At 38.3% G+C, this 68769-nt stretch overlaps 2 protein-coding genes across 2 annotated transcripts in view; both read right to left on the bottom strand.

Annotated features, from left to right (window-relative positions):
• Nucleotides 1-9153: 9153 nt before the first annotated feature.
• Nucleotides 9154-41955, bottom strand: LOC121381845. Its single transcript, XM_041511212.1, has 5 exons — nt 41096-41955; nt 23669-24026; nt 12538-12755; nt 11756-11897; nt 9154-9636 (listed from the first exon to the last, which is right to left on the bottom strand). Exons 1-5 carry the CDS (start codon nt 41821-41823, stop codon nt 9604-9606), a joined length of 1479 nt encoding a protein of 492 aa, XP_041367146.1. The 5' UTR covers nt 41824-41955; the 3' UTR covers nt 9154-9603.
• Nucleotides 41956-63442: 21487 nt separating this feature from the next.
• The window catches only part of LOC121380447 (organic cation/carnitine transporter 7-like), a 9362-nt gene continuing 4035 nt past the window's right edge, over nt 63443-68769 (bottom strand). The window contains exon 3 of the mRNA XM_041509264.1: nt 63443-64340. Coding sequence (XP_041365198.1) covers nt 63676-64340 — 665 coding nt within the window. The 3' untranslated portion in view covers nt 63443-63675. The remainder of the gene's footprint in view (nt 64341-68769) is intronic.

Raw genomic sequence — 68769 nt, 5'->3', positions numbered from 1 at the left:
AGCGACTTTTTCCAGCATCCTTTTAATTGTTTAGTTGTACAATTTCGGGTGCCTTGAATTGCATTGAATTTAGTGGTTATTGTCGTCCACGCACGTTCTATTTCCCTGTTACTTCTGCTGTTTCTTGGGGGTTTTTTTATCCTCGACAACATCCCTATGTTCACTAATAATAGAAATAAGTATTTCTCATTCATATAAGGTATAATTGTTACTACGGGCTGTCATTACTGGCAAAAAGAAACAAAACATGAACATATGAAGGGGTACATGGAATGTCCGCTTCATGGAACATCCTGGTTTAGTTGAGCGAGATAATGATTTCGCACGTGAAATAGGATCTGAAATGAATCATGGTTTATTATGAACTAGGCTTAGTTGATCTTGACCGAAGGTTTAAACCTAGCTGCTTTGAGCGGTGAACGAGAAATCGGGCCTAAGTGTTTTAGCTACACCAGTATAATTGACCCAGTTTAACGTGTGTAAGTGTTTTACCTAAACCAGTATAGTTAAACCAGTTTAACTTGTGTAAGTGTTTTAGCTGAACCAGTATAGTTAAACCAGTTTAACTTGTGTACGTGTTTTAGCTGAACCAGTATAGTTAACCCAGTTTAATTTGTGTAAGTGATTTACCTGAACCAGTATAGTTAAACCAGTTTAACTTGTGTAAATGTTTTACCTGAATCAGTATAGTTAAACCAGTTTAACTTGGGTGTTTTACCTGAACCAGTATAGTTAAACCGGTTTTACGTGTGTAAGTGTTTTAGCTAAACCAGTATATTTAAACCAGTTTAACTTGTGTAAGTTTGAACATACCTACTGTGTACAATAGACACATTTTTATTTTTGAAATATCCAGGAGAGTGAAAAATCACATTCTTAAAAATATTGGGTCTTAAAGAGGAATAATTTATTTCCAAATCAAATCAATTTGTTTTCTCAAAAATTACTATAAAGGAATGGGGTGCATTAGTTTTACATAAGCTATATATGTATAATTTTATTATGTTTAAATTCTCATTATTTCAGTCTATAAAAATTACTATAAAGGAATGGGGTGCATTAGTTTTACATAAGCTATATAATATGTATAATTTTATTATGTTTAAATTCTCATTATTTCAGTCTATAAAAATTACTATAAAGGAATGGGGTGCATTAGTTTTACATAAGGTATATATGTATAATTTTATTATGTTTAAATTATTCATTATTTCAGTCTATAAAAATTACTATAAAGGAATGGGGTGCATTAGTTTTACATAAGCTATATAATATGTATAATTTTATTATGTTTAAATTCTCATTATTTCAGTCTATAAAAATTAAGACTCAAGTTTTGTTAAAACCAAGCATGCAGCGAGTCACATCCCACAAATTTTAACTGACATGCAATTGTGCCTCTGAGAATGAACGAGTATGAAGTCTGCAGTGAACCAATTTGTGTGAAAACTGTTGATGAGACAGTAAAGCCTTCTAAAGGTGTATAATATTATTAATACAGTTCTAAAGGCCTTCCTAGAAAAGAGAAGTACATTAATTCTGATTCTGCAGTTACACTTGAATTCTTAAAAAACCCACGAGTTACAGACTATGATTATAGTCAATATTATCCAGATACAAAAAAAAGTTTAAAAGATTGTTTTGTTAAACAATTGGATGTTGAAATTGTGGTAATTTTGACATGTTCTAAGAGAGGAAACAAGCTACATGTTTCCAAGGGATGTTTTATGAGCAACATTCTATAGACAGGATAGCATATACCATGACCTGATATTCCAGTTGTGGTGCAATGGGTACAACGACCACAGGCATAAGGACTCCATAAGGACTCACATTGTTTTAGGGGGCAGGGCTGGCGTTTTGCCTGAATTAATAAAATTTTGCCTGAATCTGGATAAATTTATTCATATTAGCAATACTGCTAAATAGCTATATAGCATAGTAAACGAATCACTACACGTTTACATGGATTACAACCAATTTTGAGGGTAGAATGATGGAAATACATGGTAAAAAGGTCTCAGGTTAGCAAATGTTGCCTCAAAATCTGTATCACTTCTTACCTGAATTTGATGTTTTGCTCCAGCACTGGGGGGACAGTTGCCCCCTCGTCTCATACACTTAAGCCAATGACAGTGATTGATCCTAGACCAACCGTGCATCAGGTGAGTATATATACTTTACCACTTGGCTACATCCCTCCCCCTAGATACAAGAAAATAGGTTTTGAGTTTTTTAATAACATCACTAGAACAAATTGATTACTGATCATCGGATATTGCATATCAAACATTTTCAAACGATAGCCGCTACATGTTTTAATAGAAAGGGATTATTTTATATGCACTTTCCCACAAACAGGACAGCACATACCATGGCCTTTGTCTATACCAATCGTGCGACAAATAATAAAGAACATTTTGTTTACTCATTACAGCATATTCAAGTAATAAACATTTTATGACAAGATGTTAACACATTTATTACCCATTTTTGTGTGTGAATAGTTATATATTTGTCCTTTGGGAAAGATAAAAAATTATAGCCATGGGCGTAAGAAGGTGCCAAAAAGTGGAGGGGGTGGGCACACACACACACACACACACACACACACACACATATAGTCAAACCTGTCTTAAGTGGTCACATAAAGGAGTAGATAAAAGTGGCCGCTTAAGACAGGTGGCCGCTGAGTACAGGTTGCCACATATTTTGTCTTTAAAACATTTGTTGTGGTTTCTTGTTTTACTATCTGTACTGCTAATCAACAGATGTGTGATACACAGTTTACTATAAATCAACTTTTGACATGTCATCTCCTTCAGAAATAATGCAAATGGAATGCATTAAATTAACCGTTCTCTACAAGTTTGTTTCTTTTTCCATTTAATTATTTAATTCCTACTTCATGTGGTGTATTGTCATAGTATGTGAATCTACAAATGTCAAGCATAGCTTGCCCAGAGGCAATTAGATGCATTGCAGAGTCATGCTTTCTTAAAGGAAGGGACAATCAAGGCATTTGACCTGGTATGCATATTCAACACTATAATGCACATTATTGCTTAATATCAACAAATATAGCTGTATAGTTAATTAATAAAACGGTTAAATGTGACGGCTATTATATATAACGGGCGCAGCCATTTTGTATCATCCCAGTGAATACGCCCGCTGACGAGCTGGTGGTTACGTAATACCTAACATGTCACATCAGGAATTAGTCTTCGAACTGAAGAAACAAAACATACCTGATTTTTGAGGATGCATCGCAATATTCTGTAATAATAGTCATCCCAGTAAGCCAGCAACAATTATATATTATTTTTAATACAAAATAAACCACCATTGTCAAAGTGTTGAAATAAATGCATTATGGTTTGTACATAAATTAACCCACGTCCTGAAATAATAATCGGAGTGTTTTCTTAGTTAATTGGTCTTTTCTTTCCGTGGCCTGTACCTGTGGTTCTTGATTGGCAGGTGTATATTTAAACGGTCCTCAGACACCCTATAAAGACATGCCTCATTTATTAAGATAACAGGGTATTGTGTGTTAACCGCACGGACACCCCTCTAATCGTAATCGATCAGCCGACCTGTATTCATACTGTACCTAAGTAATTCTGTAAAACCCTTGATCAAGTAGACTTTCCCCATCTAAAATCTAAAAACTGACCAATTACGTAGTCCCAAAGAAAAGAAAATTATCACTTGGGTATCGTGAGTGGTCGTTTTTGCTCGAACATAGCATACCAATAGGCCTAATAATATGCATTTTTTTCTTTGGATTTTTTAAAAAAGAAAAATACTATAACTCCATTTTGTTCTATTGATGCAAATTGAAATATATTTAGTTAAATAGTTTATTATACTATCAAGTCATTTATGAAAGCGAAGCGCCTTGTCGTAAATTAGAGTGTTTGTTTACACTGTGATGGACGGAGCTGACGTCACTTCGCCCCAAGCAATACCACCGGTCACAAAAACAAAACAAAATGGCTGCCCCAGTTAGCAGGAATAATCATGTTTTTTTATTAACTCTAAAATTAAGCGTTTTTCATTTGTTAAAGTGTCCGTATGTGTTGGTGGTCCAGGTATGCATCTTTCCAACATGTACGGCTCTTATTTGAGTTGACCCTACCTTTAAGTAACAATAAACTCAAGAATATAGCTTTGATAATGCATACATATTTTTGGGGGGTGTAACTGGTGCAAACTATTGTTTTAATATGTATTAAATAATTCAGTGTATCTATGTTAACAAGATGACGCATGCTTCACAACATTTCCGAGAACTCAGGGTTATGGTTTTAAGCCTATTACCAAGTGTGATTTCAAAACGTAACACACTGGCTGTGCCTTATTTTGCATCTTACTAATTGGTAAGGGGCGGGATGTAGCCCAGTGGTAAAGCATTCGCTTCATGGGTGGGTGGTTTGGGTTTGATCCCCATCAGTGGGCCCATTGGGCTATTTCTCATTCTAGCCCATGCACCATGACTGATACATCAAAGGCCATGGTATGTACTATCCTCTCTATGGGATGATGCATATAAAAGATCCATTGTTACTAATAGAAAAATGTAGTAGGTTTCCTCCCCTTTTTTTTTTAAGAGTTATGGATCTTGAAATTAGGAGATAGGAACTTTGTTGGGTCCAGTGGTGGACATGTATTGCTTTAGCAGTACTCTCAGAATACTTGTTATAAATGATTTATGAAATATTGAGAAATAACAAGCATTCTGAGAGTACTGTTAAAACAATACATATGTCCCCTACTAGGTCCAACATTTTTTTTATATCTTCAAAATTCAAGGGCCATAACTCTGTGAAAACTGGATAAATCACCATGAAAGTCAAACATGATCTGTAAGAGTATATGATAAAGCTATATAATATGATAAATGTCAGCTCAGTATATTGAGGCATTGTGAAAAACAAGTCTGGAATACTCTATGTGGGACAGATAGGGGACTAAGAACGTAATCAATACTATGCCCTGCTTACAAACAACAAACACTTAAAATCATTAAATTGTCTCTGACGGTAAAAAAATAAATTGTTTACAAAGTTTTTTACTGTGACATAAATGTTTTTTGCTTATTTTATCTTGGTATTAATAGGTTAAAAAGTTTATAGGATTTATTTCCAGTAAGTTTCATCAGTTATATGTAATAAGCAACAAGCCATTGGGTATAATGTTCTATTACCCACATGGGCTCAAATATACGGGGTAATATTTTTTCGATCTCTGCACAGTGTGCAGACTGCTTCTACAGCTATCGATTGGCTGGCTTAAAAATCACGACGTTTGGTTGGTTGCTTGCCGTGGTCGGAACTTCACTTTCTTTCATATAATGTTTCCATTCATGAGTCAGAGTACACATATGTTATACGATCTACAAAGATTTACAAAAACAAATGGACTCATTTGTTTCGTAAACATGAAATGGTATATTTTCATAAGCAGCGGCTTTAGTAATATATAAAAATTATTATTTTCAAATGCAAATACAGTTGTATTATTTTGTACTGTAAACATTTGGTTGTAAAAAGAACACCGTTATGAAATGACGTCACTTACATTACGTCATGTAATATGCGCAAGATTATATGATGTAATGGCTGATGGCTTTGTTGTAGACTGCAGAGGAATTTTTACATTAAAAATCAGTTAAAATTGACAATGGGTAATAAAGAGAATAACCAACTCGCTACGAGGAGTTACGAAATATCTGTCCCTCGTGAATGAATGTTGTAAAGCCCTCGCCAAAGGCTCGGGTTTACAACATTCATTCACTCGGGACAGATAATTCGTAATTCCTCGTAGCTCGTTAGTTATTCTCTAATTATCATATAATAGTTAGCATATCGAGTGTAATCAAAGTATGTGATATTTTTCAGATCACATAACTTTTCAATGTGACAGCTTTGCAAATTAGATGTTGATTAATTGAGGTCATGGCACGTTTATTGACATTTAAACAAACATACTATGGTGACACTCTAACGGTGACACTCCATAATTGACCTATGCATCCATAGTTATCAGGGGCGAGACCAGTGGTAAAGCATTCAGTCTAGGATCGATCCCCATCAGTGGACCCATTGGGCTATTTCTCGTTCCAGCCAGTGCTCCACAACTGGTGGAACAAAGCCGTGGTATGTACTATCCTGTCTGTGGGATGGTGCATATAAAAGATCCCTTGCTGCTAATCGAAAAGAGTAGCCCATGAAGTGGCAACAGCAGGTTTCCTCTCTCTCAATATCTGTGTGGTCCTTAACCATATGTCTGACACCATATAACCGTAAAATAAAATGTGTCGAGTGTGTCGTTAAATAAAACATTTCCTTCCTTCCATAGTTATTAAACAAAAACATTTCAATAGCAACTTAACAGTGAAAGCTGTCCAGTATTCAGAAAACAAAAAACGTTAAGCACTTGTTTATTTTTATGTAAGGATATCCAAAATGACATCATTCAACTTTGAAGTCATTTCCATTCAAAAAGACACTGCATCACATATTCTTACATCATTTGAATGGAGTAATGGTTGACTGGAATTAAAGTTGCCTATACAGTCTTAAAAGAAACATACATTAAGCTTGAGATTATATGATAGAGAGACTATTACCCTTGTGTGTTTTGGTATTGACAGTATCATATATTAGGAATAAAAATAATATATTATGCTTGCCAGAGGCTCACATTATTTAATACAATTTATATTCCTAATATATGATATTGACGATACCGAAAAACACTCTGGTAATAACCTCTGTTTATTAGGAATGTAAATTATTGCAGGCTGTCAACAATTTTTTTTTTTTTCTGCCCACATTCTAAAAACTATTTCAGGTTTTGTTTGTTTTAAAATAAAAAGTCTAGAATAGGCATTATGTAAACGAGAAATTTAAACAAGAATTGGTTAAAGATAAAAAGTATGTTAAATTTATTATCTTTACTATGTTCTGTTCTTTTCAATTTAGGGTCATCAAACTTGGAATGTAGGATGTTTTATATTCAAAGTTATCAAATTTGAATGTAGGATGTTTTATATTATTGGTCAATTTGGGTGTCTGACCTACTTGTATACATGTATGTCTGACACTACAAATCTGTAATATCAGCTTTCATTATTTCAAATATAAGCTCCAGCATTTTGCACTTGCACCATTGCAATTTAACAACTTAGTTGGCAGCCAGTAAAGGCAGTATAAACTGTCCACTTAGAAAAATAGTTAAGTCAGCAATTTAACATACACACAAATTCATTGTTGGATTTTTTCACAATCTACTCTAGAGTGCCTAATAAACACGGGCTGAATAAGCATAGGGCCTGGAAAATGTTCTAAAATCCATTAAAAGTTGGGTGTGGAATTAGCATAGCGTGTGGAAATTTAGCTAAAAAACCCCAATAAGAGTAGAGTGTGGAATTAGCATAAAGTCTGGAAATTTAGCTAAATTGTAAAAATTGACTAGTAACGAAAACAGAATACAACAGTAGTAAGATCTTGAAAGTATGCATATCATGTACATATGACAACTTGCTAGATTCATCTCCTATATTTAACACATGGTCAATTATAACAAAATGCATTTTCATCAACTTAATTTTTACCTGTATCATTCTTTGCTTTTACAGAATAGGTGGGGACATTTATGATGCCAGGGACTGGCATGCATAGATCTCATCTGAAGATTCACAAACAACTGTGGTCATCGGCCATGCCTGCTGTTAGCGGCACACGTCGGAAATGGAAAGCTGTTAGGGACATAACTCTGCCTAATTTTTCTTGCTAATTTCTAATAGAGGCTATATGTAAGCATTTGATAAATTAAGAATTGTAATAAGCATTGGGTGCCGAATTAGCATAGGGGGTTAAAAAAATTTCAGATGTAATTAAACGTAGGGTGCTGAATAAGTGTAGACAACAATTTTTTTTCACAAATTTAATAAATATAGGTGTATGTTTATTTGGCACTCGAGAGTAATTTTTCAATAAAAATATTCAAAATAATACAAGATTCGGTTTTCTATGATAATGGAAATGGTCATTCTTATACAAAGTGAACTAGTGCAAATTTGACTGACTACATAAAATGTATACTGAACCAAAAAAGAAACATACAATGTAAGTTAAAACATTTTTTAGAAATCAAGTAACATTGAAGATTTATTACAAGTGTTCTCCTCTCATCTTGAGTGTTAGAATTTAAAGATTTTACTCACTGTGTGTGTAGTGGAATAAAGCGACAACTTGAAAGTCAATTTGCAGGTGCAAGCATAATTCTGTATGTTTTGAAGTGAAGGTTTTTTTTTTTATAAGTTCAACTTTGTGGTTAAAAAGAATAAAACATCGTAATTTTTTTTAATTTATTGAAATTTATAGATGTTTTGATATACCTAGAATACCAAGAAATGTACATGAACATGCCATCAGCATGCTTGCTGCTGGTGTGTTAATAGAAGAGGTTGGTAGAGCTGTTGAGAGCTCTAGACTTGCTATTCGGATCTTCCAACATGATTTCATCAGACAGGACGTACCAACGACTTACAATGTCTGGGACAGTCTAGACAAATGTGTAAGGCGTCGATCCAACCTGCTGGTGGTGATGCAACACAGTCATCAATTCGCGAGGTGGCCATACCCAATATATTTTTGTTTATGATCCCTACCACAATTTATCAATAAATTCTTCATTCTATCATAAAATTGGGCCATATTTTGTTTCCAAATAAATGCACTATAGAACCCTCTTTCAATATAAATATAAACATATTTTTGTTTGTTCTGCTGTATAACGTACTTGAAGCTTCTTGTTTGGTTCAGTATATATCTGGGACACCTCTTACAGACCACTTTAGATGTATGTAAAATACCGAAATATCACTGATTATATTGAAAGGTAATATATTTACGAACCTTTTCACCGTCTAGGACGGGACGTAGCCCAGTAGTAAAGCGCTCGCTTGATGTGTGGTTGGTCAAAGATCGAACCCCGTAGGTGGGCCCATTGGGCTATTTCTTGCTCCAGCCAGTGCACCACGACTGGTATATCAAAGGCTGTGTTATGTGCTATCCTGTCTGTGGGATGGTGCATATAAAAGATCCCTTGCTGCTAATCGAAAAGAGTAGCCCATGAAGTGGCGACAGCGGGTTTCCTCTCTCAATATCTGTGTGGTCCTTAATCATATGTACGACGCCTTATAACCGTAAATAAAATGTGTTCAGTGCATTGTTAAATAAAACATTTCCTTCCTTGACTGTCCCTTGTATATTTGTCATGTGGATGTAATGGACATACACTTGGGTTTCAAACAGAGTAGGCATTAGGCAAACATTCTTTCAATTAACTATACAGAGTAAAAATTTGTTTGCTAATATAATATTATTAGAAGTTATTTTGAACAATTGCCTGATAGTGAACTCCTTTCCCTGTTCTGTGCAGAATTTGCTATACTGATAGAAGTATAGAAACTGCTAACACACAATGCCTGGTAAGAAGAGTTAGGAGGACTTTTTGTCTGCACAAGGGCAATGACTGTTGAAGTCCACTTCATACATTTCACTGGGTTCATCAAGAGGATTCCTGTCTTCAGTAGTATGGGCTGTATTTGATGAGAAAATCCTGAAAGAAAACAGGTTTATTCTTAAGCAGCAGTTCGCAAATACTGAATCAAGGAAATAAACTGGTTTTATGGCATCAGGTTCTCTCAACCATCTTTTTTCTCCTCAGTTAGGGTATCGAAATGAAGTCAGGCCTTAAAATTCAGTGTTAAAAGGGCAGGATATGATAGCCTTTATATGAGATGAAGGGCACCAAGGCTAACCAAAAAGGCACAAAGGCTACTTTCATACATTTTCAAAGGACACCAAGGCTAACCAAAAAGGCACAAAGGCTACTTTCATACATTTTCAAAGGGCACCAAGGCTAACCAAAAAGGCACAAAGGCTACTTTCATACATTTTCAAAGGGCACCAAGGCTAACCTAAAAGGCACAAAGGCTACTTTCATACATTTTCAAAGGGCACCAAGGCTAACCTAAAAGGCACAAAGGCTACTTTCATACATTTTCAAAGGACACCAAGGCTAACCTAAAAGGCACAAAGGCTACTTTCATACATTTTCAAAGGGCACCAAGGCTACTTCCATGGATGACGGTAACAAGTTTGTTGCAATTACATGGTTTTTATTACAAGCTGCCAAGTACTGTAGGCCTACAGAGGAAAATATATTGTATAACCGTAACTCCAGTTATCTTATACATCGTCAGTTTATTTTCCAAAAACAGCAACACATGCGATCTCGACAAAACAATCGAGGATTTCTCGAATGTCACATGCACATAGCAGCAGATCATCATGGCTGTTTTCCGCATGAAAAGGTGAAGGTCATTGGAAGAAGCCATGGTACAATTTTTGTTGTTGGCTACTGCTCTAACAAGTACCGAGTATATATATATATAGCATTTGTTAATGTATATGAACTGATGAGAATGGCTAATAAATGGAATATTCAAAAAATGTATAATAATAAACATTTCATATTTATTTCAGTGTTTTAATTAATTGCAAATAAATTAATTTGGGTGATTTTAGCATGGGTCCTTCCGACAATAAACATTTTAAAATAATTGAAAAAGTTTTGTCAATTTTTCTCCCTCTTCCATTGTTTTTCCAATTCTTTCAGCTTTTGTTTTCTTGTAGGCATTTTTATTTGGAAACAAAACTGAGCTGTGGGAATCTGTTTCGGCAATTCACGTGGGGTTTTTCGTAACTTTACAACACATTAAAACTTTTGGCAATTCACAGGGTTTTTTCAACTATAATTTATCATTTGTTACTTTCGGTTTTCAGTTATAATATATGACCAAGAAACTGTATACAAACACTACCAAGAAAGATCGAATTTGTACATGTTTTATTTTTTGAAATAAAAGGGTTAAACACATACACAAAAGGGACACCACAGCAGATATTTAAAAGGGTACGATTATTCATAGCCATCAAGTAACTGGCATTTTTGAGACATCACGGCAAAGGCACAAGGCAGTACGGCAAAGGCACAAGGCAGTACGGCAAATGCTGTCATGAATTTCGAAGCCTGTGAAGTGTAAGTTTGAACAAATCATCATCACACTAGATTTATAGATAGTCTAATAATGAATGGAACTGACCATTTTAAAATATTTTAAAATTCTCTCAAATAATAATATTTTGGGGTTCTTATGTTCTTCAGCAAATTTATGAAACTGTTTCATCTGCACTATCTTATACTTATTAAATATTAGCTTAATTAATTACTTTGATGTGGTTGCATATATGTGTGGATTATATGGTTTAACTGACCCCAGTAGTTAGGCTGTCTTTTAAGTTACACATAACAACTTCTTGCTTAAATTATCAATTTTGGTAAATCCAGTGTTTCTGGTCATCCTGTAGATCCTATGCAAAAAAGAAAAGATAGTTCTTCAGAAATTAGGGCAAACAATATAGTATACTCAGCAACGAAAGTTTAGCAAATATCTTTTATGATGTCTAAATTTGCCATGGTTGAATAAACCAGGTCCTCCTGTTGTGTTAAGGCAAAGGTTGATGAGTTTATGTTGTTTGTAAATGGTAAACATGTCAGATGTGAATACTAATTAATAAAAATAGGTTCATTTATAAATGTTATGCAATTTCTTTTAACATTAGCTAAACTTTCGTTGTTGAGTATATATGGGTTAAGGTTACTTCTGCATTACCTTATCATTGCTGCTGCCGACATACGACTTTAGAAAATGAATGTATCTTGCTCCAAATTCAAACACCGTAGCTTTATCAGTCTTATCGGTCATGCCAGGCACAAGAAATCTCATCAAGTCACATGCTTCCTTGATTCTTGCTCTGAAAATAGTCACAATTCTGTAATTAGTACCCAAGTTGGAGAGTGGTGAATGCCTAATAACAGGCCTTTCAAATATCATTTCACCCGCGGCTTATTTGGGCAAGGCAAGTTTTGCTCAACCCATTTTTTGTTCTCACAAAAAAAAAAAAGTAGGACATTAAATGGTCACTGGTACTAAATGTAAAAATTATGACATCACCACCCACATTAGCGACTTCATTTTTCCTCAGATTTTCACAAAATTTCACATGTACAGAAATAGGATCACAATATCTTGGAGCTTGTGTTTAATGGTCAGGTAATTGGGTTTTTTGTTTTGTATTTTTTAATGGAAATACAGTCATCACTAACAACTTCATTTCTTATCTGATTTTCATGAAATTGCACATATTGCAGTAGGATCATAACTCCCTTTATAGACACAACAACATATTTTTATTCATTAAAATTACTGTTCATGTGCTCATTCTTGTACATGTATGTGTATTTTATAATTGAATAACACTCAAATTAATGTGGTGTAGTGTTCATGTAATAATAGTTTATAGAGAATGAAATACCGTTCTCAAATTATTTCGATGCCTGTAAAAGAATCCCTTTGTTTGATGGGGCCTGCACATACTTAAATAATCACTGTACCTTCTCTTGCGTTCTTTAATGTTGTGACTTTCTCTTCCATGTACTTCATCATAGCTTGATTCTGCACTGCTTGATCTTTGTTTGGGAGAACTAATCAGACAATGAGGTAGCAGGCCTTCTTCCTGAGCATTGGTGTGTGCTGCTGGTGGCGTTTTGCTGCTTATTTCACCACTGGTGTCTTCACCACTACTGTTTACACTGACCAGCTGTGGCTTCACCTTAAAACAGGACTCAAAACTTTAAACACTTCACTTACATACACAAATGTCTCTATTTTAGTGACAATTCCACTTACTATTACCTTATGAAAGAATAAATGGACAGCGATCATTACAAATTGTAGTTTGTTATCTGATCTATGAACACAATGTGTTCACTACTAGTAGAGTTGTGTGGTATATCGTATATACCGTTCGCAGTGTTTCTGCCAAAACATTTTTGGGTATGGCACTATGGAATTGAATTCAACCAGTCAACAGGGGCTATTGGGTGCCTTCCCTAGAAAGAAAATGGGTTAAGTTTAGGGTAAGGGTTAACAGTAATGATAAGAGTCATTAATTTTATCAAAAGATTAATTTAAAAAAGTAAAAAGTGCAAAAAAAATTGGGTATTGCACCATACCCTTTTGACCCTCTGGCAGAAACCCTGGTTTGGTATCAGTATCATGTCAGTACTGATTTGCAATACCAAGCAAATTTCAAAATACAGAAATTTCAGTATTGAAAAATGTTTCCCGCCATTTAGCAGGGCTCGAACTTAAGAATTTATCACCCACGGCAATTTAGGTGAAAGGGCCCACCGATGGCAATTTTGAGTATGCCGACGGCAATTTTTTTAAACTGGGTTTTGCAGCAATTAAACGACTGAAAGGCTATCAATATTTGGTTAACGTAAATAGTTGTATGTTCGTCGACTTCGTAGAAATATCTATCCCTTATTTTGCCCCTCACTATTTGGTACTGCAAAGTTGGTACTATGTATAAGCTGCCTTATGTTTTTTTTGCACTGTTAGTTAAAACGTAGTTCAGTTAAAACAGAGTGTCGGTCTGACATTCACGGGTATTCATTTTGCTAAACTGATCAAAGTTTTAATATTATTTTAATAAAGATTTTAAGATATCTGAAAAATAATAAAGACATTCTTTTAAGCGATCCCCTACTGTAGGATAACATTTTCTGTTAACTTCATCGAGGGAATCGATCGCATTTCGTTTTTGTAAAGGCGGTGTATATATTATTTGGCATATAAATAGTTATTATAAGTGGTGATCTCCACCCCCACTCACCCCCACCCACCCCCCAAACATTTTTTTTTTTTTTTTTTAACTGTTTCTAATATTTTATAAGGAATTGCTGAAAGACAGTAAGTAAAAATCATTAGTTATGACCAATTAAATCTGCATTTGAGGTTAAAATATCAGACACGAGTTAGTGGACACAAAATACTGAATGATCGTTCTGATCACGTGACAACTTTGGCGCCAAATAGGTAGGGTTGTTTTAGTCTGAGATTGCCGAAACGATAAAAATAAAATGTTTTCATTGCTAAAATAAAATATAACTGTTATTGTGTGTATCAAACATACAAATGGATACTGGTATGGGATACAACAGACGCTGTTTAAAAATAGTGTTATAATTATGTTACGGTAACTGCCATAAGCTACTGAAGTTTTTGGTCAGTTGCGCGTTCATACACGATGCGGCTTGCTACCTTTTGATGTCCAGTGTGCAGACTGATTGATGTTTTACAGTGTGAAAAAAAGTGTGCATTTTGAAATAGCGGAGCTGGGTGCTGTAAATTATAACAGGATGCCGAAAAATAAAGAGGGGCGCAGAAAAACAAATGGGGCTGCCAAACATGAAAAGGGGCGGCATAATACGAAAGCGAGGAGGCAAAATACAGTGAGAACGTATACTATACAACACAGGGTACGCGCATGACTAAATATAGTTCCATCGCCTGGTACTAACTAAATGCCCATTAACTCCAACAATGACCCAAACGTCCATGCTAAATACTGGCAGATATCTTCATACCAGTTTATACATTTTGCCGTCGGTCAGGAGCTTTACCAAGGGCAGTAATTTTTATTCGGCGCACAAAAGTACCATCGGTGACAACCCCAACTGACGGCAGTTTATATGTCACCAACGGCAATTGCCGTCATTGCCGTTGTTAAGTTTGAGCACTGATTTAGTAAATTAATAATATATGTGACAAATGCAAAATGGGTTGGGTATAAATCAGACAACAGCCTTGTGTATGGAACTTAATTTTGCTGAACTTAGCCTTAACTCAGGCATGCATTTAAAGCCAAGTATACTGAAAATACCACTCGATATCGGTATCGGCACTGGTATTGTGTCAATACCGAATACCATATGGATAACAAGGTAAATCGCCAATACTGATACCAAACCTCAAATTTAAATAATGCCCAGCTCTAACTACTAGAATACAAATATGTAACAGTAATACAATCGAATCCAGTTAAGATCTCCTCCACCCTGGTTATCAGTAATACAATCGAATCCAGTTAAGATCTCCTCCACCCTGGTTATCAGTAAAACAATCGAATCCAGTTAAGATCTCCTCCACCCTGGTTATCAGTAATACAATCGAATCCAGTTAAGATCTCCTCCACCCTGGTTATCAGTAATACAATCGAATCCAGTTAAGATCTCCTCCACCCTGGTTATCAGTAATACAATCGAATCCAGTTAAGATCTCCTCCACCCTGGTATCAGTAATAGTCTTATTCAACTTACTGTGCCAGCACAACAAATATGCTATTCAACCTGAGTCATACCTACACACTGCAGAATTCTCACCCTTGCCGGATATGCGCAATGCTATCCTTGCACGGGCTACCTGTAACTTCATTCTCAATTCTGCAGTCCACCTGTTAACACCTGTTAAGCTTTGGCAAAAAGTTTTCTTTACTTGTAATTTGTGTTTGTTTTTCGGTTGAACTTGACATAAGGTTGGTAGTTGGGAATTCTGTGTTGAATTTACCATGTCCGACGCGAGTTCGTTGACAGCTAGCGCACGGAAAGTTTGTGCGCGAGATGGTTGTCAATTTCCTTTACCACGAAAAGACACACACGTGTTGTGTCCGGACTGTCGGTCTTGTTCTCAAGACCGTCAGTGTGAGATCTGCGCCACATGGTCTCCTGACCAGTGGGTTCGGTTTGGTTCACAGACTCAGGTTTCGGCAAGTCAGACTTAGTGGGTAGGTCCTATAAGTCTGTAGACACTTCAAAAAGTGTCCGGAAAGGGGGGAAACACAAGGGTGTTTCTTCGTCGGTCCGTGTTACAAGTACAGTTACCGATACTTCGGGAGCGCGCCCCCGGGCTCCTATTGTGACTGTGGTAAGTGAGCCATCTTCGTTAGTGACGGCGCCTTCTTCTGTTTGTGTAGCTTCGTCGCGGGCGTTGCCATCGTCGTTACGGTTACCTTTACAAACAGAAGGGGGGCAGGGTGGAGTCATCGCGGCACCGGTTTTGACGACTTCATTGGTTACCGAGCACATGCACTCCGTTGTGCATAGGTCCACTGCTTCGTCCGCAGAGCAGGTAGCCCCGACTTTGCCTTCGATTGCCGACAGTCGCTTCGGCACCTCAGCATTCTCAAGGCCCAAGAAGAGTTCTGCCAGTTTGCTTCGAACTGAGCCAGTTGTTTCGATGCAGGGATCTGTCTCTGATGGCATCCAGACCGATGTTTACCGTTGGGTGGAGGACTCATCCCGTTTGGGTCCTCCATTTGCATATGTTTACCCCAAGGGTCCGGTGACTTCGGTAGCAACGGACATGCACCGTCTTTGGTCCCTACCTCTTCGACTTTACTCAATAGAGGACAAGGTTCGCACAGATACCCCTCGGCTTGGGGGTACTCTGTGGCCGCAAACTCCGACCATTCCGCACTTGGCGCAGGAACGACCGTTAGGCTTTCAGGAAATGTTGTTTCGGAGTTTTGTGGAATTTTTGAATGCTTCGCCTCAGTTGGGATCATTGCTTTCGCAGACGGGACCGTCGGGTGTGGCTCCCATTCCTCCCGACTCCTATGAGACGTTGGGGGCAGATTTTCTCGAACATCCGGCAGTCATTCCCGCTAGTGTCCGAGCTGCTTGTTCCCCATCGCCGCATGTGTCATTGCCAATCGCGGATCTGGAATCGTTCGAACGGCTGGCTAAGTCGATGTTCCAGGTTAATAACCATTTAGGTACGTTCCTATTTGGCTTGGATAAGGCTGTCGAGAGCCTTCCCGCGATGGCAAAAGGCTGTTTGGAGGCTGCGTCAAAAGCCTCTAAGCATATCGCTCAGTTATCTGGCCTATTTTTGTTTGCGAACAGTCTTTTGTTACGGCATGACCATTACCTGGCAGGTTTGAGTGCATCAAACGTTGCGAAGACGTTTTTTCGTACACGTTCGGTACGGGAAAATTTACTTTTCGTTCCCGATTTTAATATTGTCCTAGACAAGGATTTGTCGCGACCAGTCCCGAACACTCAACCCTCAACCTCTGGTAAACGTCGGTCCACGTTTCCGGGGTTCAAGCCTCCTCCTGTGAAAAAGGCTGCTTTTTTACAGTCGGCTCAGATCCCTAGGGTTCCTGACACTAGGAGGCAACCAGGTAACAACCCGTCTTCCGCTAAGCGAGGATGCAAACGTCGTACTGCGTTCCGTTCTCAGTCCACCAAAGGCGTTGCGCCTACGGGTGGTAAGCGGTTGGGGTGAGGGTACGTGAACGATCGGCAGTTGCTTTCGGAGGTACCGTTAGCAATCATACCCGTGGGGGGCAGGCTCTGCCATTTCCTTCGAAATTGGTGCAAGCTGCCTGGTCTCAACCCCTGGGTTCTGTCGGTCGTTCGACACGGTTACAAAATACATTTATCTTCGAGCCCCCCTCTTACTTCCACTCCGTTACCATCCGCGGATCGGCGCGTTTTAGTGGAGAGTATGATTGCCGAGTTTCTCGACAAAGGGGCCATCCAGAGAGTCAGTCTTCGCCCAGAAGTAAAATAGGGAATGGAGACCAATCCTAAATTTGAAGCCACTGAACGTCTACGTCGATGTTCCTTCCATGAAAATGGAAACGATTCATTCGGTACGGAACCTGCTTCAAATTGGGAAGTGGGCTGCGTTGATTGATCTGAAAGACGCATACCTCCATGTCCCGGTGCACAAGGCGTTTTGGAAGTTTCTGCGCTTCCTGTTCAATGGGAAAGCGTACGAGTTTCATGTGCTCCCGTTCGGTTTGGCGACGAGTCCCCATGCTTTTACACGTGTGGTAAAAGCGGTGGTAGGTCATGTTCATTTGTTAGGGGTTCGAATGCATACCTATCTGGACGATTGGTTGATCCCAGCTTCGTCGCAACAGGAGTGTCAGACCAATGTCGGGTTGGTTTTGGACACGATCCTCCAATTGTGTTTTATTCCCAATTGGGTGAAATCGTTAGTTAACGCCAGCTCAGATTTTCACATAATTCGGAGTGGTCTTCGATCTTGTGGTAGCGTCGGTTCGTCCCACCGATGCATGTATCCACAATTTTTCAAACGTCGGCGCGACGTTTGATGGGGGAGCAAAGTACTACGGTACGATCTCTCCACGTGGTGTTGGGCCACCTCGAATCTCTGGCCTCATTGATCGTGCGGTTCAGACGATTCAAACGACCACTCCAGTGGCATTTGTCCCCACGGTGGGACGATCACAATTGGGACACGATAGTGCCTCTGGGCTCATGGTTCACTCATCCGATACAGGAGTGCCTGTCGGACAAGTGCATGTCCCTATCGGTTCCGTTGCACCCCCCTGCTCTGGATCTGATCCTTTTCACAGATGCGTTGCTGCACGGGTACGGGGCGCATCTGTTGGATCAACACATTTCAGGGGTATGGAATCTCTCCGAGAGGAAGCTTCATATCAACTGTTTGGAGATGGAGGCAGTGCATCGTGCCTGTCTTCATTTCCAGTGTGTTCTTCGACACCGTCGAATTCTGTTGAGATGCGACAATACGTCGGTAGTGGAGTATCTCAATCGTTGGGGTGGAACCAAATCGGAGACTTTGGGTCGCAAAGCTCTTGCAATTTTGGAATTCTGCGACCAACTAGGGACCACTCTGTGTTCGAAACACATTCCTTCATCGGTGAATGTGTTAGCCGATGCCCTCAGTCGACATACCCCTGTTCAGACGGAGTGGATGTTGAATAAAGGGGTGGTTGCAGCGGTACTTTGGGTGTGGTTATCAGTAATACAATCGAATCCAGTTAAGATCTCCTCCACCCTGGTTATCAGTAATACAATCGAATCCCATTAAAATCTCTTCCACCCTAATTGACAGTAAAACAATCAAATCCTATTATAATCTCCTCCACCCTGGATAACAGCAATACAATCAAATCCCGTTAAAATCTCTTCAACCATAATTATAACAATCAAATCCAGTTATAATCTCCTCTACCCTGGTTATCAGTAATACAACCAAATCCTGTTATAATCTTCTCCACCCACTCAACCCTGGTTATCATTAATACAATCAAATTCTGTTATAATCTCCTCCACCCTCTCCACCCTGGTTAACAGTAATACAACAAAACCCCATTAAAATCTACTCTACCCACTCCACACTGGTTAACAGTACTGCAACAAAATCCCATTATAATCTCCTCCACCCTCTTCACCCTGGTTATCAGTAATACAATCGAATCCCGTTAAAATCTCTTCCACCCTAATTGACAGTAAAACAATCAAATCCCATTATAATCTCCTCCATCCTGGTTAACAGTAATACAATCGAATCCCATTAAAATCTCTTCAACCTTAATTAAAACAATCAAATCCCATTGTAATCTCCTCTACCTTGGTTATCAGTAATACAATCAAATCTCGTTATAATCTCCTCCACCCTGGTATCAGTAATACAATCAAATCCAGTTAAGATCTCCTCCACCCTGGTTATCAGTAATACAATCGAATCCAGTTAAGATCTCCTCCACCCTGGTTATCAGTAATACAATCGAATCCAGTTAAGATCTCCTCCACCCTGGATAACAGTAATACAATCGAATCCCGTTAAAATCTCTTCAACCATAATTACAACAATCAAATCCAGTTATAATCTCCTCTACCCTGGTTATCAGTAATACAACCAAATCCCATTATAATCTCCTCCACCCACTCAACCCTGGTTATCATTAATACAATCAAATCCTGTTATAATCTCCTCCACCCACTCCACCCTGGTTATCAGTAATACAACCAAATCCCATTATAATCTCCTCCACCCACTCCATCCTGGTTATCAGTAATACAATCAAATCCCCCTATAATCTTCTCCACCCATCCCACCCTGGTTAACTGTAATACAATCAAATCCCCTTATAATCTCCTCCACCCACTCCACTCTGGTTAACATTAATACACCAAATCCCATTATAAGGTCCTCCACCCACTCCACCCTGGTTAACAGTAATACAATCAAATTCTGTTATAATCTCCTCCACCCTCTCCACTCTGGTTAACAGTAATACAACAAACCCCATTAAAATCTACTCCACCCACTCCACACTGGTTAACAGTACTGCAACAAAATCCCATTATAATCTCCTCCACCCTGGTTATCAGTAATACAATCGAATCCCGTTAAAATCTCTTCCACCCTAATTGACAGTAAAACAATCAAATCCCATTATAATCTCCTCCACCCTGGTTAACAGTAATACAATCGAATCCGATTAAAATCTCTTCAACCTTAATTAAAACAATCAAATCCCATTGTAATCTCCTCTACCTTGGTTATCAGTAATACAATCAAATCTCGTTATAATTTCCTCCACCCTGGTTAACAGTAATACAACCAAATCCCATTATAATCTCCTCCACCCTCTCCACCCTGGTTAACAGTAATACAACAAATCCCATTATAATCTCCATCCACTCCACCCTGGTTATCAGTAATACAATCAAATCCCATTATAATCTCCTCTACCCTCTCCACCCTGGTTAACAGTAATACAATCAAATCCCTTTATAATCTCCTCCACCCACTCCACCCTGGTTAACAGTAATACAACCAAATCCCATTATAATCTCCACTACCCACTCCACCCTGGTTAACGGTAATACAATCAAATCCCATTATAATCTCCTCCACCCTGGTTAACAGTAATACAATCAAATCCCATTATAATCTCATCCACCCACTCCACCCTGGTTAACAGTAATACAACCAAATCCCATTATAATCTCCACTACCCAGTCCACCCTGGTTAACGGTAATACAATCAAATCCCATTATAATCTCCTCCACCCTCTCCACCCTGGTTAAGAGTAATACAATCAAATCCTTTTATAATGTCATCCACCCACTCCACCCTGGTTAACAGTAATACAACCAAATTCCATTATAATCTCCACCCACTCCACCCTGGTTATCAGTAATGCAATCAAATCCCGTTATAATCTCCTCCACCCTGGTTAACAGTAATACAACCAAATCCCATTATAATCTCCACTACCCACTCCAACCTGGTTAATGGTAATACAATCAAATCCCATTATAATCTCCTCTACCCTGGTTAACAGTAATACAATCAAATCCCTTTATAATCTCATCCACCCACTCCACCCTGGTTAACAGTAATACAACCAAATCCTATTATAATCTCCACTACCCACTCCACCCTGGTTAACGGTAATACAATCAAATCCCATTATAATCTCCTCCACCCTGGTTAACAGTAATACAATCAAATCCCATTATAATCTCCTCCACCCTCTCCACCCTGGTTAACAGTAATACAACCAAATCCCATTATAATCTCATCTACACACTCCACCCTGGTTAACAGTAATACAACAAATCCCATTATAATCTCCACCCACTCCACTTTGTTAACTGTAATATAATCAAATCCTGTTATAATCTCCTCTACCCACTCCACCCTGGTTATCAGTAACACAACAAATCCCATTACAATCTCCTCCACCCTGGTTATCAGTAATACAACAAATCCCATTATAATCTCCTCCACCCCGGTTATCAGTAATACAACAAATCCCATTATAATCTCCTCCACCCTGGTTATCAGTAATACAACAAATCCCATTATAATCTTCTCTACCCACTCCACCCTGGTTATCAGTAATACAACAAATCCTATTATAATCTCCTCTACCCACTCCTCCCTGGTTATCAGTAATACAACAAAATCCTGTTATAATCTCCTCTACTCACTCCACGCTAGTTAACAGTAATACAACAAATGCCATTATAATCTCCTCCACCCTCTCCACCCTGGTTATCAGTAATACAACAAATCCCATTATAATCTCCTCCACCCTTTCCACCCTGGTTATCAGTAATACAACAAATCTCGTTATGATCTCCTCCACCCTTTCCACCCTGGTTATCAGTAATACAATCAAATCCCCTTATAATCTCCTCCACCCATCTCACCCTGGTTAACTGTAATACAATCAAATCCCCTTATAATCTCCTCCACCCATCCCACCCTGGTTAACTGTAATACAATCAAATCCCGTTATAATATCCTCCACCCACTCCACTCTGGTTAACATTAATACAACAAAATCCCATTATAATCTCCTCCACCCACTCCACCCTGGTTAACAGTAATACAATCAAATCCTGTTATAATCTCCTCCACCCTCTCCACCCTGGTTAACAGTAATACAACAAAACCCCATTAAAATCTACTCCACCCACTCCACACTGGTTAACAGTACTGCAACAAAATCCTATTTTAATCTCTTCTACCCACTCCACCCTGGTTATCAGTAATACAACAAATCCCATTATAATCTCCTCTACCCACTCCTCCCTGGTTATCAGTAATACAACAAAATCCTGTTATAATCTCCTCTACTCACTCCACCCTAGTTAACAGTAATACAACAAATGAAATTATAATCTCCTCTACCCACTCCTCCCTTGTTATCAGTAATAGAACAAAATCCCATTATAATCTCCTCTACCCACTCCACCCTGGTTATCAGTAATACAACAAAATCCCGTTATAATCTTCTCTACCCACTCCACTCTGGTTAACAGTAATACAACAAATCCCATTATAATCTCCTCCACCCACTCCACCTGGTAATCAAATCCCGTTATGATCTCCTCCACCCTTTCCACCCTGGTTAACAGTAATATAATCAAATCCCGTTATAATCTCCTCCACCCTCTCCACCCTGGTTAACAGTAATATAATCAAATCCCATTATAATCTCCACCCACTCCACCTTGTTAACTGTAATACAATCAAATCCCATTATAATCTTCCCCACCCTCTCCACCCTGGTTAACAGTAATACAACAAAACCTATTATAATCTCCACCCACTCCACCTTGTTAACTGTAATATAATCAAATCCCATTATAATCTCCTCCACCCTCTCCACCTTGGTTAACAGTAATACAATCAAATCCCATTATAATCTCCACTCACTCAACCTTGGGTAACTGTAATCCAATCAAATCCCTTTATAATCTCCTCCACCCTCTCCACCCTAGTTAACAGTAATACAATCAAATCCCTTTATAATCTCCTCCACCCTCTCCACCCTAGTTAACAGTAATACAATCAAATCCCTTTATAATCTCCTCTACCCACTCCACCCTGGTTATCAGTAATACAACAAATCCCATTATAATCTCCTCCACCCACTCCACCCTGGTTATCAGTAATACAACAAATCCCATTATAATCTCGTCCACCCACTCCACCCTGGTTATCAGTAATACAACAAATCCTATTATAATCTCCTCCATCCACTCCATGCTGGTTATCAGTAATACAACAAATCCCATTATAATCTGCTCCATACTGGTTATCAGTTTACTGACATGGGGGTGGGGGGGGGGGGGGTAGTATGAATGACAATGAGGCACCATTGGCATAGCCAGATGGATGTCATATGCCCCCATCGCACTTCCCCACCCCACCACCGGTCATATTTTCATGTCACCCCATAACATGACTCATAAACAGATAATATGGATATTCCACCCCCCACACACACCCCATACAAAACCTGGCTACACTAATGTGAGGCACTAGCTAATTTTGAGCCTTGTAATTTTTAAATTGGTACTAATACTTACCATCATCGAGGGAGTAAATGACATTCTATTTTGAGAGTTTGACAGCAAAGAGTATTTTGGTTGTAGAAGACTAGAAGATTGAAAACTTAAGTTTTCCGCAAACACCAGCTGGCCTGTTCTAGGATGAGGGTTATAAATGACCTGTGTACCAACAATTCCACCTGACAGAGTAGTAGATGTTTCTCTTTGCTGAGACCCAGTCTCTGAGGAGACAGTCATCAGTGTATCTGTGTTCACTGTAGACAGGGAGCTGCTGGTGTTCACTGCATTAATATCCACTACTGGACTGGCTCGTTCTTGTGATGACCCAACAGAGGCTTTCAAGTCTGGGCTATCATCAACTGGCAAACGTTCAAGCCTATGACAATATTAAAGTAAAAACTAAAATTATAAGCCATTTATGATTATGTAATTAGTACATCTACAACAATAGCATAAATGATTAAATCCCAAGAGGTAGAGAGGAGGATTTTCCGTTTTCGATTTTGGCAAATTCCCTTTCCCATTTTGGCAAATTACTCCACGAATCCAAAATATTGGACTTGAATACTGTAGCGACAAACTTAGCCCCGGACCCAAGTACCCGACACTTAAACTATATGATAATGAGACTAAGGAATAAAGTAAAGTAAACAATTCCAGCGCTGAACATGGATGCCAAATCATGTCTTTGTATTGCCTTCCACACATTCAACTATTGTCTTCCCTCCCAATCTCATAGCCCTATAATGTAACTGGAGGCAAACATGGCAAAATAACATTAAAAAATATAATTAAATGAGAGTGCTCTTCCTTAAACGGGTACTCGTGTCCTCGTGGAGACCATTTAAAAAAATAATAATAATAATTTCCAATTACAACAGGTTACTGCAAACAACTTAAGTTGCATCTTTTATTTTTCATTTTATTGTCTTTACCATTTCTAAAAATTGACGTTAATTCCTGAAAATGGTTAATTTATTAATTGTTTAACTTGTAAGTTTAATTTGTTGGTAATATTTACCCATTTGATTTGTGTGGCTTTCTGATGTTTCTTTCAATAAAGTTTTGACATTTAAAAACTGTTATTGTTCTTTAAAATCTATTTGTTTAGCCATTACCAAATAGCGAACAAATTGTAACATGAGTAACCGTAACGTGAGTAACCGACTATTTTGATAACCAAAAATGTATTAATACAATTTCAAAACTTTTATCATATAAAGATACCTAAATACCATAGCTATACACCAATATATCCACTTTTATCATAGAGCTGTTACAGTATGGGGCAATTCCATGAAAAATTATACCTCTGGAGTGAATTCCCCCCCCCCCTGTTATGCCTTTATTTTCGCATAGAATTACTTGTTAATAATCAATAAACCATAAAATACTCCGGTTTTAATTCAAAATTGTGTCATGTGACCTGGCAACCATCTTTAATTTGTGCTATTTTCTTCTAAGAATAGAACCCAAATTGCACTGAAATCTTTTTTTTTAAATGTCATTAAAATTGGATGAATATGATAAAAGTAAGTATTGCATTTCGTTTCTAAAATCTTAATGGTAATTCCCAAATAACACAAATTAATAAATTTGGAATAGATTTTTATGAATAAAAATTTGAATTTATAGCATGACCTCATTGCATCAGTTACCTTTTGAAGCTTAATTTTAATACTGCCATCCTACAGTGCTACCATATATTATATTTTTTAATATTCTCTTAGTTGTGCCATGGTTACACAACATGGCAAAATAATAATCTAAATAGGCACACCAAGAATTAAAATTTATTGGTAACTGACATAACTCCAGTCAGTAACTGATGCAACACATTAACACATACATTATTTTCCATCATTGTATTTCTTGGAGGCATAATGTAAGATTGTGAAATGTGTTAATTCCCAATCTAGAGTGAGTGCTATAAAAAAATTAACAATAAGTTTCAGAATTTTCTTGACCGTTGCACTTTAAGTTTTATAATTTCTTTATTATCACATCTGTGTAAAACTATAGAAAAAAAAAGTTTTCAAGAACTGCAAATACTGTCATTCCTTAGAAATTAATCTAAAGATGTCAATTTTACCAAAATAAAATAATTATGACTCGGTTAACACTGTTTTTAAATAGATACATGATTGTAGATGATAGCAGTTTCACAAGCATCAATGCATATACCCTTATACTTCAAGATATATACTCTGTCAAAAAAGAAACGCATAGGTGAAATATTCATGGAAATATCTCTTTTAATACAAAGTGGCATAATTTTGTTATTTATGATCGTATCACAGTCAAATTTGACATGAGTATGTGACAATGTTCATGCTATGGATTGACGGCAGTGGAAGTGTTTTCGTCTCCAAACAGCGTCGCACGAGGGCACTGAAATCTGTACCTTGTGTGGCCACCAGCAGCAGCAAGCACTGCGCGACATCTCCTTGGCATAGACTGAATGAGTCTCTGATCCGGGCATGTGGAATCCTAGCCCATTCTTCCTGCAGTGCATGTGACAGTTGCGGAAGCGTCTGAGGCTCCGGGTCACGCTGGCATACACGTCTGTCCAGTTCGCCCCATAGATGTTCAATGGAGTTGAGATCTGGCAATCTTGATGGTCATGACAGCACATTAATGTTCTCATTCTGTAGGAAATCCATTGTTACATGTGTCGTATGCGGCCTGGCATTGTCCTGCTGAAAGAGTTTTCTTCTTCTCAAAATGGGAAGCATGTGATGGCGAAGAATTTCATCCCGGTAGTGTACAGCTGTCAGGTTGCCTTGTATGAACACAAGTTCACTTCTGACGGTGTATGGGATGGCTCCCCACATCATGACACTCCCTCCACCGAATCTGTCAACTTGGGCGACGCAGTTGCAAAAATGGCAAAACGTTCATTGTGGCATCTGTAAACACGTTGTTGTCCATCACATCGTTGTAGAAGGAAACGTGACTCGTCGCTGAACCATACTCATCACCAGTTTCCCAAGTTCCACCCCTGTACATTCGTGCACCAGTGAAAACATAAATGTCAATGTTGACGTCGCAGGACAGGGCCAACATACGGTCGCCTAGCCCGTAAACCAGCTTCTCGAAGTCGGTTCTGAATGATTTGTGCATACACCCTTCTCAAACCACGTATGCATGCGTCCAGTAGTGTTCGTTGCTGTGGCAGTTCGGTGATGCAAGTGCAGAACCCGGATGTAGGGATCTTGTGCTGCAGTTTTTATGCGAACTCTTCCACTTCTGGGCCGGTCTTCAGCTGGTTGAACCTGCTGGTACCTGTCCCAGAGACGTGAAATGGTGCTCTGATGGACGTTCATGTGGCGTGCAACTGCTGACTGCGATTCACCTAACTGGTGGCGGCTTATTGCAATGTTCGATTCGGCAGGCTTAGTCTTGGCATCTTGTAACTCGTCTATGTCGAAATGGAAATGAGGCATCATTGCGAGCATTGCAGCTTTAACCTTTAGACTACTGGATTAATTTTTTAAAAAGCCCACGTTGAGTAGGTACAAGTTTATAATTTTTACTCGCATATATTCACTTAAATGTTTTATAAATACATGAAATAAAGTTCATATATGAATCGGTAAGTATTATTTTCGTGTCTTTTTAGTAATTTTTATTATTTTTAGATTGGCTAATGGTGATTAAAATTAGGCAAAAAATCGAAAAAGTTGCGTTTACTTACGGGCATTTGTGGCCAGCTGTCCAGTATTTATGTCCATTATTCCCGATAACAGTGGTTTTCTGACCAGAATTTTTTTTAAAACCCGAACTACGATTCATATTGCAATATTTGGTAATTTTCATTGTTGGTAAAACGATCAAATTTATTATCAAATTAGCTGTCACAATCAGCTATCGATCCCTGAAAATGATCGCGACGTGCCGCCATTGTTGTCAAGCGAAAATACTTGCCGAAAACCAAGGTATTTTCAATTGAAAAAATCAAAACAAAAGCCACCATTTTGAAAAAAAATCTTTTTTGTTTTATTATATTTCCGTTTCCGGTGAGTGTCATGTGCAAAACAGCAGGAAATATGAATTGGGTAATGCACTGTATACAGTGTACAGTATGCAAGTATGGTGGGTATGGTGGGTGTGTACAGACATATGTATTGGGCGTACGTATTTGTGTACATATTTACGTGCATTTGAACCTCTGTTCGTGTGTGTGTCAGATATGGTTTGAGATATTGAGGATTGAGAGTAATTTGTTTTGTTGTTTGTTCGTGTGTGTGTCAGATATGATTTGAGATAGTGAGGATTGAGGGTAATTTGTTTTGTTGTTTGTTCGTGTGTGTGTCAGATATGCTTTGAGATATTGAGGATTGAGGGTAATTTGTTTTGTTGTTTTTGCTTTTGTTTTTGTTATGGGGTTCTCTTTCGTGGGGGCATATATGTAATAGGAGTGGCATAGGCTTTAAAATTTGAAACAAATACATAAAATAACTTTCCTTTACGATTTTTAAAGAATTTATTTAAACGTAAAAACTTGTGCTTTCTACAACCATAAGTTTGGGCAGTTCTGTCTTTGACAGCCTTAGACACGATAATTGTTTACTTGTGTATTTTACTTATGTATTTTCAGCAACAACTACTACAACTACAACAACAGCAGTGCCTACAACCAGTCCAACAACACCAGTGCCTACAACCAGTCCAACAGCACCAGTGCCTACAACCAGTCCAACAGCACCAGTGCCTACAACCAGTCCAACAGCACCAGTGCCTACAACCAGTCCAACAGCACCAGTGCCTACAACCAGTCCAACAACACCAGTGCCTACAACCAGTCCAACAACACCAGTGCCTACAACACCAGTGCCAACAACACCAGTGCCTACAACCAGTCCAACAACACCAGTGCCTACAACCAGTCCAACCAGTCCAACAACACCAGTGCCTACAACCAGTCCAACAACACCAGTGCCTACAACACCAGTGCCTACAACCAGTCCAACAACACCAGTGCCTACAACCAGTCCAACAACACCAGTGCCTACAACCAGTCCAACAACACCAGTGCCTACAACACCAGTGCCTACAACCAGTCCAACAACACCAGTGCCTACAACCAGTCCAACAACACCAGTGCCTACAACCAGTCCAACAGCACCAGTGCCTACAGCCAGTCCAACAACACCAGTGCCTACAACACCAGTGCCTACAACCAGTCCAACAACAGCAGCGCCTTCTGCAAGTAAAAAAACTAAATTATTTTGTCTCTGCTAGTTGGAGATTCGTAAACTACTTGGAGCTACCGACTTTATTCACTTTTCTTATTCATTTTATTTTTGTCGTGACCAATCTGTTTTAAATATTAAACATGAAAATAGAACACTTTTGTTATTATCAAAAACACATTTTATTTTATTTTTATGTAAGCATTTGGACTAATCGAAAAAATATAGGTTTAACGGTATGATCTCCAAAATAAACTAAATGTCTGTGGGATCAAGGGCCAACTTCACAAACCATCGTAAGTCTACATCCACCGGGCATACATCTATAAGTTTACATCCACCGGGCATACATCTATAAGTTTACATCCACCGGGCATACATCTATAAGTTTACATCTACAGGCCATACATCTATAAGTTTACATCTACCGGGCATACATCTATAAGTTTACATCTACCGGGCATACATCTATAAGTTTACATCTACCGGGCATACATCTATAAGTGTTTCACATCTATTCACAAACCATCGTAAGTTTACATCTACCGGGCATACATCTACAAGTGTTTCACATCTATTCACAAACCATCGTAAGTTTACATCTACCGGGCATACATCTATAAGTGTTTCGCATCTATTCACAAACCATCGTAAGTTTACATCTACCGGGCATACATCTATAAGTGTTTCACATCTATTTCACGAACCATCGTAAGTTTACATCTACCGGGCATACATCTATAAGTGTTTCGCATCTATTCACAAATCATCGTAAGTTTACATCTACCGGGCATACATCTATAAGTGTTTCGCATTTATTTCACGAACAAAATTACATCATTATGGCAAATGGAGCATTTTAAGGACAAAATAAAACAAAATACTAGTATTTGTTCTTCTAACTATATGTGCTGTACTATAATAGTAATAAGAATTGTGATACATGCATGTGTCATGTCATGTCATAGCGTTTTACGTGCACATTCAGAACAAGCTGTTGTAGCGCACGCCTGTCGTGGGCACAAGAGCCGGCCTTGGCTCCTCCGTCCATGACAGGAAAGGTGGGGGGAGGGGAGAGGAGGGACCGCCTGCACTCGCAGGTGCAAGGGAGCACCAGCAGCCCGATCAAATCGGTAGCAGGCGGGTGGGGGTGGTGGTGGTGCTATGGAATTTGAATGGAGCAGTTAAATGCCAAAGAGAAAAGGGTGCGCAATTTTGATTGAGGGAATTTGGCGCAATTTTGAACGGTCGGTCGAAAGGTATACGTGCAGTATTCAGAAGGTTAAATACCCAGCACTACCTCAATCTTCACCCCCCCCACCCCCCGACAGAGTATATATTGTATAGTTTTTGACGTCAGATGCACATAGAATTTGTTTCATTAGATATATTGTATTACTTGTGATGTCAGAGGTAGACATTGTTTCATTAGCTTAGATTAATATATGTACAGCACCATTTATTGTAAACAGTATCTACAATGTTCAATAATAATTACTGGTAACACAAATTTAGAATTGCAGTTTCATACATGTAGTGGCAAGTCACTTATTTTGCTATTTTACATTTATTTATGATAAATAACAACACATTAGATGATTTCATACATAATATTTCATAATTAACTCAGAAAAATCAACATTATACTGTACTGCCACAGTAGTTTCCCATGAATTCTTGGCTAAAATTGTAAAGTAGGCCTACATAAACAGTTTGCATAGTTATTCCCAGGCCTCCCAGCCACTTGTACATATTAAAATATAGGAAATATAGGAATTTGCATACCAAAATGTAGGAGTTTTATAGGAATTTTGAGGTCAAATATAGGAGTTTTATAGGAAAATGTGGACCGATTATCATGATAAATAGGCATTCTACACAGATTTTTAAAGACACTTACATTACTAATGGTATGTTCTTACCTTGCATATGTACACAAAATACCATCTACTACCTCAACAAACAGGGTTGAAAATTAGCAGTCGCCCGGTTACCCGTAGCGACCTTTATTGGCTATGGGTGACTATGAATTTCACAAAGGTAGTCCGTTGGGCGACCATTGATTTTAGAGTCTGGCAAATATGGTATCAGGTAAAAAATTAATGAACTGAAACTGAATCGAATGTGACAAAACACACCGCTATTGTGCTGGCACGAACTACAGATCCAGCAACAGATAACTTTATAGAACATGTTCTATATTTTGACAATGCCAGACTTACCAGACTCAGCCTCAACTTCTGAGATTTTGGTTCGAGGCTTCAAAAAAATATAGCTCAAAACGTATTGCAAACACATCATGGTTTTTTGTTTGTTTTTTAAGTTTTTTAAGTTGTCAGATTAATGGTCCAACAACACCAGTGCCTACCCTACAACCAGTCCAACAACACCAGTGCCTACAACCAGTCCAACAACACCAGTGCCTACAACACCAGTGCCTACAACCAGTCCAACAACACCAGTGCCTACAACCAGTCCAACAACACCAGTGCAACAACACCAGTGCCTCAATGTCCATGGCCTACAACATGCCTACAACCAGTCCATATTTAATTACCAGTCCAACAACACCAGTGCCTACAACACCAGTGCCTACAACCAGTCCAAACATGCCTACAACCAGTCCAACAACACCAGTGCCTACAACCAGTCCAACAGCACCAGTGCCTACAGCCAGTCCAACAACACCAGTGCCTACAACACCAGTGCCTACAACCAGTCCAACAACAGCAGCGCCTTCTGCAAGTAAAAAACTAAATTATTTTGTCTCTGCTAGTTGGAGATTCGTAAACTACTTGGAGCTACCGACTTTATTCACTTTTCTTATTCATTTTATTTTTGTCGTGACCAATCTGTTTTAAATATTAAACATGAAAATAGAACACTTTGTTATTATCAAAAACACATTTATTTTATTTTTATGTAAGCATTTGGACTAATCGAAAAAATATAGGTTTAACGGTATGATCTCCAAATAAACTAAATGTCTGTGGGATCAAGGGCCAACTTCACAAACCATCGTAAGTCTACATCCACCGGGCATACATCTATAAGTTTACATCCACCGGGCATACATCTATAAGTTTACATCCACCGGGCATACATCTATAAGTTTACATCTACAGGCCATACATCTATAATTTACATCTACCGGGCATACATCTATAAGTTTACATCTACCGGGCATACATCTATAAGTTTACATCTACCGGGCATACATCTATAAGTGTTTCACATCTATTCACAAACCATCGTAAGTTTACATCTACGGGCATACATCTACAAGTGTTTCACATCTATTCACAAACCATCGTAAGTTTACATCTACCGGGCATACATCTATAAGTGTTTCGCATCTATTCACAAACCATCGTAAGTTTACATCTACCGGGCATACATCTATAAGTGTTTCACATCTATTTCACGAACCATCGTAAGTTTCTACCGGGCATACATCTATAAGTGTTTCGCATCTATTCACAAATCATCGTAAGTTTACATCTACCGGGCATACATCTATAAGTGTTTCGCATTTATTTCACGAACAAAATTACATCATTATGGCAAATGGAGCATTTTAAGGACAAAATAAAACAAAATACTAGTATTTGTTCTTCTAACTATATGTGCTGTACTATAATAGTAATAAGAATTGTGATACATGCATGTGTCATGTCATGTCATAGCGTTTTACGTGCACATTCAGAACAAGCTGTTGTAGCGCACGCCTGTCGTGGGCACAAGAGCCGGCCTTGGCTCCTCCGTCCATGACAGGAAAGGTGGGGGGAGGGGAGAGGAGGGACCGCCTGCACTCGCACAATGTAGAGTCGATTTGGTATTTGGCAAAACAGTGGATGATTCCATGAATCTTTATCTAGTGCCTCGTCTTTAGGGAGGAAAGCCACTCCCAAGGAGATCCTTTACTGGAGAGTTCTCCATATTGAACCACCTCTCACAGGTGCATAAAGAAGACTGTCATTCCCAAACTAATATACTAAAACACATGCAGTTCTACCTTTAGTTTCTTTGTATTGCATTATCGATTACTTCAGTGAACCTTGGCTGTTCTAGCATTTTTTTTTTGTATCACTATATATATTAAAAATTATATTTAATCTTTATAATTTAATGGTAACTTTTAAAGTAACTTTTATTTATACTGGACTATTTTTTTTCTTTCTCTTTAAATGTGATTTGGGTTGGTGTGGGTTTAAAACTTTATAATATGTTTCTAATATGAATTTTAACTTTATTTGTTATGAAGTTACATGCCAATTCATCGGTTTCCTTTCGACGCAAATGGACTATATACATGGTTATTATTATACATGGTTATTATTCAACAAAGAACATTCTAGTTTTGACTTTGGCTATGCAGTTAAATTGGAGGGCTAGTTGAATTTGAGAAGGGCCAGTAAGATTTTTCTTCAACTGGCTCTGCTGGCGACTATGGTTTTCATGTTAATTTTCAACCCTGAACAAATATATACCAAGGCTTGCCAGCAGTCCATGCCAGTATCCAGGATAATATGAAAGTTGGTGCACATTCAAAGCATCGTTTGAATTTCTGACAGGCTTTCATTGCGAATATAACTTGGTAACATATTTTATTCACCAGCATTTTGGCAAAGCAATTGAGTCAAATATAGGAAATATAGGAAATGAATCTCAATATAGGAGTTTTATAGGATCCTATAAAAAATATAGGAAATATAGGAGGTCTGGGAGGCCTGTATTCAACAAAACAGCCCATCCTTTGTCATTGTGGAATTGCAACACAAATTCAAAATGTGATTTCACGCAATAATGAATTAATAATCGCAATAATCGATTGGAAGTCTGGCTTGTATGACTGTGTTTCCCAACCATCCATGGGTTAAAATGTCATTGTTTATCGCGAGTTGTCGATTTCTAGAACCATAACTCTGGATGAACTCTGTCTAAACTGGTCCTCTATGTAAACCGGACTATTTCGACGGTACGAAGTGAGTCCGGTTTAGACAGAGTCCACTGTACTTTGAAAAAAAAGAAGAAAAAAAAAAGAAGAAGTTCTAAATAGCAAATGTCCTTTCATTTGATAAACTGGTTGCTACTCCTGAAAATATCCCAAGTTGCTGATGTTTTTAGTAGAATACCTCCCAAGACCGCAACCTAGAAAATTAACGAGAATCAAGCACATTTGAACGAAGACAGAAAGAGGTTGGAGAGGAAAAAGAACAGAGAATAATGAAAATTGGAGCAAGATAAAGTGAAATCAAACAAAATATGAGACAGGACAGCATGCTGAGAAATTTAAAAAACCCCAGATTTTAAAGAAAGAACATGGGTTATTTACAGTATCTGCCTTATTCCCATCAATTTTTTTATGAAACATTTGGTTCGGTTCAGTCATTTGGTAATGTCATAAGAAAGTGAATGCAGTATATATACACATACTTGGAAATTACAAAAAATAAAATCATTACACTTCCAATCAAGATGTACATGTAAATGTAATCTCTTGTTTCATTGTTGAGGCATGTGTGCAAAATTTTTTGAAGGGAGTGTGGGTTTAGACTGGCTGGCATTGAGGGTGCAACTGCCCAAATTACTTTGGGGGGGGGGGGGGGGGGGGGGGGGGGGGGTGTTGGAAAATTGTGAGAACCTGATGTCCTAAAATGCAATTTCTTGCGTATATGCATATTAAAATAATAATAATAATTTGCTTTGAGCAGGGATAGGGTTGGAAAATGGGGGGCTGTTAGGTTTTTTTTAATTCTTTTTTAAAATTTATGTATTTCTTACAATTTAGATGAAATAAAATAAAATATATTCTTATTAGTTTTTATGATTCGCAAATGTTGCATCATTTACTTTTAGTGTTATGTCAGTTACCCATTAATAAAAAAGTTAATAAAAAATTCATTGTAGAAAACTTAGTTCTCTTGTTCTTGTGATCAGAGATTACCTTTGCACTACACATTTCTATATATACCTGAAAACTTGATTCAGAGAATTTTGGCAAGTTCAAAGACATGTCAAATACAAGTTACTTTTTTTTTGTTGCATCAGTTACCTACACTTCATTTGTGATTGTAGTTGCGCTGAGATTATATGCAATGAAATTTTCTTTTGACATGACTTTGTCACAACATATTTATTTCAATCAAAAACACTCATAAGAATTTTATTGAATACTTTAACAAAATAATAATAATCAAGATGTTAAAAAATGTCTGAATGTTGCATCAGTTACCGTGGAATTGCCCTATGAGGAGACTTTGGATTTTATGTAAAGAAAAGAAATGTTTTATTTAACGACGCACTCAACACATTTTATTTACGGTTATATGGCGTCAGACATATGGTTAAGGACCACACATATATTGAGAGAGGAAACCTGCTGCCGCCACTTCATGGGCTACTCTTTTCAATTAGCAGCAAGGGTTCTTTTATATGCACCATCCCACAGACAGGGTAGTACATACCACGGCCTTTGATATACCAGTCGTGGTGTACTGGCTGGAACGAGAAATAGCCCAATGGGCCCACCGACGGGGTGGATTTTATGTGTGTTCTTTTTTGTCATGTCCTTTTTTTGTAATGCGAGTAACCAATGTTTACACATTCACAGTATGAAAACTAATCATCATATTTCCTTTTTCTTTTTTTATAATATACATTGATTATTTAACTAATAAAATGTAATAAAGAAAATAAGTGTTGAATGTATAATTATTAATCCTGAGCAAATCAAAAGGAGAAGTATGTTGGCATAATTATTCACACAGTGTTATTGTTCTATTAAAATAAAATGTTGGTAACTCGCGTTACATATGTTTTGGTTACTCACGTTACAATTTTTGATGTATCCGTGTCATATTTGATGTCACTACAGTGTAGGTATTAGATATGCTATTTAGCGCTCTTTGTTCTCAACCAATTGGTCGCCTATGTGACTGGATTTTTCACAAGTGCGACCACAAATTACTACCAAGTCGCACATGTGCGACCAAACAAAATAACTAGTTTTGCTGGTTGGAAAGTGGCCACTGCATTGATGCATACTATGAAATTCGTAGTCTTAAGTTATAGCCAAGTGATCCAACATTTTGTTAATCTGCGTGTGATTCACAACAGAATCATAATGCTTGGTCTGGTGACATCAGTTATGAGAAAAATATGTCACTTTGGCCTACTGCGTTATGGCTGAAAAGAAACAGCTTTCGCTGAACATATTTTTCAAGCGGTATAAGTTTAAAATTTGAGATGTACCTTAAATAGGATATCAACTCAGTTTGAACAAAATTATAATTATGTATACCGATTTAATAACTTTAGACCTTTAGTTTAAAAGCAAGTGTAAGACAATGCACATGGCATTGTTACATTTACTTTCATTTTAACATAAAGCCTGAACCGTAATGCCTACACACGATCTGATCATCACGTCAATGTCTGGACATTTCTGACCCAGATATGTGTGCTTTTCATCGATTGGCAACTGATGATTGGCCAATATTTATAATTTGGCATCATGTGACTGTCGTAGAAGGTGAAGGAGAGAACTGCTACAGTTACCGTCATTCTGATGGTCGTGGAAGCTTTGTTGTTAATAAACTTGTATTTACTCAGGTTTGTATTGTGATGTTTTATATCACTAATAGCTAATAATAAATTAGCTATTAAGAAGTACTGGTAGAACAATAAACATTAATCAATACAGCCTACAATTAACTACTATAGTATTCATTGATGACATGGGGTGTTGGAGTTGGGAGCCTGTGGGGGTGGGGTGGGATGTTTTGGTCTTCCTATAATTTGTTTACAAATAGTTTTTTTCCATCTTTTTAACGGATTATATGTTTAATCTGTACTCAAAATTGCTCCCTTTACCAGTTCAAAATTCTCTCACTCGGAAACACTCCTCCCACATGATGACCCCCCCCCCCCCCCCACCCTTCCAGGCACGTAAAAAAAAACTATGTATTTTATGGATGCCCCCTATGAATATTCACCAGTGCTCCAAACTTATTCCCCAGTGCTCCTAAAATATGTAACTGTGCGCCTAAAATTAGAATGTTAGGAGCACAGTGCTCCTAAAATATTTTTCAAACTTTGAGCCCTGCTATTACATATATACAACCTATATTGGATTGTATAAAGCATAAGTTATGTATTATGGCCTTAAAAATATGCGGTTATTTTATTTATTTGTCAAAATAACAGGCGTCTATTCAGCATGCAATATCTTTTTGGCAACAATCTCAATGATAATTTGTTTTGTTTTTATCCATGAAATTCAGCATATTGTTGATCATAAAACACATTCATTCATTAAAATAATTGATATTTAAATTTTGAGTCTTTGTCCACTTTGTCGTGGAATTGCCCATTTAAAAAAAAAATTAAATCACAATTTCTAAAATATCTCTCTGTTAGTTTGTGAAGACTGTCTCTAAGAAAGTTAAATTTCTATTTCTATTTTTAAAATTTAATTTTTAAAAATCACAAATTCAAAATTTCTAAATATTTTTACTTTTATATTACTTTGTGAAGACTATTCCAGAGAATCATACCACATTTCAAAACTATCCAATCAAAGTTGAAGTAGTGAATATCTAATTTTATTTAGGCCTATTATATTTAATTAATATGTTGAGGTTTTACTTTTTATTATTCAATCTAATTAAAATTAGCTCCACTATTACATGTGGATCTAACACCAGCCAGTTGGAGCTCATGTCCACCAATCAAAACCTTACTTGCAGAATCCTGCCAGTGATTTAAAACTAACAACACTGCGTAGTCCCCAATGTCCAGGTAACATTTCATCTGTAAATAATAATTTAAATATTGACCAATCACACTTCGTCTTTTATAACGTTATTTGGGAGCATACAAATTCTAAAAATATCGGGCGAGTCTATTTTAGTGGCCGCAGTACAGCGAACCATACCAATACGTACAGGGTGGGTTATCAGTCTTCAATTTTACATTAAAATGTATTTATTTATTTATAAAAAACAACAACTAAATCAGTCTTCAGTTTTACATTACAAATTATTTATTTTATAAAATAAAACATCTTTTAAGGCATTAGTAATTCACACGAAACATGTCGTATACCCTCAGGATAATTCGGAATGTTTTCAAATTATTTTTAAATCACTGGCAGGATTCTGCAAGTAAGGTTTTGATTGGTGGACATGAGCTCCAACTGGCTGGTGTTAGATCCACATGTAATAGTGGAGCTAATTTTAATTAGATTGTTTTTTATTATTATTTTTTATTATTGTACCTGTACTGTATTGACCACGACAATCGCTAACCCCCACCCCACATTTGGAGATGATTACAAACTCTTTTTTTTTCTTTGCCTCAGTTATTTAAAACCATAAATGATTAATTAAGGTGTCATTTTAAACTTCCAACATATCACACTGTACTAACAATGTTCGTGGGAAGGATTCGATGTGAGACATAATATCAGTACCGTCTGGATCTTGATAATAAAATTTGTTAATTTAAAAAAAAAAAGACATGAATAAACAGCCTACTTATTTCAAAGGAATATTCACTATTGTAACAACACTGGCTGACAATAACGATTGTAAGTCACTAAGCCATAGACTTGCGGAGGTTATTTTAATTATGGGAATCAGTCAGTTGAATTTGATTACAAAACTTCTTTTTATTTTAGAGTATATTATAGAATGTAAGCAGTTTGAAACTTTAATTTATAGGTAGTACTAAACCAAATAACTTCCAGCTGGGTCAAAGATCGAGGTGCACCCAACTTTTAATAGAGAAGTGAACAACACAAGTCCTGTGATTGGTTATAAATGTGAGTGTGTTGGTTGTAAAAAAAATTAGTTTCATCTGGGCTAAATATGTATGCAATTTTATTTCATCTAGTACCACTGTGTCAAGTAGCCTTGTGCTTGGAACATGTATGGGGTACCTGTAAAAAAAAGTACTCAAATTTTGTGCGGAACTAGGGTAGTCATAGACGCTACCCGTTATCTCAGAAATGAGCAGCTTGACACCCACTTTTTTGTGATTCACTTTAAGGGTGGGGGGTGGTAGTATTTATATCCGTGGCGTCTATGTCGATTGATACGTTGCAGGTAGGAGTTTTAGCCACATATGTTACTATTGTCGTCTATGGGATTTGATTTGGTAGTATACACCCTATAAGAAAGAATAATTTGAATAAAATATCCCAGTAGATACAATACATTTTCACTTTATGAATACTTCAATAGGATTTTTACACAGCCCTTAAATAAACATAGCCAGTTGCAAACAGCCATTACGCCATTATATCTAAAGGTCATTATATCTAAAGGTGTGCGGTTATCTGAACAGCTGTGACAACTGTAAGTGATGGTCTAATTGGAGGAGGAACTTAGCAAGAAAGAAAATATGTTGGTCAAAACTTAGAAAATGGGACTTTGGCAGTATGGGGATATCTATTCCCAGATTTATTTAACATGTTCTTTGTTGTTAAGGACAACTTTCAAAATTTAATAATGTCAAAACTATGGATTGTGAAATTACGCCATACATTTTATAATTGTGTCCCGATATCTGAATCTTGCAAAGCAATTCGCGACACGATACTAACTGGGTTTTATCACTCATGTTTCTAGATTCCGATAATCAGCATCATTCCCCACCATTCACAAAGGGCTATGTCGTGTTTTATTCCCAATTGTGGACTAAAACATTCCCAATATGAATGTAGATATTCCTTTTGTTTATTATTATATACAGATATATTTTGATATCGATACGTAACACTTGACAAACACCCCTTCCCTCACCCATAACATTTCATAACACAAAATAGATACATTAATTTGAATAAATAAAAGTACATGTATACATATATTATTACGAGTTCTTTTAAAATCTAACTTGGTTTTATACAATAACAATTCCCTCTTTTGTTTTGTGAAATGACACAAAAATTTCCAAAGTCAAAGCCACGGGCGTCAAGTCAAATTTTAGAAATAAAACCCTGATTGAACAAAATGTTCACTGGGATCGATCCCACACCAACCACACATCAAGCAAGTACTTTACCACTGGGCTACATCCCGTCCCATAATTTTCAGATAAATGATAAAAAAAAGTAAAGTTTGTTTTATTTAACGATGCCACTAGAGCACATTGATTTTTTATCTTATCATCGGCTATTGGACATCAAACATATGGTCATTCTGACACTGTTTTTTAGAGGAAACCTGCTGTCGCCACATAGGCTATTCTTTTTATGACAGGCAGCAAGGGATCTTTTATTTGCGCTTCCCACAGGCAGGATAGAACAAACCATGGCCTTTGTTGAACCAGTTATGGATCACTGGTCGGTGTAAGTGGCTTACACCTACCCATTGAGCTTTGCGGAGCACTCACTCAGGGTTTGAAGTCAGTATCTGGATTAAAAATCCCATGCCTCGACTGGGATCCGAACCCAGTACCTACCAGCCTAACCACGACGCCGGTAGATAAATGAGAAGGGAATTGCTGTTTAAAATTTGTCAAAGCCCATGAAATGCAGAGGTTAGTTTTAAACATTTCAAACACATACTACATATAGTCCTTGACAGGGAATGCCTTTTTTCATACTTTGGAATTTGCTACAAGTTATTTATTTCTGAGCAAAAATAGTTTTAAAAATTTGTTATTTCCAACACTTTTCTTGCTACGTCAAACCAAACTGAAATTATTTACAAAAAAACATTTTTGTAAGAGGATTTGACTATAGAAGGCTTCTAGAATAATTTTTTTTTTTTAAATCCACTAGCCATGGGATCAGTGATTTTTAAAGATTTACTAGCAATGATTAAAAATTCACTAGCCCTACTTTAAGTAAATACAATTTTACCAATAGGAATAATTAGATATGTTACCTAAAAAGTGAGATAGAGCTTAAAAACCCTTACACTGGGAGCAGGGGGGGGGGGGGGGGGGGGGGGGGGGGAAGAGGATATTCATATTTACAAAATAAGACTTACTAGTAGCATTTGACAACTTTTGTTTTTACTAGCCGGTTGGCATGGAGATACTATTTATTTAGTAGTCTAACACTGGATATCACTAGCCATGGAAGTGGGGCTACCATAATCTAGAAGCCTTGCTATAATTGGGGGTTTTTTTTTTTTATTATTACGTATCCTCAAATTATTTTCTGGCAGATACATATAGTTTGACTAATACTAGTCACTGAAATGTTAAATTAGGTTATGACACAAAGTTAACTTACGGACTATACGATTCTGTGTGAGATGGAATAAAGTCCGAAACAGAATGTCTTTCTGATCCATTGGAATTCTCACTGTCATTTCTAATATTCTCCGCATCAATGTATTCATATTTATTGCTGATGTCTAAAACATCATTTGTAAACCTTGCTGTAGATGCTGGGTTATTTGATATGTGAAAAGTTGATCTCAATTCATTAACACATTCTTCTTGAGACAGGTTCTGGATGTTGGAAAACACCATCTGCCTCTCCCCATCTCTGGTCGATTCCGAACAGGTCGACAAACTGATTGAAGGGAATACAATACAGTATGGTGTCTGGACACTTTTCAGACAATTATCTATAGGGAAAATGGGAAATCCCGAATCAGCAGCTGTGAAATTATCAATGGAATCACTCAAACGTCTGGTCTTCGGCATCGTACATTCGACATGTTCAACGTCAGATTCCCCGTCTTCCAGAGTATCCTCCCCTGATAGGTCAATAAAGTTTCTTTTTCGTCCAGTTCCATGAGATTTTAACAAACTGTCCTCTTTATTACAAGATATAAATTCTATCTGTTTCACTTTCTTACCAAGCGAAATCGGTATGCTGTCGTCAGTAACATCTAGATCAATTTCGACATATTTCCCTGATGCACTACTGTCGCTGGAAAAAGTTGTAAGAAAATGTTTCGGAAAACTCACTGAAGTTTGTAGGTCAGAACAGCATTCTTCTGAATCGTTCATTCTCTGCACTTAACTTGCTTGTTGTATTACTACGAAACCTTACGCAAATGCACAGTTTTATATCATACTCATATTATTAATGGCAAAGGATCACACACAATAAATAAATGCACTTTCAACAATTTGCGTCTGCTTTCGCGTGTGATGTCATAGTCACGTGATCTTTACCGGAAAGAATATTCATTTACTAGCCTAGTATTTCGACTCTTTTGGGTAGGCCTATCCGATTATTCCGACTGTACCCGTGAGATCTTTGTGTATTGTTTAGCTAATTTTTATGTTAAATATTTCTTTAAAAAAAATAAAAATGTTGGTACCTATATTTACCATATTTTCAAATCAAATCAGTAGACCTACAGTTAGGGGATAATATCACTGTGTTTCGTTGTTCACTATAAGAATTTATCACAAAAAGTTGAGTCCCTAAATCCAAAAATATCTCTTTTTTTGGTGATAAATCCCTATAGTGAACAACGAAACACAGTGATATATATATATATATATATATATATATATATATATATATATATATATATATATATTAATATAATATATATATATGATTAACTCTGTTCTAATACTACACCTATTAGGAGTATCTGTAAGACATTTTATTGTGTTTTTATTAAAGAAATCTGGAAGAGGTACTGTGTTCGATTTACGTAACATTTTGCAAGACTATAAATGGGCGTATGGGGACTCTTTGATTTAGGGGGGCTGGAGGGGTTGATTTGCCCGAAATTTTACCCAGATAAAAACTGCCCGGATTTTCCCCACTGTTTTGCCCGAATTGGGGGGGGGGGGGGGAATTGCCCTCCCCCCCCCCCCCCCGGTCGTACGCCCATGAGACTATATGTTATTTTTATTCATTACTTAGACCTAAAAAGGTGTTTTTTGGAAATGCGCGGTCAGTCTAGAATCGACCCCCATCGGCGGGTACATAAAAGACCATGGTATGTGATATCCTGTCTGTGGGATGGTACATATAAACGATCCCTTGCTAAAATAAAAAAAAAAAAATGTAGCAGGTTTCCAAGGCGCGTGTGCAGGGATTTCAGCGGGGTTGGAATTATACACTGTGTTGAGCGAAGTTTATATGGGACCATGCTCCCCCAGAAAATACATTTCATTTGTTTTTAAGCTTGGGCAAGCAAGGCTTTCGACCTCCAATACCCTCCCCCTGCACATGCACCCGATTCCTCTCTAAGATTATATGTCAAAATTACCAAATGTTAGACATCCAACAGCAGATGGAAGGAAGGATAGGATATGTTTTATTTAACGACGCTCTCAACACATTTTATTTACGGTTGTATGGCGTCGGATCATTATTAAATCGATATATCGATTTAATAATGATCCGACGCCATACAATCGTAAATAAATAAAGCATATATGCTCTAACTTTGATTTCGTTAAACACACACACACACACACACACACACACACACACACACACACACACACACACGTTAAACACCCCTCCCCACAACTTTACCCTTTCCAAACGAAAGAATATTTATTTGAATTTGTCGATTTTAACACGTAAAATTAAGAAGTGAAAACGTTCATTGTCTATTTTAGTATATTTTATTTTAAAAATATATACATGATTAATATGTTACTAGTATACAAACTAAACTTTGAAAGTTCTACTAACACTTTATAAAATATTAATTTTGAAATAGGAAGGTACGATTGTCGATAATACGTTGTCAAGATCAAACCGATTTTAACAAAAGACTGTAGTACCGTATCTTCAACCGAACCTTCTTCGTACAGCGCAAGATTTCTCTTTTAATTTTTTGAGACGAACCCTACAATTTGAAATCGGCAAACGTACGTGTTAACTGAAACTGACAGCAGGCTGTCGTTTGTGCTTTGCCGAGCTATGGCGGCACAGGCGACGAATCAAGTGTATACGTTGACGATCTTCGTTCATAGCGAACACACACGAGTTTTTTAAAAGTGCATTTGAGCTTGTATTTCATATTTGTACATGATGTTATAATATGGTAACCAGAGACTGTAACTTTAAAGTTTTTATAAATACATAAAATAATATGCATTTACTAAAGTGTAAGTATTATTTTAATAAGGTTTTTAAAATTGTGCGATATTTTAAAGCAGTTAATGCTGTTTAAAAATGCGTTAAAAATTGCGTTAAGTAATTTCCATCTTGTCTTCTTTATCAATTTTATTGTCCCAAAAAGTATGTTCTAAACAAAAATAAGGTACTTTAGATTGTGATATAATTATTTCTGATGAACCTGCTTGTACAGGCCCGTACGCAGAAATTTATATGGGGGGTGGGGGGGGGGTGCGTAATCGACGGTCCAAAGGGCCGGAGTTGCTAGGGGGGTCCGGGGGCATACCCCCCCCCCCCCCCCTGAAAATTTGTTTTAATCTAGAAAGCAGGAGATGCATTTTCCTGCATTCTGGGAAGTAAATTTGTCACATCGTCGGACTATTTTGTATTTTTTTTACACATCCACGGATGGACCTCGGCAGACTATGGGGGTGCGGACGCACCCCACCCCCCTGCGTACGGGCCTGTTGTACCCTTTTGAGAACATAAACTAGAAGAGCAGTCCACAAGACACATGGTGGTGACTGCTGCGATCGATCAGTGACCGTACCTTACTTCACAGGGGATAACCGCATGCGGGTAACTGTAGTTACTCGCATCCATTATGGCGGAAGACGCACATGAAGAGTATTAATCAATGTGAATTTCCTTATTTCTAAGCATTACATTCACATTTGAATAGAGCGTATCGGCAGTTGCTTTAGTATGAATATATTTTGAATCAATGAACAAAGGATAAGTTGTCATTCTGCTGATAATGAGATCACAAAGTTAGGCATGATGAAGGTAACTTCAAAGTGGTGATGAAGGTAACTTCAAAGTGGTGATGTAGGTAACTCTCAGTCAGCTTCTGATGAGATGTGGGTATCTGACAAAAGGGATGCAGGTAACTGCAATGATGAGCGTAACTGTAGGACGAGAGTATCTGCAGTAGTTATCTCTTCATAACTAATGGTCGCCATATGCGTCTAGAAACAATTATTAAAAAACATTATTCTTATGTTTTTCCTTTCATTTTCTTTTTCAGATTATTACAGTGTGCTATTTGTGCAATACATCCTCCGCCCGAGTCAATACTATTTTAACACACCCCATCAAAATGTACACTGGGGCCATTCAAATAATACGTAACGCTCGAGGGTGTTGATGGGTGTAGCGCCAAACGTTATGTGGCGTTACAAGGGGGTAAATAACGTCATGTCGTGGCTACTTCATTTAGCTATTTATCAATGAAACTTTGCATTCCTACGCAACACATTGTTTATATATATGAAGTTTATACAAACAATATTATAAATATATTAACGGCTAAACTAAATTATTAATTTATATATTTTGTTAAATTATGCTGCTAACATTAATTATATACAGCATTTATGTTTCCGATTTAAAAATATGAATCGAAAGAACCATGTGCACACTTGTCGCATAAAATCTATGCGGAGTTGTACTGTATGGCACCTCTCGAAAGACGTATTTTCATATGTGAAGAGACGATAAATATCACATGTGTATCTCTTCCACCGCCATGTAACAAAGGCGGGGGTGGGGGTGGGAGGGTGTCTAATTTTGATATTAGCGTTACGTAATATTTCAACGGCCCCATGGTGAATAGTTGAGGGCGGGGGGGGGGGGGGGGGGGCGGCGAGTGTTGCTTTGATTTAATAACAAACATTAGGGCACTAAGGCAAGTTCGAGGGGTACCAAGGCAAACATTTCCTTCAAAAGAGTGGCTACGAAGGCAACTTACTTTTTATCAAGTTTCTCAGAAGAAAAAAAAAATCATTTCACCTTATGATCTTGGACTCTAGCCTATGCAGTTCGTTGGATATGGACAGTGGCGTAGCCGGGGTGGGGGGGGGGAGGGGGGCATGCCCCCCCCCAATCCTGGGAAATTAGGGGTGATCACTGGCGTAGCCAGGGGCCCCAGAGGGCTTGTATGCCAGGTGCCTCCCCCCCCCCCCTTACAAAATCCTGCCTACGCCACTGGATACGGATGCCTTGATATGTGTGTGGTTGTCATGCATTTGTACTGAATGGACAGTAGCTCGAATGTCTTCTGGTCGAAGCCCGCGGTCACGACCAGCACGCGCTCTGCAAGTCCACAGCTAATAACTACACAAATGGCAAAACTAAGTTTAGTTGAAGCACTCATACCTAAAGACGTTGGACAGCTTATCACATTTGGCTGCTGACGAGCTAAGCTCTAGCGTGTTTTGTTTTGTTTTTGGTTGTTGTTTTTTATGGGGGTTTTGTTGTTGTTTTTTGTGGGGGTTTTGTTGTTGTTTTTTGTTTTGTTTTGTTTTTTATTCTCCCTTGCCGGGACATTTTGATGTCCAACAACAAAATACAAAAGTGAATGGAAAGCGTGCGTGCGTGCGTGATTCGGTAAATATTGGGAGTATATTTTAATTTTAACTTTGGTATAATCTAACATTAAATTTTCGTTTGGGGTAATATGTCGGACTATTTCAATCTTGAAAGTTAATACAAGAAGACTATAAAAACATAAAGCTATATTATAGTATGACTTTACCGTCGAGTCATTTCGTCTTATATTCAAAATAAAGTAATCAATCACCCAATTTTGAATTATTTGTGATTTGAACGGCATTCTGCATCGAACAGTTACCCTCATCCAACCGTAAGAGATACCCACATCCTTATGATGTTGACACTTTCAGTTACCAACATCCAACCGTAAGAGATACCCACATCCTTATGATGTTGACACTTTCAGTTACCAACATCCAACCGTAAGAGATACCCACATCCTTATGATGTTGACACTTTCAGTTACCCTCATCCAACCGTAAGAGATACCCACATCCTTATGATGTTGACACTTTCAGTTACCAACATCCAACCGTAAGAGATACCCACATCCTTATGATGTTGACACTTTCAGTTACCCTCATCCAACCGTAAGAGATACCCACATCCTTATGATGTTGACACTTTCAGTTACCAACATCCAACCGTAAGAGATACCCACATCCTTATGATGTTGACACTTTCAGTTACCAACATCCAACCGTAAGAGATACCCACATCCTTATGATGTTGACACTTTCAGTTACCAACATCCAACCGTAAGAGATACCCACATCCTTATGATGTTGACACTTTCAGTTACCAACATCACACGCGATTTTTGATGCCAGTTATTTAATTCCCAAATACTATTTTTTTTAAAACGTATGCTTTAAAAATGCATATTTTATATATTTCATGAAGTCTCTGTATATGAATATCTAAAAAATGCACGTTAAGAATGGAAATTCTCATTGATTAATACTCATCATTTGCGTTCATCGTCATCTTGGATGCGAGTAACTACAGTTACCCACATGAGGTTATCCCGTGTTACATGGGGTGGGTAGGTGCAAGTTCATTGCTGCTAATGAAGTGTTAAAAGTTACCATGGCACGAGATAATAACAAAATAATAACATCATTTTTATCTGAAGTTAGTAATGTTTTTGAAAATTATTTATATCGACGTATAAATATAATGGAAGACGCGGAATTAATATACTAACGAAAACACCACACATGAGGCTAAGTGACAGCATATCGGACGAGTTCTCGGAATTTTGTCATCGTAATAAATCATGGTTGCCCATGACAGCGTACATCTATCGTCCGATTTATCACGAAAATTAACCAATGGAAAAAAGGCTTATATGAAAGTTGTATTAGAATATAAATTAGTTTTACAACGTACTGTGGTGTATTAACGAATATACATGCACATAGAAAGAAAGAAGTGTTTTATTTAACCACGCACTCAACACATTTTATTTACGGTTATATGGCGTCAGACATATGGTTAAGGACCACACAGATTTTTTTAGAGGAAACCCGCTGTCGCCACATAGGCTACTCTTTTACGACAAGCAGCAAGGGATCTTTTATTTGCGCTTCCCACAGGCAGGATAGCACAAACCATGGCCTTTGTTGAACCAGTTATGGATCACTGGTCGGTGCAAGTGGTTTACTCCTATCCATTAAGCCTTGCGGAGCACTCACTCAGGGTTTGGAGTCGGTATCTGGATTAAAAATCCTATGCCTCGACTGAGATCCGAACTCAGTACCTACCAGCCTGTAGACCGATGGCCTAACCACTACGCCACCGAGGCCGGTACATGTATGCACATAGAGAATACTATACGAGTGGCCGTTAGATACCGTTTAGCGAAAGCTAGTTTGATACGTCTTTAAACAAGTTGTAAGATAAATGGTATTTAATTGACGCGAATGTAGTATTCTACTTCTTACATATGTTCAGAAAACAGTTTTAAAATTAATTTAAACGCCTTTTCCAACTAAAACCTATGTACGGTCTTCGCGTTTATAGTTAACTTGTGCGACACAGATAAGTCAAGTTCAAGTTATCTTGTACGTCTCGGCGTGATTGATTCGACCGTTATCCTTTTTATTTTTTTATTTTTATTGTATGGCATTGGTGACCTGTGGGCAATTTCACAAAACATTGTAAGTTTACGTCTGCGATTAGCAGTTATACCGGGCGTACATTTACAAGTGTTTGGCATCTGCTTCACGAATTTTTTTTTTTTACATCATCAAGGAAAATGGAGCATTTTAAGGACAAAAGAAATTAAATATGTGTATTTCTAACCATATTTGTTGTACTACAATACTAATACGATTTGTGGTTTAAACTCGTCGATTTACGTTTATGTGCAAAACTAGGCTTACGATGTTTTGTGAAGTTGGGTCCTGGCCATCACCTGACAGCAGCCAGTCGTATGTCTTTAAAATGTTATGGCACGTATATGTGTGTTAACACTATATATGCGTTATCAAAAATAACGAATGATGTTCTCACTAACGGGTGTGTAAGAAACTATAATATACAATACATAGGAATATATAACAATACAATTTACAGAGGCAAATAAATTTAAATAAATAATATTGTATGGCGTTATTTTGATTATTTGGCCATATGGCAAGATAAATTCGTTGTAGAAGCATCTCTCGGGGTATATGGCTTTTTATGTACCCTCTGTGTGCTCTTTTTACCCCCTCGCCTTCGGCTCGGGGTAAAAGAACACACAGAGAGTACATAAAAAGCCTTCGGCTCGGGGTAAAAGAACACACAGAGGGTACATAAAAAGCCATATACCCCTCGTGATGCTTCTACAACTTATAATAATAATAAAATTTTAAAAATATAACAATAGTCAGACAGAGAATATTACATGAGTGGCCGTTAGTTACCATTTATCTTAAACGAGTTTTTTAAGTATAGTGCTGAGGTTTTTTCATTGGATGGTGTGGTATTAGCGACCTGGTCTTCACCTAGGAGCAGCCAGTCGCATATCCATGAATATGTGTCAACAGTATATGTTATAAAAAAAATAATTGTGTTCTCACCAACGGGTGTGTAAGAAAAATAAATAATAAAAATAAATTAAATATTTAAAATAAATAAATAAAAGTAAATAAATAAATATACAATAATAATAATACCAAAATAAAAATAAAAATAATTAAAATATATGTATATATATTAAACTCACAAACAAACATAACTTTATAATCATAGGTCATACGATGTATATAAATAATATACACTCCACCCAGTGTTTAATGTTATTAATGTTCTTTATTATATATAATACCATTTTTACCTGATCCAGAAGTGACAATAAACTACTATAAATTTCAGGTTTGGTTCTGCTGAAAGAGATGTTGCCAAAGTTTTTATTTCGTACTGAATTTGTCGTATTTGTTTCAAAACTAAGTGGTTTTTTATATATATATATATATATATATATATATATATATATATATATATATATATATATAATTATTTATCATATAATATCTTACATTTTCAGTGCAATCAAAGTATGTGATATTTTTCAGAGTACTGCAGGCGAGATATCTCGCCCGACGTCACGTCAGTCGATATACTGTACACTGTATACAGTGCATTCCCCAATTCATATTTCCCGCCGTTTTGCACACGACACTCACCGGAAACGGAAATATAATTAAAGAAAAAAGTTTTTTTTTCAAAATGGTGGCTTTTGTTTTGATTTTTTCAATTGAAAATACCTTGAAATTTTGAGTTCAAAAAGTGGTTTTCGGCAAGTATTTTCGCTTGATAACAATGGCGGCACGTCACGGTCATTTTCAGGGATCAATAGCTGATTGTGACAGCTAATTTTATAATAAATTTTATCGTTTTACCAACAACGAAAATTACCAAATATTGCAATATGAATCGTAGTTCGGGTTTAAAAAAATATTCTGGTCAGAAAACCACTGTTATCGGGAATAATGGTGTGACGGAACAGGCTCTTAATTTTGTTTTCGCCTGTGGCGATATTAATTGTTTTAGAGGGCCGTGTGCAGTTCTCAATACACACCCAGGCCAGGTGCGGAGGCCATGTGGCCAGTAGTTACGTAATACCTCCGCGAGTGCGGTTTTTACGACCGACTAGGCGACAGTGAGTCTGGCCATCTAAGAGAAAATTACCGTCATGGTCGCTGTGGAAATATCACTTGATAGGGGGAGGGCCGCGATGTACCCCCAGGCGATATTCGTTTTTTTGGATAAATAACTAGGGTTTTAGAGATATCAGGGAGAAACATATTGGAAGGCTTCCAGGGAGCGCGTCCGTTTGGACTTGGTAATTATATATTTTCTGCTCTGTTGTATAACCTTGATGTGATTGATGTGACTTTAAATATTTTAATACTGTATTATACCAATATTATTTAGATGTTGCTGCCGGTCACCTGACACAGTAAACTGTACGCTCACTGTCTAATATATATAAAGCTTAACCAGTCATCCTAGAGGACCTAGGTAAACTGTAGGTTATTGTCTTTATTGTGATAGGTACCAGTATTAATTCTGTATTACAAGGTTACTGAATGAGTAGTTAAGGGTTAATAAAAAATTAACCAGTTAGGAATAGAGTTGTAATTCCTTTATTAATTAAGTTCCCCTGGAAGCGTTTCTCAATTATCACACGTGTGGGTCACGGTGAAGTGATTAGAATATTGTGTAAACTAGACACCTAGAGATTAACTAATTAAGTGATCAGTTCTGGGTTGTTATTATTTGTTGTTGTTAATTAACTACTGCGGCAGTACATTTGTCAGCGTAGGTTAATACAGATTCCAAAGTGTATTGTGTTTTTGTTGTGTTTTCTAGTGAACTAAACGTACTATATTACATATACTTTATATAAGATCGTATCTCTGATCATACCTAGACGAGCCACACGCGGGTGTAACTGCCCGTTACAGAGAGATCTAATAGATATACAGTTAGGAGAGATATTTGGATAATCGTGTTTCATTCGGTTACGGGTATTGTAGGATCCCCGCGACAGGAGTGAAAATTTAATAAAGTATTGTTTGTAAATGGGGGCTTTATAAATTATTTTTACAATTAACTAGAAGTAGCAACGTTGTTCACTAGAAAATTAATTAATAATAAGTGCGTCATATCTAAACATGGATAAGAATTTGCTGGATAGGCCTACGCTCAGTGTAGTGGAAATTAATTGAGCACGTAAGGCCGAGTTAGTTGAAATCGCAAGTGAGCGGGAAATTGATTTAACATCAGCTAAAACCTTAGGTGATATAAAGACAATTATTATCCAGGAAGTTTTGGGTGATAGGCCTGTTATGAAAGAAAGTGAGATTGTTCCAGAGATAGAGATAAATGAGTTAAATGTGGAACAACAATTAGCTTTTAAAAAACTTGAGAACGAAAGAGAAGAACGTGCATTAGATAGAGAGAGAGAGAGAGAGAGAGAGAGAGAGAGGAGAGAGAGAGAGAGAGAGAGAGAGAGAGAAAGAGGAGAGAGGGATAGAGAAGATAGAGAAGATAGAGAAAGAGAAGAGAGAGAGAAAGAGAAAGAGAAAGAGAGAAAGAGAAGAGAGGGATAGAGAGAAAGAAGATAGACATAGAGTAGATAGAGAGAGAGAGAGAGAGAGAGAGGGAGAGAGAGAGAGAGAGGGAGAAAGAGAAGAGAGGGATAGAGAAGATAGAGATAGAGATAGAGAATTCCAGTTAACAAAATTAAAGGTGGAACATGAGTTAAAGTTGAATACTGAAGAAGTTAGACGAGAAGTAGGAAATGGGTTTAACATGTCGGAGGCTTATAAATCAGTGCCTGTATTTGATGACCAGGAGGTAGATATGTTCTTCCAACTTTTTGAACTGGCCGCTGAGCAGCTAAATTGGCCGCAGTCTAAGTGGACATTGTTAGCCGTGTCTAAGTTAGCTAGCGTAGCTTATAATTCAATGAGTGATGAGCGAGCAAGTCAGTACGACCTAGTTAAGGCGGGAGTGTTGAGGGCGTATGAATTACGACCTGAGGATTATCGTTTACGGTATAGCGAGTTGAGAAAAACGCAGGGTCAGTCTTATAGTGAGTTTGTGGCTAAGAAGGCAGGGATGTTTGATAAATGGGTGGTGTCTCATCAGGTAGAGTTATATACCGAGTTACGGGAGTTGTTGATCTTACAGGACATTAAAAATGGATTACCAGTTAGCTTACGTATTCATTTAGAGGATCGTGGTATCAAAAAAATAGAGGAGGCAGGCATAGTGGCAAATGACTATGTGTTAATACACAAAGCTCAGGCAGTACAGGGTAGCTCTATACAACAGAGTGATAAGACGAAATTTCAGCCAGGTTTTTCCCGGGAAAGTAACTATCGGGGAGAGTCATCTAGTTGGTCAGCTAGTCAGGCAAGGAATGCACCTGGTGGGCAAAGTAAGAATAAACCTGCATTATCAGCCAATGCACGAACTTTTCGTCCACATTGCAGTTACTGTAAAAAGGATAACCATCTTGTCTGGGACTGTTTTAAAAGTAAACGCGATAATGCGCAAGTGGTCGGTTTAGTGAGGTCAGCTCCGTTTGCGAGAGAGTTAATGGTTAGTCCCATGGCAGAGAAAGTAAACCCGTATGTGTCCACTGGTATGGTTTGTGATGTGAAACAGGAATTGAGTCCTAAGGCAATATCAATCTATCGAGATACCGGCTGTAGTCAGTCACTGATCACGTCGGAGTGTTTAGCTGGTATTACGATTTCAGATACAGGACGTAGTTTGGCCTTAACCTCGGTTACTGGAGAAAAAATGGTTGTCCGGTTACATAACGTTTTCTTGTGTTCAAAGTTTGTGACGGGACCAGTCATTATGGGTGTTGTGAAGGACTTGCCTGTTGAAAACATAGGAGTTTTGTTGGGTAATGATTTGACTAGTCAGTGTTGTCAGCCAAAATGTGACCAATTGTTAATTAAAGACAGACCTTTACCAATAGAAGAGAGTGAGGTTGATGAGATTAGATATCCTGCGTGTGTAATGACTAGGGCTATGGCCAGTAGGGTAACACGAGACCCAGAGGATATTTGTGATTTGTCTGATACGTGTGTGAGCCATGAAATTGGAGTGGATGAGGTTATCAGTAAAATGGTAGATAAGTCAACTGAGGAACTAAATGTGGTGGAACCTGTTGATCTCCCGCAGAGGGTAAATGAACCAGTTGTGTTTGATAGAGGGGACTTACCTTGTAATAGACAAGAGTTAATCCTAGAGCAGGGGGCTGATCCAAATTTGTTGGCAGCTCGCACTACGTTGTTAACTAAGGGTGAGATGGAGGATCAGAGGTCAGGTTATGATATGGATAAGGAAGTATTAATGAATAAGAGAGTTAGAGATAGGAAGGCTAGGAAGCAACTGAGCCATGCTCAGAGCAAAATAAAATCAGTGTTTGATAGGAAGACTAGGAGTCGGGAATTTAAACCAGGGGATAAGGTGCTGCTGTACCTTCCCATTAAACGGGGTTCATTGCAGAACAGGTATTTCGGGCCCTATGTTGTGCGCAAACGGGTTAATGAGACAGGGTATGTGATAAACACTCCTGATAGGGTTAGGAAAAGTAGGTATTGTCACATCAATTTGCTAAAAGGTTATTTTGACAGACTGCCGATAGTTCCAGAGTTACCGGTCCAAATTGAGAGTCACTCAATTTCCTGTGACGACGTCAAGACTGCAGAGAGAAAATTAACCAACAGCCAGATTATAGCAGACTTGAGCCCCCAGCGAGCAAAGTTGACTACGTTGAAACAAGACAATGTTTCCATTTGTCAGGACCTTCCAACGGTTACCAATACCTTAAGCCAGGATGTGCGCTTGGAACCCAACGCTACACCGATTCGACAGCATGCCTATCGGAGAAAACCTGGAAAACATGCGACACTGAAAAAGAAGGAAACGAAGTTCCAGTGGTCAGATGAATGCGAGAAGTCATTCAACCGTCTCAAGCAGATGCGCTCCTCGTCTTCCGTGATGGCAGCACCAGACTACCGAATGCCTTTCAAGCTAGCTGTGGATGCCAGTGACGTGGGAGCTGGAGCTGTGCTGTTTCAGGAAGACGAAAATGGACTGGACCATCCTGTAAGTTTCTTCTCCAAAAAGTTTGACAAACACCAGGTGAACTATTCCACTATAGAGAAGGAAGCTTTGGCCATGGTACAAGCTCTGAAGCATTTTCAGATCTACGTGAAATCGGCAGTGCATCAAGTGGTGGTCTTTACTGATCATAATCCGCTCACCTTCATTCACAGAATGAAAGCCACCAACCAGAGAGTTTTGAGATGGAGTCTTCTTCTACACGAATTCCCAATTACCACTGAACATATCAAGGGCACGTCCAATGTAATCGCTGATGCCCTGTCCCGAAGTTGAACGTTATGATAATGTGTTGACATTCTTGATTTCTGTTTTATTTTTATATATTTTATTTGTATACCAGGGACTCAGAGACTCAGTGTGATTACTGGTAGTCACTTTATTATTACATGTGTTATAAATGCCCGGATGCGTCGGTTAACGCACCTTTTGTTTAAATGTAATATATTTCCCTATTCCTAGAGTAGAGAAAATATCCTTTTTGAGGTGGGGGTGTGTGACGTATATATTGCGTCTAGTAATATTGCCAATGATATAACTACATTCATTACCCACAAAACTCTAAGTTAGATTAGACGGAAAGCTACGAGCCTAGGTGGTATGGTTTCTGAGGTATTAGTATCCATAGGTTTTTGCATGGCGGCCATCTTGGAAATCCATGATGGCGACCATAACGTAGCTTAGACAAGTAGTCCTTTTAAAAGTTGAAATCTACAGCAATGGTAAACTATTTACAAATTGTTACTGGTAGTGTGTAAGGATCTGTTGACTGCCTGCAAAGTAATTATGGGTTTTCCACACTTCTAAGTTAGTTTTGTAAATATGACTTTCTGTCGTTTTTCAAAACAATTTAACAATGACCCCTTTAATTACTCACAGGGTGTCAATCATTCACATGCTAGGCAGTTGAGTTGAAATATGTCCCTCATACATGAAGCAGTAGTACCATTAATTCCAAGGTGTCGGATTTTAAAGTTAACACAATGTCATGAGCTTTTGACCTCTGGTGACTTACACCGATTTGTATATGTATCATACATCAGTTTGTAGAGGGGTTTAATATAAATATTTCGAATGCTCATTTGTGCGGCTATGTTCATTGGTTGCAAAGTTATGATACATTTTATTGTCCCTAACCCAAAATATTGTACAAGAATTTGTCCTCGCCTCAGTAGAAAAGTCTATCATATTAATTTATTATCTACAAGCATAGGGCTATTCAAAATACATCATGATACTTTGTCCCCCAGGTGATACCAATTTCGACTGTGGCTCCTGGACTATAAACTATACCCTCAGCCCATATTGCTCAAGTACGTAGGCCAGCGTACTTGAATCTGGTATGTTCGTGTTTTTAAATACAGCTGTGGTTTAAGCACGCTTTTCTGGATATGGTCTGCCTGTTAAGAGAATATAATTGCTGATTGGACTGAAGTGAAACCACTGACGTCAGTGACGACTCTGGACTGAAGTGAAACTACTGATGTACCTCGACATCCCATTTTATACGTATATATATAGATGTACCCCATCTCCCCATGTTATGAATAGATGTACCCCATCTCCCCATGTTATCAATAGATGTACCGGACATCCCATTTTATATGTATATATATATAGATGCTCCCCGTCTCCCTATGTTATCAATAGATGTACCCCGTCTCCCCATGTTATAAATAGATGTACCCCGTTTCCCCATATTATCAATAGATGTACCCAGTCTCCCCATGTTATCAATAGATGTACCCCGACATCCCATTTTATATGTGTATATATATAGATGCACCCCGTCTCCCTATGTTATCAATAGATGTACCCCGTCTCCCCATGTTATCAATAGATGCACCTCGTCTCTCCATATTATCAATAGATGTACCCCGACATCCCATGTTATATATAGATGCACCCCGTCTCTCCATGTGATCAATAGATGCACCCTGTCTGCCCATGTTATCAATATATGTACCCATCCCATGTTATATATAGATGCACCGTGTCTCCCCATGTTATCAATAGATGTACCCCATCATCCCATGTTATATATAGATGCACCCCGTCTCCCTATGTTATCAGTAGATGTACCCCGTATCCTTATATTATCAATAGATGTACCCCGTCTCCCCATGTTATCAGTAGATGTACCCCTTCATCCCATGTTATATATATAGATGCACCCCGTCTGCCCATGTTATCAACAAATGTACCCCGACATCCCATGTTATATATAAATGCACCCCGTCTCTCCATGTTATCAATAGATGTACCCCATCCAATAATATATATATAGATGTACCGCGTCTCCCCATGTTATCAATAGATGTACCCCGACATCCCATGTTATATATAGATGCAACCCGTCTTCCCATGTTATCAATAGATGCACCTCGTCTCTCTATATTATCAATAGATGCACCCTGTCTGCCCATGTTATCAATATATGTACCCATCCCATGTTATATATATATATGCACCCCGTCTCCCCATGTTATCAATAGATGTACCCCATCCCATGTTATATAGAGATGCGCCCTGTCTCCCCATGTTATCAGTATATGCACCCCGATATCCTATGTTAAATATAGATGCATCCCGTCTCCCCATGTTATCAATAGATGCACCCCGTCTCCCCGTGTTATCAGTAGATGTACCCGTCTCCCCAGGTTATTAATATATGTACCCCATACCATGTTATATATAGATGCACCCCGTCTCCCCATATTATCAATAGATGTACCTCGTCTCCCCATGTTATCAATAGATGTACCCAGTCTCTCCATATTATCAATAGATGTACCCCGTCTCCCCATGTTATCAATAGATGTACCCCGACATCCCATTTTATATGTATATATATAGATGCACCCGTCTCCCTGTTATCAATAGATGTACCCAGTCTCCCCATGATATCAGTAAATGTACCCCACTCCATGTTATATATAGATGCACCCCATCTTCCCATGTTATCAATAGATGCACCCCGTCGCCCCATGTTATATATAGATGTACCCCGTCTTCCCATGTTATCAGTAGATGTACCCCGTCTCCCCATGTTATCAGTAGATGCACCCTGTCTCCCCATGTTATCAGTAGATGTACCCCATCCCATGTTATATATAGATGCACCCTGTCTCCCCATGTTATCAGTAGATGTACCCTGTCTCCCTATGTTATCAGTAGATGCACCCTGTCTCCCCATGTTATCAATAGATGTACCCCGTCATCTCATGTTATTAGTAGATGTACCCCGTCATCCCATGTTATATATAGATGCACCCCGTCTCCCTATATTATCAATAGATGTACCCGTCTCCCCATGTTATCAGTAGATATACCCCGTCATCCATTGTTAAATATAGATGTACCCCATCTCCCCATGTTATCAACAGATGAACCCCGACATGCCATGTTATATATACATATCTATCTATCTATCTATCTATATATATATATGCACCCCGTCTCCCTATGTTATCAAGAGATGTACCCTGTCACGCCATGTTATCAGTAGATGTGCCCTGTCTCCCCATGTTATCAATATATGTACCCCATCCCATGTTATATATAGATGCACCCCGTATCCCCATGTTGTCAATAGATGTACCCCATCCCATGTTATATATAAAGGCACCGCGTCTCCCCATGTTATCAATAGATGTACCCCGACATCCTATGTTATACATAGATGCACCCCGTCTCCCTATGTTATCAGTAGATGTACCCCATCATCCCATGTTATATATAGATGCACCCCGTCTCCCTATGTTATCAGTAGATGTACCCTGTCTCCTTATGTTATCAATAGATGTACCCTGTCTCCCCATGTTATCAGTAGATGTACCCCTTCATCCCATGTTATATATATAGATGCACCCCGTCTGCCCATGATATCAGTAGATGTACCCCGTCATCCCATGTTATATATATAGATGCGCCCTGTCTCCCCATGTTATCAGTAGATGTACCTGTCTCCCCATGTTATATATAGATGCGCCCTGCCTCCCATGTTATCAGTAGATGTACCCTGTCATCCCATGTTATATATAGATGTACCCACGTCTCCCCATGTTATCAGTAGATGTACCCCATCCCATGTTATATATAGACGCACCCCGTATCCCCATGTTATCAGTAGATGTACACCGACATTCCATGTTATATATAGATGCACCCTGTCTCCCCATGTTATCAACAGATGTACTCCATCCCATGTTATATATAGACGCTCCCCGTCTCCCCATGTTATGAGTAGATGTACCCCGTCATCCCATGTTATACATATAGATGCACCCCGTCTCCCCATGTTATCAGTAGATGTACCCCGTCATCCCATGTTATCAATAGATGTTCCCCATCCCATGTTATATATAGATGCACCCAGTCTCCCCATGTTGTCAATAGATGTACCCCATCCCATCTTATATACAGATGCACCCCGTGTCCCCATGTTATGAACAGATGTACCCCGACATCTCATGTTATATATAGATGAACCGGGTCTCCCCATGTTATCAATAGATGTGCCATGTCTCCCCATGTTGTCAATAGATGTACCCCATCCCATGTTATATATAGATGCACCCCGTGTCCCCATGTTATGAGTAGATGTACCCCGTCATCCCATGTTATACATATATATGACCCCGTCTCCCCATGTTATCAGTAGATGTACCCCGTCATTCCATGTTATCAATAGATGTTCCCCATCCCATGTTATATATAGATGCACCCAGTCTCCCCATGTTGTCAATAGATGTACCCCATCCCATGTTATATATAGATGCACCCCGTGTCCCCATGTTATGAACAGATGTACCCCGACATCCCATGTTATATATAGATGAACCGGGTCTCCCCATGTTATCAATAGATGTGCCATGTCTCCCCATGTTGTCAATAGATGTACCCCATCCCATGTTATATATAGATGCACCCCGTGTCATCATGTTATCAGTAGATGTACCCTGTCATCCCATGTTATACATATATATGCACCCCGTCTCCCCATGTTATCAGTAGATGTACCCCGTCATCCCATGTTATCAATAGATGTTCCCCATCCCATGTTATATATAGATGCACCCAGTCTCCCCATGTTGTCAATAGATGTACCCCATCCCATGTTATATATAGATGCACCCCGTGTCCCCATGTTATGAACAGATGTACCCCGACATCCCATGTTACATATAGATGAACCGGGTCTCCCCATGTTATCAATAGATGTGCCATGTCTCCCCATGTTGTCAATAGATGTACCCCATCCCATGTTATATATAGATGCACCCCGTGTCCCCATGTTATCAACAGATGTACCCCGACATCTCAAGTTATATATAGATGAACCGTGTCTCCCCATGTTATCAATAGATGCGCCCTGTCTCCCCATGTTATCAACAGATGTACACCATCCCATGTTATATATAGATGCACCCCATCTCCCCATGTTATCAATAGATGTACACAGACATTCCATGTTATCAATAGATGTACCCTGTCTCCCCATATTATCAGTAGATGTACCCCATCTCCCCATGTTATCAGTAGATGTACCCCGTCATCCCATGTTAAATATAGATGCACCCCGTCTCCCCATTTTATCAGTAGATGTACCCCGTCTCCCCATTTTATATATAGATGCACCCGGTCTCCCCATGTTATCAATAGATGTACCCCGTCTCCCCATGTTATCAGTAGATGTACCCCGTCATCCCATGTTATATATAGATGCACCCCGTCTCCCCATTTTATCAGTAGATGTACCCCGTCTCCCCATTTTATATATAGATGCACCCGGTCTCCCCATGTTATCAGTAGATGTACCCCATCTCCCCATTTTATCAGTAGATGTACCCCGTCTCCCCATTTTATATATAGATGCACCCGGTCTCCCCATGTTATCAGTATATGTACCCCATCATCCGATGTTATATATAGATGCACCCCGTCTCCCCATGTTATCAGTAGATGTATCCCATATCCCCATGTTATCAGTAGATGTACCCCATCATCCCATGTTATATATAGACGCACCCCGTCTCCCCATGTTATCAGTAGATGTACCTCATGATCCCGTTATAGACGCACCCCGTCTCCCCATGTTATCAATAGATGTACCCCCCGTCTCCCCATGTTATATATAGACGCACCCCGTTTCCCCATGTTATCAGTAGATGTACCCCGTCTCCCCATGTTATATATAGATGCACCCCATGTCCCCATGTTATCAACAGATGTACACCATCCCATGTTATATATAGATGCACCCCATCTCCCCATGTTATCAATAGATGTACACAGACATTCCATGTTATCAATAGATGTACCCTGTCTCCCCATGTTATCAATAGGTGTATCCTGACATCCTATATTATCTGTAAATGAAACCCGTCTCCCCATGTTGTCAATACGTGTACCCTGTCTACCCATGTTATCAATAGATGCACCCTATCTCCCTGTGTTATCAATAAGTGAACCTGGCTCCAATATTATCAATAGATGCACTACATATCCCATGTTATCTATAGAGGCACTCTGTGTCCGCATGTTATCAATAAGTGAACCTGGCTCCAATATTATCAACAGATGCACCCTCCTCCCCGTGTTATCTATGGATGCCAATCAGATATTCACTTGCCCTATATATTTGTCCACTTGCCCATACTTCTTAAGGTTACCAAATGTGTTAATACAATGCTTAATATTGTAATAATTTTTGAGTTAATTGATTAAAAAAAATCCACATATTAATCACTAATACACACACTACAGAAAGAAACCCGACAGCATCCACATTCAGCTAAGCTTCGGCAAACTCCGGACAGCAGAATTCTAAGTTTGCCGACCTATATCGTGACGTTGCGTCACATGATCGCCCACTCAGCCATTACGTCTACTAGGCGGAATCGCCCAGTGGGCGATCACGTGATCCACGTCACGAAATAGGTCACCGAGCTTTATAATTCTTGCGACGGAGTGTCACGAAGCGTAGCTGAATGTGGGTGCTGTCGGATTTCTTTCTGTACTATGTGTATTAGTGATTAATATGTGGATTTTTTTTAATCAGTTAAATCGAAAATGATCGATGTAAAAGTATTTGACGTCAAACATAGGATTGTTGTGGTATTAGAGTGGAAATCTTTGCCAACTTTTTGGTTGTCGGGAATTGCCAAAAAAATGCATAGCTTGGTCTCTGACTGTAATGAGAGCGTATTTATGTCCAAATGTCCGTCTAGCTCTCTTACAGTCAGAATACTCGGGCTAGAGAGAGGATGTACATCGATTACAGCCTTGTATTTTTAATTAATGAGCATAATTTATTTGTTAAAAACTATTAATAAAGAAGAAAAAACTAATATATTCATGTATGCTAAGAGGGCATCGCACCATCACGATTATGGCGTAGGCATAACGAAATCTAACTTGTCACAATTATGACGTGGGCTAATGAAATGTAATTTCACCTTACCCGTTCATTTTACACGAACGTACATTTTTTGCCAAGTACTGAAAAACATTAAGTATGCTCTTCTACAAGGTTTATTATATCTAAACTAAAATATCTTGCAACATTTATAAGAATACAGTTCATAATATTTAAGCTTTGTTCAAGTGAACTCGGAAATTATAAACTTGCTTTACGCCCCCGTTCATTTACAAAGAGCAGATACCGGAACCGCGTTAACGTCTAATTTAATTTTAATACCATGTAAGCAAGGATTAAACATTTTGATTGCGCACACAAGGCATGTATACTTTATTTTTATATAAGCTGTAAAGCGTATTGGACGCTATTTCAAAGTTTGAAGATCATCGAACCGATTACTTGTAAGAATCTAATCGAACGTTCAGTGGCGGAAATTACCGATCTTAGTCGATAGTAAAAGGGGAATAACTCTAAAAATGTTGTTTTCCGTGTTAGTGTGTTAACGCATTGGCTAGAGTTCCGATCGTTCCAGCATTTAGGGTGAGAGTTAGTTTTCCTATTAGCTATGTAAATGTTCGGACGATCGGAACTCTTTCCAAAGGTTTTACCGAGATTTGTAACAAAATTAAAAAGAGGTTTTAGATGTTACATTAGTCACTTGTCATCGGGCATATGCACTTAACATAATTACTTGCCCGGCATGAACATTCCACTTGGCACGGGCGTCGGGCGATGGAATTTTTGATCCCCTGGATGTACTCGGTCTCCCTGTTATCAATAGATGCAATAGATGTAGTCGGTCTCCCTATGTTATCAATAGATGTACTCGGTCTCCCTGTTATCAATAGATGTACTCGGTCTCCCTATGTTATCAATAGATGTACTCGGTCTCCCTGTTACCAACAGATGTACTCGGTCTTCCTATGTTACCAATAGATGTACTCGGTCTCCCTGTTATCAATAGATGTACTCGGTCTCCCTGTTACTAACAGATGTACTCGGTCTCCCTATGTTACCAGTAGATGTACTCGGTCTCCCTGTTATCAACAGATGTACTCGGTCTCCCTATGTTACCAATAGATGTACTCTGTCTCCCTATGTTACCAATAGATGTACTCGGTATCCCTATGTTACCAATAGATGTACTCGGTCTCCCTATGTTACCAATAGATGTACTCGGTCTCCCTGTTATCAATAGATGTACTTGGTCTCCCTATATTATCAATAGATGTACTCGGTCTCCCTATGTTATCAATTGATACATGCACCCGGTCTATCCGTTATCAATAGGTATTTCTGACACAGTTCATGGCAACCGTCTGGTTATTTTGTCTCAAGTAAGTCTTGCGTCCTTGCCCTGTCATCACATACAGAGAGGATAGAGCTAGATGACCACGTAGCCCGTTCAAGAGCTAGACGGACATTCGGACGGTTATGATTAGGGCCTACTCTCTCAGTCAGACATAACACTAGAAAAAACACGAAATGGCTTCCTACCACCGGGTAGGCAAAGATTCACGCTGTAATACAACAATAAACCTATGGATGACGTTAAATACCATTACATTGGTGTTTGTCAAGTTCCCCGATAACAAATATTTGACATATTAATCACTAATACAGACACAACGTACAGGAAGAAACCCGTGAGCACCTACATATAATACATATTTAACAGGAACATTGTTGAAAGCGTTATCCAAAATGTCCGTCTACCTCTCGAACGGCAGAATACTCAGCTAGGCGAAAATCAGGCTACAAATATTCATGTATGTCTTGATATATATATAAAATGTTAAATTTGGCATAGCACCATGCTAGTACAATGCACTATACTGATTGTGTGTCAACGTGGACAAGACGATCAACTGGGTGTCCTAGATTCACTACCACCCACGCGTCTGTCGAGTAAATCTTCCCCCGCAGTCTCCCGCCTTAAGCCGAACGTGCACAGGAACTGCAGGCCAAAACAGCTGGCCCAGACGACGGGGTAGAGCCACACTGTGGACTTGATGGACAGCAGGACTTCCCCGGCGAACGGCGTCACGAGACCGGGAACCTCGATGACGATGTTGGCCACGGCCATGGCGGTGCTCCTGACGCTGGTCGGGTACATCTCCGGGGTGAAAGCGTTCAAGATGGCGTAGATGGGCACCATGAAGAAGTAACACACCATCACGAACACGGCCTTCAGGAAGTCGAGCGGCGCGAACGAGAACGCCATCAGAGATACGGCCGTGAACAAGGAAAAGAATCTCAGACTCTTGATTCTGCCCAGCATGTGGCTTTCTATGAGAATCATCGCCAGGCACAGGCCTGGTATTTCTCCTAGGAAGATGGTGAACATGTTGAAGTAAGGATCCACCCCTAACGAGTCCATGTACTCGGGCAGGTACAGCGTCACGCCCCAGTAACCCGTCGACTGGAACAACCACACAAGACAGATAAACACAGTCCGCCATCGTAGTTCCGGTGAAAAGAGTTCAAGGACGTGACCTCTCTTCTTAACAGACGGGCAAACGATATTTCCTGAATAATAATAATAATAATAATAATAATAATAATAATGTTGATTAACAAATAAATACATGAAATAAACAACAAACGAAGATCTGACTTAGAATATGACTACAAATAAATCTTTTTTAGAATTTTAAAGTAGGGCCTAAACATTGTAGACGCTTTGAAAAATTTAAATAAATAAATAAAATAAATAAGTTAAGACAAAACAAAACATTAATGTCATTAAACAAAAAATACATTTTCACTTGGATTAGCGAAAACCACTAAAGGATTTCGAAGATTAGCGAGGAAGAAAATGTAGGCCCCTACGTGAATGATCCAAGGGCGTATCCGGAAAATATTGTAGGGAGGGGACCAAAGGGAAAATGACACTTGGATTAACTCCTGAAAAAGGCACTTCAATAAACGTTTGGCATCCGTATAACGGAAATTATAAACAAATTGTAAAAAAAAGGGTGAGGGCTTGAAATTTGAGGGAGAAATGACTCTTCTGGTCCAGTCCATGGATCCGCCCTTGATGATCTGGCTGACTGAAACATACTTTATTGCTTTTGAAAAACGACCCACCAACAGTTGGTACAAGTTATCCAATGTTTTTGACTATGTGGTTATCACAAATTTGTCCTCGACAGCAGTGGCCATTTTGGACGAACGTATTGCCCATAGTTGGCAGCCTTTTTGCATAGATGTTTGTAGACTAAATGTGTGTAAACTGCATTTGGTGATTCCAGCTATTTTTGTTATATAATTATATGTGATGCGTGATGCACACACTAAACATCACATGATAATGTAGCTGAAGGAAATCAGAATGTGTAAATGGTGCGCGTAGACGGGACAGGGATACATCGCCATACAGTCCATTGTGTATTTCAGTTTGTATACAATCCATTGTGTATTTCATAGTTTGTATACAATCCACTGTGTATTTCCTAGTTTGCATAGTCCATTGTATATTTCCTAGTTTGCATACAGTCTATCGTGTATTTCCTAGTTTGCATACAGTCCATTGTGTAGGCCTATTTCATAGTTTGCATACAGTCCATTGTGTATTTCATCGTTTGCGCACAGTCTATCGTGTATTTCCTAGTTTGCACACAGTCTATCGTGTATTTCATCGTTTGCACACAGTCTATTGTGTATTTCATCGTTTGTACACAGTCCATTGTGTATTTCAGTTTTCACAGTCTATCGTGTATTTCATCGTTTGCATACAGTCCATTGTTTATTTCATAGTTTGCAGTCTATCGTGTATTTAATAGTTTGCATACAGTCCATTGTGTATTTCCTAGTTTGCACACAGTCTATCGTGTATTTCCTAGTTTGCATACAGTCCATTGTATATTTCCTAGTTTGCACACAGTCTATCGTGTATTTCCTAGTTTGCACACAGTCTATCGTGTATTTCCTAGTTTGCACACAGTCTATCGTGTATTTCATAGTTTGCATTACAAAACCCAGTCCAAAAGAAATGTATAGCTGTAGAAATTTGATGTTGAAATATGTTGCATTTAATTGTTTTAACATTAATTAGGACTTCATGTTGCGCGGGGCACCCATATGCGAGGGGCAAACCACTCTCTCTTTGAGTCTGTTAATGCACGTATAACGGCCGGGCGAAATGCCAATATAAAATGTGATTGTAAGACCGAGGTATGATTGTGGGTAGAGCTTGGCTGTACTGTTGTCTCGAGATATGTCATCAGATTACAAGACCATCCTTGCTTGGCTTGTAGGAACATTTCCACTAATACTAGTATATATTACTTGTTAACAACAACGAGAGAGCGAGCGCCGACAAAGGTTCTAACGCGAACCTTGACTTTTCGGTGATTCCATTCCCTGAAAAAGTTTCCTATTCGAACGAGTGCCTTAAGATTGCTATACCAAAGGGAGCGGTATGTGGTGTCCGGTCTGTGGCAAGTACATATAACAAATCCCTTGCTACTAATGGAACAATGTAGCTGGTTTTCTCTCACAACGTGGCCAAATGTTTGACATCCAATAGCCGATAATTAATAAATCAGTATGCTCTAGTAGTATCGTTAAACAATAACAAAGAAATGTGTGTCATTTGAGACACACTGGCACATCATATGACAATAATAGCTTTACAATAGTTATCAGTATGGGACTATCGTTGGTGTAACCCTTCCGCCATGGATCCACGTTTACAAACCATCGGCTTAAAACATAGTAGCAGCTGACACATCACTTAACACCTAACAATACGTTTACAAACCATCGGCTTAAAACTTAGTAGCAGCTGACACATCAATTAACACCTAACAATACGTTTACAAACCATCGGCTTAAAACTTAGTAGCAGCTGACACATCAATTAACACCTAAAATACGTTTACAAACCATCGGCTTAAATTTAGTAGCAGCTGACACATCAGTTAAGACCTAAATATGTTTACAAACCATTGGCTTAAACCTTAGTAGCAGCTGACACATCAGTTAAGACCTAAAATATGTTCACAAACCATCGGCTTAAACCTTAGTAGCAGCTGACACATCAATTAACACCTAACAATAGTTCAAAAACCATCAGCTTAAACTTTAGTAGCAGCTGGCACATCAATTAAGACCTAAAATACGTTTACAAACCATCGGCTTAAACCTTAGTAGCAGCTGACACATCAGTTAAGACCTAAAATAGGTTCACAAACCATCGGCTTAAACCTTAGTAGCAGCTGACACATCAATTAACACCTAACAATATGTTTACAAACCATCGGCTTAAAACTTAGTAGCAGCTGACACATCAATTAACACCTAAAATACGTTTACAAACCATCGGCTTAAATTTAGTAGCAGCTGACACATCAGTTAAGACCTAAAATATGTTCACAAACCATCGGCTTAAACCTTAGTAGCAGCTGACACATCAATTAACACCTAACAATACGTTCAAAAACCATCGGCTTAAACTTTAGTAGCAGCTGGCACATCAATTAAGACCTAAAATACGTTTACAAACCATCGGCTTAAACCTTAGTAGCAGCTGACACATCAGTTAAGGCCTAAAATACGTTCACAAACCATCGGCTTAAACCTTAGTAGCAGCTGACACATCAATTAACACCTAACAATACATTCAAAAACCATTGACTTAAACCTTAGTAGCAGCTGACACATCAGTTAACACCCAAAAATACGTTCAAAAACCATCGGCTTAAACCTTAGTAGCAGCTGACACATCAATTAAAGACCTAAAATACGTTCAAAAACCATCGGCTTAAACCTTATTAGCAGCTGACACATCAGTTGAGACCTAAAATACGTTCACAAACCATCGGCTTAAACCTTAGTAGCAGCTGACACATCAATTAAGACCTAAAATACGTTCAAAAACCATCGGCTTAAACCTTAGTAGCAGCTGACACATCAATTAACACCTAACAATACGTTCAAAAACCATCGGCTGAAACCTTAGTAGCAGCTGACACATCAATTAAGACCTAACAATACGTTCAAAAACCATCGGATTAAACCTTAGTAGCAGCTGACACATCAATTGACACCTAACAATACGTTCAAAAACCATCGGCTTAAACCTTAGTAGCAGCTGACACATCAATTGACACCTAAAATACGTTCACAAACCATCGGGTTAAACCTTAGTAGCAGCTGACACATCAATTAACACCTAACAATACGTTCACAAGCCATCTGCTTAAAATTTAGTAGCAGCTGACACATCAGTTAACACCTAACAATACGTTCAAAAACCATCGGCTTAAACCTTAGTAGCAGCTGACACATCAATTAAGACCTAAAATACGTCACAAACCATCGGCTTAAACCTTAGTAGCAGCTGACACATCAATTAACACCTAACAATACATTCAAAAACCATTGACTTAAACCTTAGTAGCAGCTGACACATCAGTTAACACCCAAAAATACGTTCAAAAACCATCGGCTTAAACCTTAGTAGCAGCTGACACATCAATTAAAGACCTAAAATACGTTCAAAAACCATCGGCTTAAACCTTATTAGCAGCTGACACATCAGTTGAGACCTAAAATACGTTCACAAACCATCGGCTTAAACCTTAGTAGCAGCTGACACATCAATTAAGACCTAAAATACGTTCAAAAACCATCGGCTTAAACCTTAGTAGCAGCTGACACATCAATTAACACCTAACAATACGTTCAAAAACCATCGGCTGAAACCTTAGTAGCAGCTGACACATCAATTAAGACCTAACAATACGTTCAAAAACCATCGGATTAAACCTTAGTAGCAGCTGACACATCAATTGACACCTAACAATACGTTCAAAAACCATCGGCTTAAACCTTAGTAGCAGCTGACACATCAATTGACACCTAAAATACGTTCACAAACCATCGGGTTAAACCTTAGTAGCAGCTGACACATCAATTAACACCTAACAATACGTTCACAAGCCATCTGCTT

The sequence above is a fragment of the Gigantopelta aegis genome, chromosome 9, assembly GCF_016097555.1.
Source record: "Gigantopelta aegis isolate Gae_Host chromosome 9, Gae_host_genome, whole genome shotgun sequence".
In the NCBI taxonomy this organism is placed as follows: domain Eukaryota; kingdom Metazoa; phylum Mollusca; class Gastropoda; order Neomphalida; family Peltospiridae; genus Gigantopelta; species Gigantopelta aegis.
The sequence above is the reverse complement of the archived record's forward strand: the minus strand, read 5'-3'. Positions and strand labels throughout refer to the sequence as shown.

Bases quoted from the DNA above. Each gene is read 5' to 3' on its own strand.
- LOC121381845 (XM_041511212.1), bottom strand. From the start codon at position 41,823: ATGAACGATTCAGAAGAATGCTGTTCTGACCTACAAACTTCAGTGAGT. The intron at 12,756-23,668 runs GTAAGTATTAGT...TCCTGTTTTAAG, and splicing joins CATTTACTCCCTCGATGATG to GTGAAGCCACAGCTGGTCAG. The intron at 9,637-11,755 runs GTAATGCAGAAG...GTTTTCTTTCAG, and splicing joins TCGGCAGCAGCAATGATAAG to GATTTTCTCATCAAATACAG.